The sequence below is a fragment of the Cynocephalus volans genome, chromosome 7 (assembly GCF_027409185.1).
Source record: "Cynocephalus volans isolate mCynVol1 chromosome 7, mCynVol1.pri, whole genome shotgun sequence".
NCBI lineage: Eukaryota > Metazoa > Chordata > Mammalia > Dermoptera > Cynocephalidae > Cynocephalus > Cynocephalus volans.
The window spans coordinates 4,161,075-4,233,163 of record NC_084466.1 but is presented as its reverse complement, the minus strand read 5'-3'; the positions used below and the strand labels follow the sequence as shown (position 1 = coordinate 4,233,163).

The window sequence follows — 72,089 nt, the reverse complement described above, 5'->3', positions numbered from 1 at the left end:
ATGTTGCTGGCACGTCTTTAGGGAGCTGCACGCGATCTTTAATCGTGTTAATTGCTCAAGCACTGATTGAAGCTGTTTCAGCTCAGTCTCTAGACAAAAACTTGTGGGCTTTGTTTCCTCACATACCTAACCTTGAAGAGTCCACTGTGTTGGCCAGATGCTGATCCCCGGCACAGCAAGCATTCGATACACTCTGCTCACGTCAGGATCTCAGACCTCTACCCAGGAAATGAGCAAGGTCTTACCCCAGGCAAGCGCAGAACACTTTCCCCAGAAGCAGAAGATGGCCTATGCTACAAATTCCAAAGGTAGCCTGCAGCAGAACGAAGGCAAGCTGCAAGAAAGGAGCAAGGAAATCGAAAGGCTCTCCCTCTCATAAACAGGGCCTTCAGGCTGGTCCCAAACAAGAACGGAGGGTGCATTGCAAATTAACAACAGCCTGTTAGTCAAAGGCAATGTTTTTAAGAGCAGAGAGAGGAATACCACTGTGGGGGGCGGATAAAAGGGCTTTTGAGCACCTCGGAAACTGATCACACACAAAAGCACCTCTGTGCCTTTAAACATAAACTCCTAGAAGTTTCCTAAGGTTTCATAACCTGAATGCCTCTGTTAGTGATGTGGTTTGGAAATTAACCTTGCTTTTCTTCCCACTGCTGTTTTACATATTAATTAAAGTGTTTTCCTCAAATCAAGAATGCCTGCAGGCTGGCTGGCTCAGTCCTGCAGAAGCACCTCGTTTCCCTGCTGCTTCCCGCCCCAGCCACGGGTGTGCATGCTTCCAGGACTGAAACCTCCCTGAGTCTGCTGTAGACCCCTTTCCTCCCTTAACTGCATCGTTATATAGAGCACACACTTTAATGTGGCCTTAAAAAAGTAATCGCTTCCCCCCCTCAAGACCGACTGTGCAGAACTAATTTAGGGGAGTTGTCTTGTAGAAAAAAATGGTTGAGAAGGCATCCAAGTATTTTGCTCCAACTCTAGCTACCTCATTCATGAGCCTATTTCTTTTCTTTTCTTTTCTTTTCTTTTCTTCTCTCTCTCTCTCGTCTCTCTCTCTCTCTCTCTCTCTCTCATCTCCATCTCTCTCTCTCTCTCTCTTCCCAGCTGTGATTGGAAAAAGGTGCAAACAACTCACATTTTATCAGTAAGTCTTCCTGTTTAAAATCATGTGTTTTGGGGGATCATGAGGGCTTAGAGTTTGAAGACCACAAAGAATCTGACCACTGAGTGCAGAACTGTTCAGTAGAGTTCAGACTTCGACAGCCTCTTCCAATTTTAAACTTTGCATATCAGTTTTTAAAAATAGAAGACTCACAGTGATGCTGAAGATATGAAAAATATACCAAGGTTAATTTTCCAGTTAGGTACATATGGTTAGTGTGTCTGTGACCCAAGATAATAAAATTAAGTCATAGTTACTTTGTTAGGTGTTGGACACTTTAGCCCAAGACACACTTTTCAGTTTTGACTTATAGTTTGGACTGTATCTGTGAGCTTCTTGGATTATGTCAAGTAAACATATTTCTCCGTAATTATACAAAACTCTTTGTCCCTTGTAAAATCAACTGTAAAGTGACTTAATCTATAAAATACAAAATGTAGGAACAACTGGTGATTGAAATGAAGGAAAATTAAGTTTATATGCCAAACAGATTATTCTAAAATTTATATAACAGAATTTTTACATGTGGAAGTTGATACTAGTATAAGTAAATTCAGTTGATTTATTAAAAGTAAAATGAAGCTAGTCTATATTTTCTTACATAGCATTTAATTATAAAATCTCAAAGGGGTTAATAAAGGCCAGGATTCACTGTCATGAGAGCTTGGGGTCCTGTGCAAAGGTGACCTCCATATCACTTACCATTGGTATCATCAGAAAGTCCATCCTTGGCTATTGGCTTATTCCTTGGGAATGTGTCTGCAGTTTATCCCTCCTGCATATTGTCTTTGTGTCCTTTATAGTTGCAGAAAACCGGAATGAAACTAGCTTAATTATTAAGGAAATGCAGTGGCTCCTGTGGCTGCAAATCCAGAGGCTGGAGGAGCTAAGAGGCCTCTTTTGTCCTCAGAGGCTCAGCTTCTTTCCACCTGTCTGCTCATTCAACGCAGCACCTTCATCCCCAGGCTGGAACCTCTTGGAGTCCTAGGCTGACTGCCAGGAGCCATCAGGCTGCCTGAGAGCTTACTCACATCCCCAGAGTAAGTGTCTTCCAGAGGCCTTCTCGGTAGGCCTGGAAGACCCTTCGCCTGGGCCCCGGCAAGCCCCTCCTGGAGCTGCAGGTGTAGGCAGCCTCCTTGCGGAGGGCGGCCACAGGCCTGCATGGAGCCTGTGTTCTCTGACCCGTGTCTGTGAATTGAGCTGAGCACGTCCTCAACAGAGGAACCAGCTGTGTGAAGCCGCACATCTCCAACCCTGGAAAAACTCGGGAGAGGAGCAAGGATTGCTTGTCTATGAGGAACGTCACCCCAGCACTTCTGCACTGAGGAGGAAACAGGACTCAGTTCCACCTGGGGTCTCTACCGGCTCCAAGGTTCTGTAACGTTATACGTGTTTGAAAAGAAATGCCCCGCTTTTTCATGACTAAGGATTCACAAAGTATTTATGAAATGCCTCCTGTATGCCAAGCACTTTTCTAGGGTCTGCATAACCAGGAGTGAACAAAGCTGACGTCACCCTCCATGTCACTGCCTGGTAGGAAAGAGACAACGAACAGAATAAACAAGTGAAAGGCACAGGTCTTCAGAGAGTGACTAGCATCAAAAGAGACTGTGAGTTGTGGAGGTAGTGGTGGGAGTTTCAACTCTAAATAAGCAGCCAGGGAAGACTTTACTGAGAAAGGTAAATGTCCCTGCAGGTGACATATCCCCTATGGAGGCGAGGACTTGGGTTCGAGCAGCCTGCTTGGGGAGGAAGGAGGTGACAGAGGGAAGAAGTTGCAGGAGGGGTGTGTTCCTGCGTGACTGGCACAGGGACACAGGACCTTGGAGCCGTAGAGAGCCCCTGAGTAAGTGGCCAGCGGCCTGACACCCCGGCCAATGACAGGAGGCCTTGGGTCAAATATCCCATGCCAGAGCATGAGGTCCTCGGTGCCTGTGGAGCTGTCTCCCAGCATGGCAGGGCCTTGGTGGCCAGGCAGCAGGCTGGGGCCAGGGGTCAGCAGGGGAGGCTCAGGCCGGTGGTGACCACGGCAGTCCCAGTAGAGGTGAGATCTGAGGAGCTAGGAGCCACGCCATAAAGGTTTTCAGGACACAGCTAGGCTTTCACTCTGCGTGAAGCTGTGACACAGTTGACCCGCTTTCTCAGCAGATCATGGTGGCTTCTCAATGAAGAAGAAACTGGAAAGGGCAGGGATGACGCAGGGAGCCCAGGTGGGAAGGATGCCACCGCAGAACCCCAGGCAGGGGAGCAGCCTGGGCAGCGTGGCGGTGGAGGCTTCACAGCTGAGGGAGGCGCCTGCATCGAGAAGGTTCCTGCTCTTTAGTCCAAGCAGCTGGAAAAATGGAACTGCCAGGAAGGGAGGGTGGGAGGCGCAGAACGGGCAGGCTGTGTTTTGTGTTGCTGGCGTGGTGGAAAGAGGGGAGGGGCTCGGTCATGGATAATGTTTAATCTTTCAATGCTTTTTAGACATCCACGGGGATCATTCAAGCGAGCGTGTGGATGGACAGATCTGGGACGTCGAACAGAGTCATCAGCGTTTAGACGGTGTTTGCCTCTTTGCAGCCGTGGGATAGATTGGGATGACCATGCTGATGTATGATCACACATTTGCCTGAAGCCCCAGGTTTGGCAGCTAAAGTTGGGAGGTGTGGTCAGTAAAGGAACAAGCAAAAGAGACTGAGAGGGGAGGCAGACAGGAAAGAGAAGAGCTAGTGGTGTGCTGGTCTCAAGGTCAAGTGCACAGGTGCTTTCACTGGAGGAGAAGGTCAACTGGGAGACGCTACCGCGAGCTCAAATCTACTTGATTGAAACGTTTGCGGGGGGCGGGGGAGGGAAAAATGTGAACTAAAATACATTTCTTTCATTTGCCTGCTAGTGTGATTGCCATTATCACACCAAGACAAAGTTTTGAGCCTTATATAGTACAAAAATATGAAATATCCCACTTATTAGAGTGAGGGAACCTTTTTGTATTTGCGATTGATGGAGTTCTGTGGGTTTGGGACCAGCGTCGTTTGCTGTTCAGACATCCTGGCCTGGGGAAGGGAAAGTTGGGCTGTGTTGTTCCTGACTCAAACTGTTATTTTATTTCTTGTGAAGTCTCCACATGTCAAATAAATAAATAAATAAATGTGCATATTATGGGTTTTAACATAATTTCTAATGAATGAGGGAATTCAGGTAGAGGGTTTCTCATAATGCCAATATCAATTGGTTAGATCTTCTGACGAAACATCTAGGGTTCCACTTATGAATAGGGTTATTAAATCAAAAAGGCCAAAAAAAAAAAAAGGGTATATACTTCTGATGTGTTTGCCTGAGTCACACATAATCATATCTTTTGGGAACAGACCTGCCAAAATATACAGGACAGAGTACAGCAAACTGCCCACAGGAGTCATTTATCAAAACTCGTAGTTCTCTCCAGACCTGATTTTTCAGACCAACCCACAATTCTAGAAACAAATGGTTTTAGAGACCCAAACATTCACATTCTTCAAGAGATCCAGAGGCACTGGCACGAAAGCTTTCATCAGTGAGAAGCTAACACTCCACTAAATTTAAGCCCCCTGAAGCCATTTGCTCCTTAGCAACCACATGGAAAACTTTGAATGTCTACTTGGGGGAATATTTTCACATTTTTAAGAGGATTACCTCTGAGTTATAAAACTACAGTGACCACCTTACTTTTATAATCAAAACTTATTATTTTGAGCTGATTTTCTAAATTTTGGTTTGTGAGAGTCAAGGTTCACTCCCGCCCTCAAAGAACACACACGTCAGCAGAGGATAAAACAGGCACCTCAATTCAGGGACAAGTACTACAAGCAAAAAGTGCTCTGATCAGTCACATGTTTGAGGAACGTCTTCATGGAGGAAACAGCAGTGGAGAAAGGCCTCCCAGGACGTGCGTGTTTACCAGGCAGAGTCAGCAGAAAAGAATCGGCCCGTGCCTGCCTCTGCTCCGATGTGGCACAGGGACGAGTGATGAGCTGCAGGGAGGCCGATGCCATCAAAGTGTGGAGTTTGGACTTTATTCAGTGCTGTGGATCAAACATTCCCCAAACTCACTGCAGCTTAAACTGTGTCCCCCAAAGTTCCAGGTATTGGAAACTTGGCCCCCACTGTGACAGTGTTGAGAGGGTGGGAAGTCCTGTTGTGATGACTGGAAGGGGGAAGTGATTGGACTGGAGCACCATGCCCTATTCATGGGTGTGGTTTAGAGGGCTTGAAAAGAAGAGCACATGAGAGTCTCTCTCTCTCTGCTCTGCCATTTTCTGCCGTGTGAGACCCCTGCTAAAGCCACCACCAAAGAAGACCCTCACCAAATGTGTTCCCTGGACTTTTGACTTCCCAGCCTCTGAAATCGTAAGCAATAAATTTAGTTAATAAAATACCCAGTTAATAAAAGTACCCAGTTCCAAGTATTTTGTTGTAAGCAACAAAAATGGACTAATACATTTGGTAAGAATGGAGAACTATCAAGGTTTTTGAGTAGAAAAGTGAGATAATCCAAGTTGAGCATTAGAATGATTGATCTGGCAAATGGGAAATAAACCAGAGACAGGAGGTGCAGTCCAGCAGAGATAGTGGCCCAGGCAAGAGTAGCCAGTTCAAAGTAGTGTGTCGTCAGAGAGATGGCACATTCGTTCATTTCTGTTGCTTATAACAGGACACCCGAAACTGGGTAATTTATAGAGAAATGGAATTTATTTCTTACATTTTGAGAGACGGGGAAGTCCAATGTCCAGCAAACACATCTAGTGAGGGCCGTCTGGTGGGTGGGGACTCTCTACAGGTTACTGCGGCAACCAGGGTGTCACATGGCAAGAATGCACTGAGCACGAGAGCTAACCTGCTCACTTGGTCTCCTTTTAAAGCCCTTAGAATCACGCCCATGATACCCCGTCACTCCATGAATGGATCAATCCATTCATGAGGGCACAGTCCTCACAATCTAATCACCTCTCAAAGGCCCCACCTTTCAAAGACCATAATTGGATTTCCCACCCCCTTACCTTGTTCCAATGGGGCTCAAGTTCCCAACACATGAACTTCTGGGGACACATTTGACCCATAGAAGATGGCAAGGGAGAGATGGGTACAAGTGATATTCAAATACAGGAAGGGATTGGATGTGGGGAGGGCTGGGGCATCAGAAGTAAGTGGCCCACTCTAAATCTTAGCCTCAGTGCCTCAGAGAAGGGTGTCAGGAAGTGGAGCTGGGTTTTGGGGACAGCACTAATTCAATTTTGGACGTGTTGAGTCTAAGATGTCATTAGGAAAACCAAATTAAACTATCCTCAGGCAGATTGAAAATGCAAGATTGGGGCTTCTGAGATTTGAGAGGCGGCGGCAGAGATGGAAGCTGAGACGACTGAGAAAGGCCAGATGGGAAGGAACAAGGGGCAAGAGGGTCGTCAGTGTAAATGTGGGGTCAATGGCATTTAGGGTCCAGAGGAAGAAAAAAGGGTGGTCGGTGCCGTAGCTGAAGAAAGAGCAAAGAACAGCCACTTGGACACCAAGGAAGGAGAGGGCGGCATGGCCATGGGCACAGGCTGGACTCAGACAGGCTCGGGCTATCTGATTCTGCTCTCCTGTGGTCTTGTCACCTGGGAAATCCATCTACGCTCTCTCGTCAGCACTTGCTTGTACTTCTGATGAGTGTTGTCGTGAGGGTGAGATAAGACGCGAGGTGTTTGGTGCAAGGTCGGGTCCACAGGCAGCAGGAGGAAATGGTGCCAGGACCTTCATCAGGTGGGGCGGGTCCACGGGGGCAGCTGCTGCAGGGAGAGTCGTTGTCTGTGATCTGGAAGGTTGTCCACAGACACAGCTTTTCACTGGCCGGTGGTGGCAGAAGCCAGACTGAGGAGGGAGGGTGGGAGGGGCGAGGCAGGACGGAGTTGGGTGTTTTCTCTCTTCCCTCCTCTGTCTGGAGAAGTCCTCTTGCATCTGTGTGGTAGTGGACATTCCTCTGTCCCCAAAGCTTTCCCTGCCTCTTCACAACAAAATTAGCAGCTCTTCCTCTGGCATCTCCCTGGGTCCCAACAGTCCGATCCCATCACTTACTTTCTTATGTGCTGCTTTCCAGCCACCCACGCTAGTTAGATGGAATGACTCAGGGCAGTAATGGTGTCCTTGTCATGCAACAGGCTCAGGTGAAACGCTTGCTGAAGAGCTGACTCACTCCAGGGATGGGGCAGACTGAGAAGAAGTGAGGCGTGAGGAGCAGGGCAGCATGCAGAAGGGGGCTAGGAAGGGACAGAAGGACAGCCACGGAGCCGGCAGGCCAGGAAACAGCCCATGTGTTGAGTGGCCTGGGTGTCATTAAAACAGATGGGGGAAATGACGCATCAATTGGATCTAAACCGAGATTAGGAATTACAGACTTGACCTGTGGCATCACCTGCGATCCAAGGTCAGGAGAAACCTTGACCACAGGATCACCCAGGCAGGAACTTTCCTTTTGCAGGCCTTTCCTGGCTGACCTTTGACACTGTTCACGCCTATGCATCCACTTCAGGATAATGTGGGTAGAGAGGCATGTGAAGCCATGGAAGGGGGATGGGCTGGGGGACAGAGAAAAGGGAGGGACTGGAAGGGACCACTGCCGGGGACAAGTTCTGAAGGTGTACCTCTTGCCGCCAGACCTCAGCAGCAGACACCAGCAGACCTTCACTGCGCACCCAAGTCTGTGAGTCAGTGGGTGACTTATCCTGCTGGGCTCTCCTACATGTTTGGGACAACTGGACTGACTGGTGTCTGCTCCAAGTGGTTTCTCCTCATCAGCAGATCTGTCTGGGCTTGTTCCATTTCAGAAGCTGCAAAGCTCTTCAGGACTGGGCTCAGGACTGGCACGTGTCACCCCTCCACATTCTGTTGACCACAGCAAGTCACAAAGCTGGCCAGACCAAGGGGCAGAGAGAAATAGACTCCACTTCTGGCTAAGAAGAGCCATAAAGTTGCATCACGGTGGGCTGGGTCTGGGGCAGGGTGAGAGGAGCCATTTTTGCAATCAATGTACCACACGAAGCTTGCGGAAGGGGAAGGAGAAAAAGGAGTGGGTGTTATCAGGCAGGGGACCTTCAGAGTTCAAAATCTCAGAGACTGGTCACTTTCAGCTCCTGATAAGTTCTAGCATGTGCCTCGAGGAGTTGCTGGTTGACATGTATAATCTCTCATGCAGAATGGAATTTAGTGAATTGGGTGAAAGATCTTCATGGTTTCTACAGTGGATTGAATTATGTACCCCCAAAACTCATTGAAGCTTGAATTATGTCCTCCAAGTTTTATGTATTAGAAATTTAGCCCCCACTGTGACTGTTAAGAGGGTGGAAAATCTTATTATGGTAATTGAAATGCAGGGCCTTGAAGAGGTGATTAGATTGTAGGACTATGCCTTAGTGAAATGGATTAATAATGGTGGTCAGGGCTGTGGTTCTGAGGGATTTAAAAGAAGAGGAGAGTCTGTCTCTCTCTCTTTCTGCATTCTCTGCTCCACCATTTTTGCAATGTGACACCCCTGGGTCACTGTCACCACTTCCAAGACCTTCACCAGCTTTGTTCCCTGGACTTCTAGCCTCAGAAACTGTAAGCAATCGATTTTGTTTTCTTTATAAATCACCCAGTTTCAAGTATTTTATTATAAGTAACAGAAATGAGCTAATATAGTTTCTTTTATAATCTACTTGAATGCTTGTCACTTATTAAAAAACTAATAAATGTATTGAAGGATCTGTGCCTGATATGAGGTAGCATGGATATCAGCTGAATGAATCTAATGCAGCCCAGCAGGAGATGACTCATGTGTAGGAAAGTGAGGCCCAGAGAGGTAAAGCATTTGCTCAGCGCCACACCGGAGCGGCATCCTCGTCCACCCTACCTCCTTGTCACTCTTTGTTAATTTGTTTTCTGTAAATGATAAAAGAAAATGATTGAAGACTCAGTAGCATTAAGTTGTACAATAATTTTTATTTAATCCATCTCCTTCCAAAAGCATTGTGGCTGCTGTGACAAATCATACAGTATAAAATAGATTATCCTATAACATAAGGAATTAGATTCTGTGCCATCTTCTTAACACCACGGTTCGGGAAACCAAACCTGGGAATATTGTTCAAGTATTTTGTCATAATCGTAACTTATTTTAGCCCTAACTTTTTCCATGACAGCTAATTCCATGTTTACTCCAGATCCTTTCTTTAGGTTCCTATGTTGAAGAATGACTTTAGTAAAAGAGAACTCTTAGGTTTTTATTTTCAGTCTGCTTGTTGATGTTTCCCTTTGTCCAGGAACAAATGGGAATCTCACCCTGAAGCTACTTGATGTAGTTGTCTGACAAAAGCCCCAGACCACAGAGGAGCAGTGTAGCAGAAGGCGCCAAGACTCAAAGACAACGTTCCGGAATGAGCACGTGCCACTGGAGGCACAGTGGACAACCGTGGTCGAGGGCACACCTGCAGCAGCAAGCAGAAGGGACCAATGGTGACAGCTGAGTGTGCTGGAATTGAATTTACAGTCTCTCACAATTATAAAGGAAAAAAAAAGAAAAGAAAAGAAAATACACAGGCAAGGATTCCTATTTTTATGCACTGATTATATAAATTCATATATCGGCTGCATTCAAAACTTTCATGTCTGTGTGGACTTCAGATGTGTATTTTTAATGTAAATGAATGGGTAAATATGAATTATCTAATAACAATTAGATAAGTATTTTCTCCTTGCCCATTTTCAGTTGCTCCCATAGCTCCAGAACATTTAAAGGTAAACTAATGTATTGATAGACAGATGTGTATCAGTATGGATGGGTGCAGCACATGGCCAGCCACTGGTGGACAATGGGAAGGAGGTAGGTTCTGCTCTAAGTGTGCTGGAAGCCACTGGGGCGCGATCCCATCTGCTCACGTCGCATATGTTTGCTCTGGCATGTGGAGAATGGAATGGGATGAGGGAAGACCACTTAGGAGGCTGCTGTGCAGCCCAAGCAAGGCATGATGTTTCCTTGAACTGTGTGTGGTGGGGGGAGGGTTAGCAGTGGTTGGATTCAGGCCAGGGCATACTTTGAGGTGAAGACAACTGGATTTGCTCGAGGATTCAATGGGAGAAGACCCAGTGGAGGAGCTGCAGAGAGGTCCGGGGGTGGAATGTGCTCAACAAAGAGGTCTTTTTTGGGTCATGCTGATTTTGTGATGTGTGTTAGACATGCAAGCTAAGAGTCACTGGCATGGAGGTGGTATTTGGGGCCGTATGACTCTGTGAGACCATTGTCCCAGACTTTGTGCTTTGGAGGGAGGGAGCAGTGAGCAGAATGGAGAGCACTTTGGCAGCAGGGGCTGGACATGGGACTGAGGAGGAGGAGCGGGTCTCGGCAGGAGCAAGGTTGCTCCGCGTGCTGCGGTGCCCGTGTGCCTCCTGCGGGCTGCCCGGCAGGAGGCTGCTCATGCAGTTGAGGCTCCTGGAAGGCAGAGCTGAGGGTGTCGATGTGGGAGTTAAAGTAATGAGCGTGGACGATGGCATCCAAGGAAAGAACATCAAGCGGGACCAATAAAAACACTATTTATAGGACAGGGAGATGCTGTGTCACACAAAGTGTAACCAGGAGGAGACAGACGCCTCCCATCTGGCAGTCCCTCTTTACTGTCCTTTCTCACCAAGCACAGAAATTCTGTCTGCCAAGCAGTACAAAAACAAGTAAAGGGAGTTTGATGTAGGATCACTTTCTAAGGCACTTCCAGGCCAATTTGCAGGCAGGGGAAGGAACATCACAGAGGGGCCACAGCAGAGCAGGACGAGTCAGCAGGAAGAAGTAAAACTGTGATTTCTACAGGACTTCTGGTTACTTCTGTCCAAGCTCCAGAGGCAAACCTTACACAGACCTCTGTGACACATGGTGGCCTGGGGGATGCTGGGGAAGAGGCGGTCATTCACTGTGGGGTTCCTGCTCTCATTTCAGGGTGAATTTGCGGAGATCTCTTCAGTCAGGGGGGTCCGGATTGCACCCTCCCTCGGAGGCCAACAGTGGAGGCCGAGCTGCTCCGATACTGGATCTGATCCCCGACTACCATGTCTGTGAGTGTCTTCCTATCCTGCCTCTGGGTCTCCAGCCTGTTACTGTGCCAGCTGGGCAAGGCAGAGTCTGAGCAAGAGTGAGCAGCTGATTTCGAGGAGTCAGCTCCTCTCCCCAGTATGCATTTTCCGTACAGCCTATGTTTTGCATTACCAGCCCTGGCAACCCCAAGTGTGGTCCCCGGGCCCCAGCATCAGCATCATGCAACAGCTCGTTCATGCAGACTCTCAGGCCCCATCCCGCACCTCCTGAATGGGAATCTGCACTTTAACAAGATCTCCGGGGGTATTTGGTTGCATCTTAACTTTTTTTTTTTTTTTTTTTTTTTTTTTTTTTTTTTTTTTTAATTTTATTTTGTCGATATACATTGTAGCTGATTAATGCTCCCCATCACCAAAACCTCCCTCCCTCCCCCCCTCCCCCCCAACAATGTCCTTTCTGTTTGTTTGTTGTATCAACTTCAAATAATTGTGGTTGTTATATCTTCTTCCTCCCCGCCCCCCGGTTTGTGTGTGTATGTGTGTATGTGTGTGTGTGAATTTATATATTAATTTTTAGCTCCCTCCAATAAGTGAGAACATGTGGTATTTCTCTTTCTGTGCCTGACTTGTTTCACTTAATATAATTCTCTCAAGGTCCATCCATGTTGTTGCAAATGGCAGTATTTCATTCGTTTTTATAGCTGAGTAGTATTCCATTGTGTAGATGTACCACATTTTCCGTATCCACTCATCTGATGATGGGCATTTGGGCTGGTTCCAACTCTTGGCTATTGTAAAGAGTGCTGCGATGAACATTGGGGAACAGGTATACCTTCGACTTGATGATTTCCATTCCTCTGGGTATATTCCCAACAGTGGGATGGCTGGGTCGTATGGTAGATCTATTTGCAATTGTTTAAGGAACCTCCATACCATTTTCCATAGAGGCTGCACCATTTTGCAGTCCCACCAACAATGTATGAGAGTTCCTTTTTCTCCGCATCCTCGCCAGCATTTATCGTTCATAGACTTTTGGATTTTAGCCATCCTAACTGGGGTTAGATGGTATCTCAATGTGGTTTTGATTTGCATTTCCCGGATGCTGAGTGATGTTGAGCATTTTTTCATATGTCTGTTGGCCATTTGGATATCTTCCTTAGAGAAATGCCTACTTAGCTCTTTTGCCCATTTTTTAATTGGGTTGCTTGTTTTCTTCTTGTAAAGTTGTTTGAGTTCCTTATATATTCTGGATATTAATCCTTTGTCAGATGTATATTTTGCAAATATTTTCTCCCACTCTGTTGGTTGTCTTTTAACTCTTTTAATTGTTTCTTTTGCTGTGCAGAAGCTTTTTAGTTTGATATAATCCCATTTGTTTATTTTTCCTTTGGTTGCCCGTGCTTTTGGGGTCGTATTCATGAAGTCTGTGCCCAGTCCTATTTCCTGAAGTGTTTCCCCTATGTTTTCTTTAAGAAGTTTTATTGTCTCAGGGTGTATATTTAAATCCTTAATCCATTTTGAGTTGATTTTAGTATACGGTGAGAGGTATGGATCTAGTTTCATTCTCCTGCATATCGATATCCAGTTATCCCAGCACCACTTGCTGAAGAGGCAGTCCCTTCCCCAGTGAATAGGTTTGGTGCCTTTGTCCAAGATCAGATGGCAGTAAGTGTGTGGGTTGATTTCTGGATTCTCTATTCTATTCCATTGGTCAGTGTGTCTGTTTTTATGCCAGTACCATACTGTTTTGGTTATTATAGCTTTGTAGTATAGCTTAAAGTCAGGTAGTGTTATGCCTCCAGCTTTATTTTTTTTGCTGAGCATTGCTTTGGCTATTCGTGGTCTTTTATTGTTCCATATAAATGTCTGAATAGTTTTTTCCATTTCTGAGAAAAATGTCTTTGGAATTTTGATGGGGATTGCATTGAATTTGTATATCACTTTGGGTAGTATGGACATTTTCACTATGTTGATTCTTCCAATCCAAGAGCATGGAATATCTTTCCATCTTCTTGTATCCTCTCTAATTTCTCTCAGCAGTGGTTTGTAGTTCTCATTATAGAGATTTTTCACCTCCTTGGTTAACTCAATTCCTAAGTATTTTATTTTTTTGGTGGCTATTGTAAATGGGCAGGCTTTCTTGATTTCTCCTTCTGCATGTTCACTATTGGAGAAAATAAATGCTACTGATTTTTGTGTGTTGATTTTGTATCCTGCTACTGTGCTGAAATCATTTATCAATTCCAACAGTTTTTTTGTAGAGGTTTTAGGCTGTTCGATATATAGGATCATGTCATCTGCAAACAGGGACAGTTTGACTTCATCTTTTCCAATCTGGATGCCCTTTATTTCCTTCTCTTCTCTGATTGCTCTGGCTAGTACTTCCAACACTATGTTGAATAGGAGTGGTGAGAGTGGGCATCCTTGTCTAGTGCCTGTTCTTAAAGGAAAAGCTTTCAGCTTTTCCCCATTCAGGATGATATTGGCAGTGGGTTTGTCATATATGGCTTTAATTATGTTGAGATACTTTCCCTCTATACCTAACTTATTGAGGGTCTTTGTCATGAATGAGTGCTGAACTTTATCAAATGCTTTTTCAGCATCTATAGAGATGATCATATGGTCCTTGTGTTTGAGTTTATTAATATGGTGTATCACATTTATTGATTTGCGTATGTTGAACCAACCTTGCATCCCTGGGATGAATCCCACTTGATCGTGATGAATAATTTTTCGTATGTGTTGCTGTATTCTGTTTGCTAGTATTTTAGTGAGGATTTTTGCATCTATGTTCATCAAGGATATCGGCCTGTAGTTTTCTTTTTTGGTTATATCTTTACCTGGTTTTGGTATCAGGATGATGTTTGCTTCATAGAATGAGTTTGGGAGATTTGCGTCCGTTTCAATCTTTTGGAATAGTTTGTAAAGAATCGGTGTCAATTCCTCTTTGAATGTTTGGTAAAATTCTGCTGTGAATCCATCTGGTCCTGGGCTTTTCTTTGTTGGGAGCCTTCTGATAACAGCTTCAATCTCCTTTATTGTTATTGGTCTGTTCAGATTTTCTACGTCTTCACGGTTCAGTTTTGGGAGCTTGTGTGTGTCCAGAAATTTATCCATTTCCTCCAGATTTTCAAATTTGTTGGCGTACAGTTGTTTATAGTAGTCTCGAATGATTCCTTGTATTTCAGATGAATCAGTTGTAATATCGCCTTTTTCATTTCTAATTTTTGTTATTTGAGTCTTCTCTCTTCTTTTTTTTGTTAGCCATGCTAATGGTTTGTCAATTTTATTTATCTTTTCAAAAAACCAACTTTTTGATTCGTTGATCTTTTGAATTGTTTTTTGGTTTTCAATTTCATTCAGTTCTGCTCTGATCTTAATGATTTCTTTCCGTCTGCTAACTTTAGGATTGGATTGTTCTTGTTTTTCTAGTTCTTTAAGGTGAAGTGTTAGGTTGTTCACTTGCCATCTTTCCATTCTTCTGAAGTGAGCATTTAATGCAATAAATTTTCCCCTCAATACTGCTTTTGCAGTATCCCACAGGTTTTGGTATGATGTATCATTGTTTTCATTAGTTTCAATAAACTTTTTGATTTCCTGCTTGATTTCTTCTTGGACCCATATGTCATTAAGTAGAATGCTGTTTAATTTCCATGTGTTTGTATAGTTTCCAGAGTTTTGTTTGTTATTAATTTCTAGTTTTAATCCATTGTGGTCTGAGAAGATACATGGGATAATTCCAATTTTTTTGAATTTACTGAGACTTGATTTGTGACCTAATATGTGATCTATCCTGGAGAATGATCCATGTGCTGATGAGAAGAATGAATATTCTGAGGTTGTTGGGTGGAATGTTCTGTAGATATCTGCCAATTCCAATTGGTCTAGAGTCTTGTTTAGATCTTGTGTTTCTCTACTGATTCTTTGCCTAGATGATCTGTCTAATATTGACAGTGGAGTGTTCAGGTCCCCTGCTATTATGGTATTAGTGTCTATTTCCTTCTTTAGGTCTAATAGAGTTTGTTTTATAAATCTGGCTGCTCCAACATTGGGTGCGTACATATTTATGATTGTTATGTCTTCTTGATGGATCAGTCCTTTTATCATTAAGTAGTGTCCCTCATTGTCTCTTTTTATGGTTTTTAGTTTAAAGTCTATTTTGTCAGATATAAGAATAGCCACTCCAGCTCGTTTTTCTTTTCTGTTTGCATGGTAAATCTTTTTCCATCCTTTCACTCTTAGTCTGTGTGAATCTTTATGGGTGAGGTGGGTCTCTTGTAGGCAGCATATAGTTGGGTCCTGTTTTTTGATCCAGTCAGCCAGTCTGTGTCTTTTAATTGGGGAATTTAAGCCTTTAACATTAAGAGTTGTTATTGAAAGGTGTTGATTTATTCCTAGCATTTTATTGGTTGTTTGGTTGTCTTAGGTGTCTTTTGTTCCTTGCTTTCTGATTTACTGTTTGGTTTCTTTGTTTGTTGGTTCCTTAGGTTGTAGATAGTGTTTTTGTTAGCTTGTTTTCTCTTCATGAATGCCATTTTTATTGTACTAGCGGGTTTAGATTTTTCTTAGGTTTTTATGGCAGTGGTAGTTATTTTTCAGGAACCAAACCCAGTACTCCCTTGAGGATTTCTTGTAAGGGTGGTCTTGTGGTAGTGAACTCCCGCAGTTTTTGTTTGTCTGAGAAATATACTATTTGCCCCTCATTTCGGAAGGATAGCCTTGCAGGATAGAGTATTTTTGGCTGGCAATCTTTGTCTTTTAGTATTTTGAAAATATCATCCCATTCCTTTCTAGCTTTTAGGGTTTGTGATGAAAAGTCTGATGTTAACCTGATTGGGGCTCCCTTATAGGTGATTTGACGCTTCTCTCTTGCAGCTTTTAAGATTCTCTCTTTGTCTCTGAGTTTTGCCAATTTGACTATGACATGTCTTGGAGAAGGCCTTTTTGGGTTGAATACATTTGGAGATCGTTGAGCTTCCTGGATCTGAAGATCTGTGATTTTTCCTATACCTGGGAAGTTTTCTGCCACTATTTTGTTGAATATGTTTTCAATGGAATCTCCATTTTCTTCCCCTTCTGGAATACCCATGACTCGGATATTTGAGCGCTTGAGGTTGTCTGATATCTCTCTCAGATTTTCTTCCATGTCCTTGATTCTTTTTTCTTTCTTTTTGTCTGCTTGTGTTATTTCAAACAGCCCATCTTCAAGTTCAGAGGTTCTCTCTTCAACTTCGACAAGCCTGCTGGTTAAACTCTCCGTTGTGTTTTTTATTTCGCTGAATAACTTCTTCAGTTCAGCAAGTTCTGCTACATTTTTTTTCAGGACATTGATTTCCTTGTATATTTCCTCTTTCAGATCCTGTATACTTTTCCTCATTTCATCATGATGTCTAGCTGAGTTTTCTTGTATCTCATTCAGTTTCCTTAGAATTATCACTCGAAATTCCTTGTCAGTTATTTCAAGGGCTTCTTGTTCTATAGGATCTAGAGTATGAGATTTATTAACTTTTGGTGGTGTACTTTCTTGATTTTTTGTATTTCTGGTGTCTTTTTTTTGGTGTTTATTCATTGTGGCAGGGGGTTTCACAGTCCACCGGTTTAAGACTAATGACTAACTAGGATGTTGCTGTGGTTGCCAATTTGGTATGACTCCCGCTGTGACTGCTCAGTTGGCCTCTAGTGTCTTGTGTGTGTGGTTGCCTCGGGTCTTGGGCTTCTCCGGGGATCCACCTTTCTGGTCAGCTTGTACTCTGCTGGGCTGGTGGATCACGTACCACAGGGTGTGTGATCTCTGTTGAGCTTTCACTTTCTGTACAGGACTTCTCCCCTTTCCGTGTGCTCTGGCCCAGGCTGTTAGATCGTGCAGTGGCGATCCCACCGGGTGTGTGGTTTCTGTCGAGACTCCGCCTCCCTGGCCGCACGTCTCCCCCCTCTGTGAACACTGTGCTGGGCTGGGGCGTGTCTTCTGCACCCCTCGTCTATCAGCTGGGCCTTCAAGACCCTGCTCAGCACCGCCTCGCCCAGGAAGTCTACCAGGTTTCTGCTAGGCACAGACGACCGGTCTCTCTGGGTGCCTTTGTAGCACTATGTAGATCTTTCTCGGGTCTTGTTCACCTTTGTATCCCCCCGGTATAAACCGAGTCTAGTGCCCGCCTGCAGCCTGCTCTCCGGCAGGTTCAAGCGGACCTGGGAACTCTCCTACCGCACTATTCCCAACCAGAAATTCGTTAGGCTTTTTTCCAAACTGGTGGTCGCAGAGATGGTATCTGCCTCCCAGTAACAGGAAGTTTACCGGGGCCGGAGTCCAGGGTGTGGTGGAGTGACAGTCGGCCCGCCCGTACTTCCTAGCCCTCCCAAAACTGGTCGGGACGCCCCACACCCCCAGTCCTGCCAGAGAACCGCGGAGGGAGTGGGAGAGGAGGTCGGCCGCAGGGTCCGGAAAGCCCCGCGCCAGGCCAAGCAAATGGGCTCAGTGATGGCCGAGCAGGGCGGAGCTGCCCGCACCTGGGAAAATGGAGGCAGCACCGGGGTAGTGAGTGGCCTGGTGGTGCAGGCGGAAGCCGCGTGGGCATTCACCCCCCGAACAGAGCTGTGCCAGGGATCACTCACAGTGCTGTGCCAGGTCGGGCGCTCGCTCTGTCTCTGGTTTGTTGCCTTCCGTGTTCTCGGCGCTGCCGCCTCGGGCTGTTCAGTCGCGGCGCCGCTCGGGCGCTCCCAGGAATCTTCTTTAATGCCGGCCTGAAACCTCGAATCCTGAATAGGGCAGCTGGCCGCCTTCAGTGCGGCCCCAGCCTCCGGGATCCTGGCTGCATCCACAGCAGCCCTGGCGCCGTGTTCCCTGTTTCAAGACTCGCTTTTGCAGCTAAGAATCAGTTCTTTTCCTGCTCCACACTTCAAAGCTGTTGCCTGTAAATGAGGCAGCCTCTCCTGCCGGGGGCAAAGTGGCGTTGAGCCCCCACGACCGGCCAGCAGCAGCAGTCCTCCCTTAAGAGATGGCCAGAGGAAGGTCCACAAGTTTCCCGGCTGCCTGAGGCCCAGTGGCCACCTTTTCCACCTCAGCTACTCCGCGCCAGCCGCCGCAGCCGCCGCCATCTTGAAACTCGCATCTTAACTTTTGAAAAGCATAGTTGTCCTCCTGTCATCAAATGACACTTCACCTAAAGTTTTCAAAGGAACCAAGGAAACTAAACAGCAAACAAACATCCTTATCTTTCAAGAAAGGACCCACCCAAGTTATTTTAGGTGTGTGCCAAAGCACCCAAGCAGAACAACACAGACTGTTGATGTCCATCTTAGGGACCCTGGGGCTTTGTCCCTGCCTGGGACTGTGCTGCAGTCACTCTTCAGAGAGGACAGTTACACACTTTAAATATTTCATGGACACCACCGAAATCTAAGAGCTCTTGTTCCTACACCAGTTCATGATGCACAGCGTGAGCTCAGCGATGTCAGCTGTGTGCCCACATCACACGGGGCTTGAACCGAGGTTGTCCAAGTTCATTTCCGTGGGCCTTTGAGAGTTCCGTGCACTCTCCATGCTCCAGAGACTGAAGGAGCAGGCTCTGTCCTTTCTTGCTGCCTGCTACACCTTACTCATGTATATGGCTTCCTGCAGCTATTTCCATGTACCAGTCATAAGTGGGTATTCCATACATAAAAATTAGAAGATTTTACTTTTTACAAAACAACACAGAAACTATTTCAATATATATTTTAAATTTACTTACCCAAGCACATTGGTGTAGTTCAACAATTAAAAGTCTCACCTGTTGGCCTGGCCTTGAATGCTAGGAAGCATGATTAAAAGGATTTTTTTTTTCCTTTCTCCAAGATAATCATTTAAGGAGCACCTTAATTAAACACGGGAAGTGGAGAATGGCAGAGGACTGTGAACTCCCTCTGTAGGGATAGTGAAATGGATAAATGGTCAGGATCTCTTGGATGTTCAGAATCTCACCAAGCATGACCTAAACTGATGTAAACATTAACTGTGCACGTGCACCCAGGTGTTCCTTGGTTATTGTCTAATGTAATTACGCATGTGCACCCAGGTGTTTCTGGGTTGTCTGACTCACACCCAGATGTTCCTGGGTTATCAGACTTAAGTGTAAAGGATGAACAGCTCTGATCCACCATGCCCCCCCACCCTGTCCCCTATGTATGTGCACTACCCACCCTCAGGTGTAGACATTTACTCCAGGGGCTGAATGCATTATCAGCCACACCTGGATGCCTCCAGGTAATTAGGAGAAAACTTTTAGGGGAAGGAAAACAACATACTTTTGAATAATAGGAACGTGTGTACAGGGGGAAGGCGAGGTGCAGAGGGAGGGGCTCCTCTCCTCCTGAAACTAGCAGCCGTGCTTCCTATCAGAAAAATGTGACTGAAAGGGGCTGAAATGCTAAAAAGCTCCTCGTGACTGCTTCCTGCTGTATTCAGTTAGCCTTCCAGAGGATGCCAGATGGAAGCTGAATGAGCAGAAAGATTCCAGAATTCCAGAGAACACTGAATGACAAACCAAGGGGGCAGCCACCTTGCAACCATGGTGTGATATCAAGGGGCCACATGAGTCAACTGTATGCAGAGTGATTTTAATTTCACATTTTCATGGCCGGAGTTATACATGTCACCCTTCATATGGAGTCTTGGAAAGAAACTAAGTTTAATAACCCATAACAACAGAAAAGAGAAAGCCCGGCTCTCTGGAATGCCCAGGTGTGGGCCTTGATGTGAAGAGGCCTTGCTGGGGCACCAGCTGCTCTCCAGGATTTGAGAAGCCCACGGGCTGGCTCCTGCTGCTGGGCTGGATGTTGTCATTTCAGGCTGAGTAGATAAAAGCAGGAGGTGAAGACTGTGGGCCAAGAGCTTCATGTTTTCAGAAAATGGACTGGATAAGAGGAAGGAGCGTGAGTTTGCTTTGAGAGCAGCAAACACGATGCTGGCTGCCTGCCAGGCAGGAGGAGGCTGATGTCTGCAAGCAGGTGCTCCTCAAAAGCTCAGCCTCATCAGGGCAGGGAGGAGGCAGCCGGGACAGGACAGCTGGGCCCCCATCGACAGTGGGTGTCTGCTGTACCCTGCCCAGGAGGCTCTGGGCAGCTTCTGCAGCAGTGTCCAGGTCACAGACCTCTATGAGTCTGTCCTCATGCCCCCATGGTGAGAGAGCAAGGCAGGCAGGAAGAGCCCAGGCTAAGTTGGATGTTCTGGGATCAACTGTCCCCTTGCTCAGCACTCTAATTGCAAGGCACTTGAGGGGACACAAGGCCAGGCGTGTCCTCAGCAGCTCTGGCTTGCAGGGTGCTCCTGGCCAGTGGCTGGGAGCTTACTCACAGGAAGCTCTGTTCCCACTGAAGTGAAGGGTCCAGAATTTTCTGTAGGAAGGGCACTGGGCTCTGCTCTAAGCTGGAGGCTTCTCACCCTTTGCTACTTGGAGAATGACAGGCGCAGGAAGACATCTGTAAGGACAAATGAGATGTCAAAGACAGACTCCAGGTGTTCATCTTCCAATCCCTTCAGATTAACTGGTCTGTGTGCTTTCTAGGGGAAACCTGCTCACACGCACCCAGCACCACACAGTTATGAACCAAATATCTGATCTTACAGAGTCACTTAAACCTTGTCTTTGGTTCTTTTAACAGGACATGACAATCTCCTCTCCTCAGCATGTCAATAAATGCTTAACACCATGTGAGAACAGAAACCCTGTCGTTGGTTGCTTTTTACTCTCTTTTGAACAGCTTGAACGTTTTTAGCAATGTGACTGATGATGATAATCAAGACTCTAATAATACTGAAAGCAGTATTTATGTCAGTAGATAAAATATACAGCCTGGCTACTTTTTATTACATGTACTTGTTAGATTAAATATCTTAAACCTGGGGTGATGGGATCTTGTTAGCATGGGACCAACTCATTTCAGCCATGGATTTCATCAGAAACTTCTAAGGGATCATACAGGGGCAACACAGCACATGTGCCATCCTGAAGTACAGCTCTGGCTGGCAGGGTGCTCTGGTACTTGGCTTCAGAGAACAGCACATCAGCACCGTGCCCACATGCCATGACAGGGCTCGGTGACGCCCGGGACTGCCACTCCTGCAAACTGTCCTTGCACATGTCAGCATGAAGAGAGTCAACTGCCCATCAGCTGTGGTTTCTGCAGCAGCTCTGCATCGCTAAGGACGCCAAGGGCTTCTCTGGAGCAGCAGAGCCGAGACCATGCCCCGGCAGAGCCTGATCGATGCCTTCACTGCTGCCAGGTTCTTCAGCTGCAGCCCTTCCTGTGCATGTGGGCATCACACATACCTCCTGCTGGGGGACACCCTGTCCCCCTAACATCCAGCCTCCTGCACCCTGCTCTCCGCTGTGGAATCCACCCCATCCCAAGAGAACACACCTTCAAAGCCAAAGGTTTCTGTCTGTTTGCTTGATACTGTCCTTTTCTGTATTGGAAGGTAGAGCAGAGCTTTTAATGGCACACCTGTGGTAGATTATTTCAATAATCGGTCTCATGTGAACATGACAGTCCTACACAGAGAACTGTAAAAAGCAAAATGGAAGAGCAGGCCCTGGTTGTTGGCTTCCTTCCTGTTTTTCTGATTTGTCACTCGTGTTTCTGCCCCAGGGCCTTTACGCTCACTGGCTCGGAGGCCTTCAGGACGCTCTTCAGCTGAATATCCACAGGGGGTCCCCTCTGAGCTCTGATCAAGTGTCGGCCTCTCAGAGGCCTTCTCTGCCTGCTCCTCTGTGGAATGGTGCTGCCTCAGCCATCCCGCTCTGCCTGCTCTGCACTTGCTCCCTGTCTGGCTTCATCTCCTGTGCTATATTTAATTAATTGTTTATCACTAGAAGGAAGTCCCATGGGTGCAGGTGCTCAGGTGTCTTCACCTGAGTACCCAGAGGAGCACAGACAAAGAGAAGACATGCAAAAGCCATCTGTGGAAGAAATGAATCACGGAGAAAGGAAGTGTTCTCAGCAGAATCTTCCAGATATGCAGACATGCATCATGGTGGCCTTCTTGGCTACTGAGGGCAGCTGTCTTCACAGCTGGGCAGGACGGCTCTGTTCTCCTCATGTCTTCTGAGTGCAAAAGGCTGAGTGAGTTTTTTGCAAGGCCCAGCAATTCCTGTGGTGAATTTGTGTTCAACAGATTGCCCATTATGCCCAGGCAGTTGAGTGAGGGACCAGAGTTTAGAATGTCCTACCAGAACTGAGGTTCACATATAATTCCAGAGTGTCAAATTTGTACACTTCTCACTGAGAAAGCCTTGTCATGGCATCATCTCCTAGCCTGTCCTGACTGATAGAGGTAATGACGTCTGTCTGGAAGAGTGAGCACAAGTTTTTACGCGAAGAAGGAGTTTCAACACTCTAGGGCATAAGATCATGCAATTTTTAACAGACACAGCCTCATGTATATTTCCCATCCAGTGCTGTATCAGCCAGCATATGCGCATGGTAGTTACATCATTGCTCTGCTATGCTCAACGCTTTAAGCACTCATCCACAAGCATGGACATGAACTATATCCTCCATTCAGTTCCGAGTCACAATATTTTTAAATCCTTGAAAGAATATGAAGCAATAAAAGATATATACATTTAAAATCAAATACATAATCAAGTTAACAGAAAAGAAGCAGCTGTTTTTGAGTCATTTCCAGAAATGTGATGTGTCAGAGGTTGCTTTTGCCTACCCAGTTTCCATTCTCCCATCCTCCTGAAACTTAAAGCCTGATTGTTCTTTAGGTCTCCCAGTTCAAGGTTGGCCTCCCAGCTTCTCCTGTAGCTTTCACATGTGTCTAAAGTCCAGCCTGTGAAACTTAAGCAGAGGCTCACTTATAAAGCAGCTGATTCAGCCATGAGGAGCACTCTTTTTCACTCTTTCCCTATTTATCTTTCTGGTCAGGATAGCAAAGGTGATGGCTGGAGCTGCAGGAGCCACATTGCAACATGAGGCAACCTTGAAGACAGAAAGATGTGCGCTGAGTGTGGTAACACTGAATGACAGTGGGAACATGGGTCCTGGGAATCTTGATTGAAACACCATCCCAGCTTTGGAATTCTCACATCCAGTCTACTTTTACCTGAAAGAATACTCCATTATATGTTTAAGTTACTGTTGTTTTGGATTTTCTGTTATATGTTATTAAATGTAATTCACATACATGTAAGTTATCAGGGGACCCTTGGGATTCAATATTGGTCATTTATTATAATTCAAAGATTGTACTTTAATTCCCTGAGTAATGTTATACCTTCACACAGCCAATAAACAAAGTAAACATTGAAGAAACGATGCAAGTATATAGTACAATTATTCAACAGCTAACACTCTTAGACTAGGAATGTGACAGTAGTATACAAGACAAATGCATTCATTCAAAATGCTCAGCAAGTATTCCTTGAGTACCTACTATGTGCCATGATTTGTGTTAGCTCTACCAAAACACAGTGGGAAAAAGCTGGGGCTGGAATAAGTGCTTTGGATTCTGTCACGTTATTTGTTAGTTTATTAGATGTGACAGTGAGCAAGTTATTCAACCTTTCTAAGCTTCAGTTTGCTTAACAGTGCTTAGCCCACAGAGATCTGTGAATGTGACATGCATTAGTGCAGTTGCTTAGCAGTAATGGTAACAGTTTTTGTAGCTGCTATGTTTACAATGTAATCCTTTCCATCAGGGAGCTCCTTCCTGGGAGAAACAGGAATCAACAGATTGTGTGGTGACACTCAGAGGGTGAGGCAACAGAAGGTGATCAGAGTGTTCTGGAATCCAGAGAAGTGAGTTGCTAGCTCTGCTTAGGTGGGTGAAAACAGGCTGTGCGGCAGTCATTAGAGCCACTCACCACACTTCCAGTTCTCCTCCTTCTTACACGTGGTGGGCTTACTCCCATCTCCTCTATAGGTGTCACCATGGGAGCAGCTTCTGCAGATAAAAAAATAGCAGAAGTGAAATGTCTCACTTCTGAGTGTAAATTTTAAGAGGCTGTAGGTGACCTGTCATGTCTCCCAATATCTGCTGCATCAAAGAAGCAAATGATGGCACCTCCATCACCCTGGGTCTCTGGGGACAATTGAGAGCCATACCCCACTCCCCCCTCCACCAAGTTGCACTGACCTATTATTTTGAGTGAGAAATAAACTTCACTTGTATTAAGCGTCTGAGATCTGGGGGTTGCTTGTCATGGCATCATTTCCTAGCCTGTCCTGACTGACACAGGTAATGACATCTATCTGGAAGAGTAAGAACAAGTTTCTACCCAAAGAAGGAGTTTCAACACTGTGGAGCAGAAGAAATTTTCTATGCAAAGCACAGAGTCATAAAGGAGTTAAAGTTTGGAGACAAGTTCAGTGCAGCTGTCACCAGTACTGCTCCATGGGTAGAAAAGTAGAAGATGAAGTGGGCAGGGGACAGGGTGTCTATATAGTACACCTTTGGACAAGGCAAATTCCTCTGAAGTGATTTGAAGTTGGAAGCCATCCATCAAAATCTCTTGATTCAATAAATTGAGAGCTCAAAATTGAATTAGTAAACAAAAATCAGGATAAGACAAAAGGGGGGAATGTTGTTTTAAAGGCAATGAATTAAGGAGAATAAGAACGTTGATACAGCTAAGGAACAGGATAGACGTGGCTGAAACTCGAATTACTGATTGTATTAGTTTCTGTGGCTTATAACAAAATACCTGGAACTGGGTACTATGTAAAGAAAACAAAACGTATTGCTTATAGTTTCTAAGGCTGGGAAGCCCAAAGTCCAGGGAACACATCTAGTGAGGGTCTTGGTGGTAGGACTGTGACCCAGGGGTCTCACATGGCAAAAAATGGCAAAGAAGAGAGAGACTAATCTCTCATTCACTCTCCTTTTAAAGCTCTCCAAACCACATCCCTGATGACCATTTTTAATCCATGCATTAGGGCATGGTCACACAATCTGATCACCTCTGCAAGGCTCCGCCTTTCAACTACATAATAGGGTTTTTCACCCTCTTAACATTGTCACAGTGAGGGTCAAGTTTTGGGGGGATACTCAATCCAAGGCATTCCACTCCTGGTACCCCCCAATCTCACATCCTTTTCACATACAAATACACTGATATAGAGGAAACTTCAAGTAATAATGCATACACACAGATAAGAAAAGATAAGTACATTATGGCACTTGGGGAGAAACTGAAAGATAAAGATATAAAGATGTATCAAGATCAAGCCCATTGAAACAGGTAAATCATTGCCCCTAAAGGAGAGAACTTAATAAATTAACAATAAAAATATTCAAAGATACAATACAAGAACATTTTCTTGACATAAAGGTCTGCATCTGCAAATGCAAAGAGTTCACAGTTGGCTGACAGTATTTGAAACGAAATGCTCAACATTGAGACATATCCCGGTTAAGCTTCAAGAATAAAGAAAGAATTTATTGGGCATCCAAACAGAAAGGAAAAAGCATTATAACAGTAAGAAATCGGGTTAGATCATATTTCTATACAGCAACACTCAGTGCTAGAAGACAATGGAGAAATGTCACAAAGTTCTTGAAAAAGAGCCTGTGACCTAAGGACAGTTCACCCAGAGAACTTGTTGCTTGTCTATAAAGACAACAGGTGAATATTCTCAAATATGAGAGAACTCAGGGAACAGAGCATACAGAAAGACTTCTTAAAGAAAGTTCTGAGTTTTCTGTTTGCTTATTTTTAGTAGCAAAATCCAGGCAATTAATAGCTGGATCAAAAGTAAGTACATCCAGAGGGCCAGTGGCAGGAAATGAACCCAGGTACGTGCAAGACGAATGTTCTAAATCACGTGAATTCTATTCCAGAAGAAGTGTAACTTTTTTTACCTTGACAGTGCAAAAGTAATAATGAACTAACAAATGTAATGAGGAGGAAAGAAGAGGAGGGAGACGAGAGGAAGTGGGAAGGCGGGGCAGAGGGGAAGGAAGCCGCGCGAAGTTTCCTTGCGTGTTTCTGCAATGCCTCCAGCTCCAGATGGTTTGCACTAACTTTTCTTGTGGGATCTTTCAGCAAATAGTATATCTTGGTATACAAACATTATTTTCTTCAAGTCCCGAAGTTCTCTTCATTTCATTACACGTTCTCATCTGTCCATGAGCTGGGCACACACCGTGTGCTGCAGGAAGGTTTAGGTGCAGACACGAGACAGGTGAAACGAGAGGACCAGGGCAGGAAGACTACCCGAGGACCAGGCAGAGCCAGGTCAGAAAGTGCCCTGTGTCTACTGTGTTAAGGAATTTTGACTTTTCCTGTAAGATAACAGGTGGGCAGGGTGTGTGCGAGGATTTTCACCAAGATGGAGACAGGATCATATATGCATTTTATAAAGATCACTTTGTCACTTTGTCTGCACTGTATTTGAAAACCCCTTTAAGTGACATGATTTAGGGAGGCCCTCTCAGAACTATTTTATAAAGCTAAACTCTGGTCAGGATGACCTCATATACTGATCTTTCCTTCAAAGTTTTAGATATTTCCTTTAGATGCTTAAACACTACTTTGGTAAATACTTTAACTACAAAGTAAAGTGCATATAAGAAACACCATGATAAATCTTTATCCTGATGAAATCCAAGGTTAAATAGTTCTCTCATCCTCAGAGAGGCCAGGACAAGACAGAAGGCCAGGACAGCCCAGGTGCTGTTGATGTGACCTGTGCTGCTCCTGGTGAGAAGGGCTGGCTGAGTTTATTAGACCCACCTGCTCCTCTCCCGTTACTTGAAAGAATGAATGACAGCTATCAAGTCCTATTTTTCCAAGCCTCCAAGGAATGAAATCTAGAATTCTCTCAAAGTCAATATTGAATTATCCTCATTATTACCAAATCATTCCTTATGAAAATTGTATATATTTTTCTCACTGTCCTTTACACCTTTTTTCTGGTTGTGTCTTCTTTTGAGAAGGTTGGCTGACCAGTCTTCTTATCAAAGCCTCTAATGTAATCAGTGCTAATAAATCATACGTAGCTTTCTCTTTTCTATCCCAAATGGTCCTTGCTCTTCAATGCACCTTCAAAGGTCCAATTTTCCAATCCTTTGTACTTGATCTTTTATAAACAGTTTCCAGTGTTGCGCAGAATTCAATAACAGAAACCATGTGAAGGTTCTAGTGGTGGAATTATGTTCCAGACTTGAAAAGAGCAATTCTATGAATGTAGGCCAGTAACACCACTATGTGTTTTGGATAATGCTGGATTCATAATTTTATTCTACTTGTACTCTGTCATAAATCCCCCTCTTTAAAGTCACCGTAGACCTGGGAGTATGCACACCGTGCCGGGAGGTAATACGTCAGAGGTGTCATCACATTTGAAAAGTGTTTTGCTCGCACTGTCATTTTGTGCTGCGGAAGCAGACACGGTTAGCAGCTACCAAGGTAACATGCCCCCTCCTTACTCTTTGTTACCAACACCCAACTTGTGTTCAACGACCTCTTCATAGGATGCTGACCTCCCCAGCCCCGGGGGGTGAATCTCTTTGAGTGTCAATCACACAGGGCATCCCCTCCTGGTGGTGACCGCGAGAATGAGCATATGACACAGCTCCAGTAGGTGGAAAGTGAAGCAGTCAGCAGGGCTGGGGGTTCTGGATCTTTGTGTCTCTCAGAAAAGGTATCCAAGGAAGAGACGCTGTCTACTTGCGTATTAGTATGGGAGGGCATGCTGTTTGGAGCTGCCACAACTATCCTGGAACAAGAGGGGCTGAGTCTCAGAAATAAAAGCAAAGACCCCGAAGACAGCTGAGTGGAAACATGAAAAGCCCAGGGGTCCCTGATGACGGAATTCAGCCACTTAATTAACCAGCCTTGAGCTTCTTGTTAGGTGAGATAATAAATCCCTTTACTATTTAGTGTTTTCAAAGTGTGGACACAGACCAGCATCAGCAGCATTGCCTGGAAATTGTTAGGAACAGAAATTATCCGATCCTCCCACAGACCAGCTGAAAAAAGGCTAAGAGTGGAGCCCAGCGATCTGTCTTAACAAGCCCTCCAGGTAACTTAGATATGACCTAAAGCTAGAGAACTACCGGTTTGAAGCTTGCGATGGCCTGAAAGTTTGTGTCCCCCTCAAATTCACATGCTGAAGTCTTCATCCCCAAAGTGGTGGTATTAGGAGGTAGGGACTTTTTGAGGTGACAAAGGCAGGATGGGATTAGTTACCTTATAAAGAGACTGCAGAGAGCTGGCTCACCCCTTCCACCATTGGAGGATGTATTAGTCCATTTGTGTTGCTTTTAACAAAATACTTGGAACTGGGTAATTTATAAAGAAAATGAAATTTATTGCTTACAGTTTCTGAGGCTGGGAAGTCCAAAGTCTGTCTAGTGGTGGTGACAGTGACCTAGGGGTCTCACATTGCAAGATGGTAGAAACAGAGAGAGCAGAGAGAAAGACAGACAGACTGTCCTCTTCTTTTACAGCCCTCAGAACCACACCCCTGACCACCATTATTAATCCACTCACTATGGCACGGTCCTACAATCTAATCACCTCTTCAAGGCTGCACCTTTCAACTGCCATAATAGGATGTCCCACCTTTCAACTGCCATAATAGGATGTTCCCAACAGTCATAGTGGAGGCCAAGTTTCTAATACATAAAACTTGGGGGGACAAAATTCAACCATCACTATTCAAGGAGTTTTTGGGGGACATAATTCAATCCACTACAGAGGACATACCAAGAAGGGGCCCAGAAAGTGGCCTTCAACAGACAATGGATCATTGGCACCTTGTCCTTGGATTTCCCAGCCTCTAGAACTGTGAGAAATACATTTCTGTTGTGTTCAAGCCACACAGTCTATGGTATTTGTCACAGCAGCCCAAACCTATTAGGAGCCATTGAATTGGGATTTCTATTAGTTGCAACTAAATACATCCTAATTAATATAACTACTTTCTTATATTTTCTGTACCTTTTCTTGAAAAGTCTATCAATCCATGTGATGTTCTTCTTTTATGTCGATGTCACCCGAGAATTAATGTCATGGATAGGAAGGTCTGGAGAGGCAGGAGGGTAATGTACATTCCCTGATGTGAGGTTTAGGGCCCCAGGTAGGCTAGTCAAGAGTTGGGGCATGTTTCTTGAGGTACAAGTAATTTTGGTAAAAAATCAGGGCTTTTGAAGTTCCTAGGTAAAAGGAGAGGATTCTGAAATAGAGAAAAAAGAAACCCAGGGGGTACAGACTCAGCTTGGGTCAGAGGAACCCAGTGTCTAAAATAAGAGAATGTCCACATGCAGTGGAAAGGCCACGAATCGTCTGAGAGCTCAGGTCAATTCAAGGAAAGTGGGACCAGCATGAAATTAAGGAGGCGTGAATGATAAGCAGACGGGAAACCACCAAACTGCTATTTAGGGTTATGTGGAACCGTGGAGGGAAAACAGGCTGAAGAGACAAGAGGAGAAACCCAGCTGGAGGAGTCGAAATGTAAAAGGAGCTCCTAACGGGATGTTCAGTGTTTTCAAGCTGCCAACTGCACTGGGCTGCGTGGGTATGTCACACGTAGACCACGGCCTGAGCAAGGCACGTGGACGTCATATTCCACTCATTCCTGTAATTCGAAGATGTGTGGAGAAGCTGTGCCCCTGGGGCAAGGACAGGGGAGAGAGATTGCATGCTTTTGAAGGAATTATTGCCCCTCTCTGTCCTTTAATTGGTGACATCCAGAAGTTGCCATAACAAATACATGATGCCAGCTTTACTCAAATCTAGTACACCGGGTCAACTCAGTCGCATGCACACATCCGCCTGATCTGTTAAGCCATATTCAGCGTAGGTTGGAGGAAGGACTAGCTACGATCCTGCAGGGCAGCTCGAAGACTGGACTCGAATATTCTGACAGTACCAGGAGCCAACGTGCATCTCCCACACACCGATGGCTGAGGCCGCCATGGGTCAGAGTCAAACTCCCCCAGGATCAGTGCAGCGGGCCGTCCTTCATATCATCCTGTCACGTGACACTTGGTGTTCTTCCAAATATTTCTAAATTGGCTTTGAGCAGATCTTTCCAGCGTCTGTGGACCTCTGACCCAACTTCACCTCCACACTTTATCTACATCTGCTCTTTTGGGTAAGCACATCTGCCCGTTCCTGCCATGTCCAGCTCCACTGGGATGACAGGCAGCATCTGTCCTTCCATAGTTAAACGATTTGCAGGGGTCGGGTATCCAGCCCCGCAGATCCCGCCTCCTGCTCTGTGTGACAAACAGGCTCCCTCAGGGCTGTCCAGCCAGGCACAGACAGGGGAGTGGGGCCACTTCTACACCATCCCAAGTTCCCAGCACCACAGGCAGACTTAAAAACTGTCGCTTAAAAATCACCCTCCAAATTGCTCTGATTTTATATTTGTTTGAAATAGATGACACATGTTATTACATGACTGTACTTTTAGGGCAAAGTGGATGTACGGAAAAATGATTTCTAGCAAGGAGGTAAAATTGTCCTTCATAAAAATCAAGAGGCACCAATTTTATATTTTCTGCCTCCTAAATCGCACCTCGTGGGTCTGGTGGTTTTACCTGGCCTTCTTGATGTATATATTGGTGTATCTTCTCACGGGCACTGGTGGGAAGGGAGGCCAGAGGTGCTGGCGCAGGTGCCAGCCTGCGCTGCTGGTGACTCCTGGTCCTGCCACTCATGACCTGTGGGCCCTTGGGCAAGCCATTTAACCTGTGTGCCTCAGTCTCCTCACCTGTACGATGAGAATGGCAATTCCTTCTGCCTGAAGTCGTTACGAGCTGTGGAGAAGTTAATATTTGTAAAACACTTAGAATAACATCCAGCGTAGGAAAGGACTCATGTTTTGAAGAATATAAAATGTTCCTTTTTGTTCTCTTAACACACTTACTTTTCATAAGTTTTGTGATTTGAGAGATACCTTCTGGTTTCCTTTTAAAATTCAAAAGGTGTCAACATATGTTTAGGAGCCTAATATTTACTCATTTACTTCAAAGCTCCAGGAGCAGATTAGCTTAGAATCCATGCAGAAAACATTTCCTCAATGCAGTATTCATTTCATAAATAATGTATTTTATTTTATTGCATATGGCTATTAAGGAGGGCATCCATGATCAATACAGACTAAATACAATGCACTATTCTAGTCCAGTTTACTCTTGTCTCCCGCAGCGTCACGTCGACCCCTATATACAGCGTGTAAGTGGAAGACACAGCAAGATAAGTTAAGTCTCTTGTCATATCACAATAGCAAGAAATATATTTAACATCTTGATATCCAGAAACAATACGTACCCAAAAAGAAAACACTGTTTAATAACTGTTAAAGTTTATATAGCAAAAAATATTTTAAATTTAAGGTAAGTCAGGCAAAATGTACAAAGACCCAATATACATCGTGAAGTTTTAGCAAACATAACATTTATACATTTTGGTTCCATTCTGTAAACTAAATTAAAAATGTAAATATTGCATATGCCTTTTTTTCTTTTGAAATGTACAGGATAGAGGAAAATTTAGTACTTTATCCATTTTTTGCTTGCTCTAAATTGCAGTGTGAACATGAACCACTTGGGTAGTGTCATGGCTACTCTAAGCATAGAAGGCTAGTAAATATATGTCAATACACTGTGTTCGGCAGGGTCCATGTTCAGTCCTATTGTACGTATCTGGGGGAGTTATAGAGCAAATACCACCCACCCACGCCTATTCCCAAAACTAAATAAAATCTTTAGGACACTGTATACATCTTAATAAAGTATATCATACACTGAAATTGACCTTCAAACTAACATTGGATGGCCTATGCACTGCTGTGATGTGTAATTTCAGAAAAGTAAAACCTTAAAAATGTTCAGGGGATCACTTTACATTCAACTTCGTCTTGCAATACAATCTTCTGTTCTAAAAGTTCAGCATGGACGCAGGAAGACTTCTGCATTGCCATTAAATATATTTTTAACACATTGAAGTTTTTGGTCTTCCTCTAAAAAAGCCTCATTTTATTAATGCATTATTCTATAGTGATATATATCTATATATTTATATATTTTTTTTCTGCAAAGAACAAAACAAAACAAAAAACCAACAACTCACATCCCCGATGAATTAGTGTAACCTCTACATGACTATCAGAGAAGACAGGCACTGGGTGCACCGCGGGAGGAAGGGTCAGCCCTCCAAGCACGTGCCAGGGAGCAGCAGGATGACAACATTCTGCTGGTCAAGTTCAGCAGTTTTAGGGTGACATCTGTGATAATCGCCACAACACTGATATTTTCAGAACACTGAAAACATAAAACAAGGGCAGTCTTGTCAGGAATTGTTTCGACAAGTGACATGTACCGAGAGATTGGTTTCTCCTTCTTTTCCATTAATAGCACAGAGGTCAGAATGCCTCTCTTTTGTTAGTTTCTTTCTTTTCTGTTTTGTCTTTTTTTGTTCAGGGCAGCCTCCTTGGCCAACACAATAGCATTATATTAAAGATACTTTTTAAATGCAATCAGGCAGACCTGGACCACCCTTGAACTGCTAGCATGCCTACGTGAATTTTTGGTTAAAGAAACGCAAGCCCAAGATTAAGGGCAGCAGAGACATTGAGCTTGTAGATACGATAAAAGGCTCTTGCAATTTGAAGTTCCTACATAAACATCTACATAAGAGATTAAACAAGTCTGTTAAAGGTAAAAAGAGATATTCATTCCCTTCCCAAATCCCTTCCCTCCCATCCCCTACTTAATACAGTTGATGATTTTCAAAAGTAGGTTGCTTCGGTTACATATCATAGTTATTATTTATTAATCTGTCTTCAAAGTCCAATCCCAGATTTCACATCTGTGAGAAACGTCAGTCCCACAATGGGCTCTGTGTGCGGTCAACATTGCAGGTACGTGGATGGGAATCCCACAGTGCCTGCTTGGAACCAGCTCAGTGAGGCCGATGACCAAGCTTCCGACACTCAGGGCAGAGCCGCGTGGGACGTCCTGCCGTACCCCACCACGCAAATCCGGCTTTACCTTGAACTGAGGTAGGACTGTGGTAGTTTTGAGCATATGCCAGTAAATACCAGATTTTACCACTTTAATAGGTATTGGTAGAATCTCCTAGCATGCTGAGGGATAAATTTGCTTTGCCAAAATGGAAATAAGGAGAAATTAAGACACTGGCCACCATTTAAGAGGGCCAATGAAAACACCCAATTTTCTTGAGAACGACTTCAACTGATTTTGTTAAAAAAACAAAACACAACACAACACAAATAGCACAATGATGACTGCCCCGCATGGAACAAGGGGAGGCAGGTGTTCCTGCCTCACTGGATCCTTGTCCTGATGCAGTCACAGATGTTTCACGATGTTGTCACTGCTCAGATCCCAAAAAAAACTGCAAGCAGCTTCAGGCTGAAAAAAATGCCGAGCATCTCCTTTTTATGATAGTTTCTGATGAGAGACATCCTGGTGATAAAGCCACACAGGTCTTCACTCTGAAAGAGAAAGGAGGGATGTCAGGAGGGACGCTCATAAGAGCAAGCTCTGCCATTCTAGAAAAGGCCCCTCTCAGCCCACATTTATGATCTGCGTCATTTTCATGAAATGATGCACTTTGAGAAGCAAATATTTGCTCATTTCGTTTTCCAGAAACATGTTCGACGGGTAAATTCTGATTCCCTTTTCCTGGAAGCAGAGCTAGGAAGCTCATAGCGAGTTGTCTGTACAGTAAGGCTTGAGAATTTCAATTCAAGACAAAATATTCACGCGTCACACGTGCTTTTGTGAATCGATTGGTCAAACAAGATGTGAAGTATGGAGACATGGTTTCAGCCTTCACGTTGAGTATGTGTGAGACCTGGGAGCCCACCTCTAACTCCCCAGGACTTGGTCCTCCCTGTGTACTGTGGGTTAGTAAAAACACTGCCTTCCTCATAGAGCTGCCCAAAAGATCGAAATCCATGACACACGTTAAAGTGCCCTGTAAACCATGTTTATTCTACAAATGTGCATTACGTGAAGAAAGAGGTATTAACAAGCCCACACTTCTGCCTTCAGAACGCTCTTCCAGTTGGATAATCTAGCCTCTTCCTAAAAGCACCCAAGATGTAGAAACCCCTGCCGTGACACACTGGTCGTTACACACACCTCACACCAGGAGAGGCTTCTCTTTATCTACCCAACTTTGACATGTTCCAGTTTAAGTGACTTGTTCTTAGGCTGAGCTCACAGGGAACTGGGAGTGAGATTGCTTCCTGCCTTCCAGGTTGAAGGATCAAACTTCTTTAACCTGTTGACACGTTCCTTCTTCAAGGGACGTGCCAACACAACGTGGAAGATTTTCACATTTCATAGCATGGTACTTTTTTATTTTTTTTTCAAGCTTCCTGGCTTTTTAACCAAAATGACATATTGTGAATTTTCGTCACTCACCAAGACATAGCTCTGCGGTGACAAACTCAAGAGCAGTTGTTCTTTTTTTTTTAAAGATGATCAGTAAAGGGATCTTAACCTCTGAGACGGTGTCAGCACCACGCTCTCCCAAGTGAGCTAACGGGCCAGCCCTATATAGGGATCCCAGCCCATGGCCTGGGTGTTATCAGCACCACACTCTCCCAAGTGAGCCACGGGCCGGCCCTAAGAGCTGTTGGTCTTAAATAGGCAAAATTTCCTTTCCAGTTGCATTTACACAAATTGCATTTGTGGACATTCCTCTAAAATTATTTAGAATTTTGATGCTAGGCTCTTACCACACTCCCTGGTTTACGTGTTTGTGAGTCTATCCAACTGGAGTTCAGAGGACTGATCTCAGCAGGAGAGAAACTTCCAGGGTGTCCTGAAACTGAGCAAGAGTAAAAACCATGCCCTGACACGAACTTGAGGCTTTACATCCAATAGCAAGAAAAACAAAAGCCTGTACAGAGTGCTTGTCAAGGTACAAGGGAAATACTGTTTTTCTTCCTACGTCATTTAAAAAGTTTCCTACAATGGGACATTTTGAGGCTGTGCTACTCTATCCTATTATTTTAAAGAAGCTTCAAGTCCTTTAAAAATTTAACAGGTAAGCAATGTTCTGCAAGAAACAAGGGAAAACAAGGCCCCAAATTTCCTAAGATCCATATTCCAGCTATTTCATTCATTACTGCTGTGATTTTTAATCCCAAGAGACTGCAGTAAGAACCTAAATGTTTGCATCCCTTAAAAGGCAGGCATTTGCTAAAATCCATCTGGACTTATGTTTCACCCTAAAACTAGTTTGCTTTCTATCACTCATGCCCTGATTGTGAGAAGAATCCATGGCCACCCCAGAGCAAGTACTTAAGACCCTGTGAATCCACTTACAGAATGATTTCTAATCAAAGTTTATTTTACTTTTATGCTCACAATTAGCTAAATGTGGCTAAATTGTCTCATGTGAACTCTATGCACATTATCTTGAAAACAGCTAAGCCAGTAAGTTCTGCAGTTTCTCTAAGTTAAGCACATAGTCACACAAGTGGAGTGTTAACTGTTGCTGAAAAAATTACTTTCCATTTGCACTTGTGAATTCATGGGGCCACTGACATTTTCTCTGTTTTTAAGGATGCTGTTTTGCTGTGAAACCCAACTCTTACTATTGATCTTTGTGAGCTCTAATTAAATTGAACATGTAATTATTTTATTTTGAAGTACGATACAGTTATCAAAACCTTAATCTCTAAGCATTGCCATTATGTGAGAGAGAGGAAGGAAAACAGCAAGGAAGAATCCACCCATGCATTTATTCATGCAATGACCTTTCGACAATTATCTCTTTCTTTTTTAATTCTACTCTGAATTGGGTGCAGGGCCTTATTGGTGACTTGGAGGAAGGAGGCTGACCAAAAAAATAAATAAATCAAGAGTTATTATGGGAAGATGGGTCTGTTCACGGCACATGTGAGGGGTGCCAGAAGGCTTAGGCCAGGGAGACCAGAAACAGGCTGGCCACCAGCTGAGAGGTGAGCGCATGGGCCTGAGACGTGCGTGCATCAGACACATCTACCTTTATACATGTGCGGTAGAGCCGACGCAAGGAGGTGGACCTCGCCTCCTATTAGGTTGAAAGCAACTGCTTTCTAGGATGCCTCCTGTCATGGTAAGGAGCTGAGACCACTGGGTCTCCATGTGGACTATGGGACTTTGGTTCTCTGCAGCTTGTGGGTGCAGATCAGCGGGCTTAGCACTGACTTGCTCAGAGACCCGCTTCTGTGCGGCTGCAGCTTACTGGGGACACAGTCTGAGATGCCTGGAAGCACTCGCACACCCGTGCACAGAAGTGGCCATCAGAAACATTCCTTCTATACAGGTGCAAAAGAAAGGGGGCAAGGAAAAGGCTGGGGATACACCTTTGATTGGATCCAGATGACCAGGACCTGCTGAGCCACACTAGAAAGGTTTGGATAAAGCAGAGACCTAAGAAACAAAAATACTAAGAACGCATGTAGGGAAAATGGGATTCGCTCTAGAAACCTATCTATAATTTTTTTTTTTTTCATTTGTTAAAAGAAGGCCTGAGACAGAAGCTGTCTGCCCCAACTGATATCTAAAACAGCCTTTTCCAATGTGAGCAGCTGATAAAATCTTTGTCTCACGTGCTAGCAAAAGCTCTGAACCAGCATCAGCAAGGGAGAACGGCTGTGGACAGCCACCTGAGCTACAATCTCCCCAGCAGGCTCCCTGCAGTCCAGGCAGAGCCTTCAGACACCAAATACAAGCATCGCTACCCCTGGCAGACACCTTCCACCTGACAGCCACTGACCATCAATGTCATTCCTCTGCCCCAGGAAGAAGGAAGACAGGTAGGAGCTGGAGAATCCTCTTGCAGATTTGAACCTAGGAATGTGAGCACAATTTTGCCTTTTATTGATTTACTTTTAAAGCAGATTATCACTCCACCTGAAAATTAGTCTGGTTCATCCATATTAGGAAAAAAGAAAAAACTTTCTAACATTACTAATCTGATATCCTTGACCTTTAAATATTTATGGTTCCTAAGGATAAGATTCCAGCAGCAAAAACGTATTTATTTCATCAATCTATGTTGATTCTACTAAAAGCAAAGAACAAATTATTAATTTTATGGCTATTCCCTTCTAAATATTCATTAAGAAGGGAGACACTCTTCAAACTCATCGGGTGCAATGATGAAACAAAAAAGAAACACAATATGGATCACGCTGTTGCTAATGAGCACGGCCACAGAACAACATACGCCCACTCTGCTCCTAGAGGTAACGCTCATTAAAAAAATGTGAATATATTGATGCTCGTTGGATTTGTCTTGTTAAGTGCACACTGCATTGCTCTGTCCATTACATACCACTGTGTAAAGAAACCCATACACAGAAGCATCCACCTAGTTACTTGAGTAAACATACAAACAAAAACCAAAAACACCACTTTTAGCAAAGAAATAAGTTGTTCCCCATGACGTCATGTGATCCTCCTATTCCCCATGTCCTTTCTGCTGTCGCTTGTGACAAACGACAATCATATGTGGAAAACAGTCCCAGGGGCCAGTCATCAGAACTCCCTGTGGACGAGCTATAATCCCACCCTGTTCTCTTCCCTTACCAGAGCAATCGGAGTGCAAATGAGCACGCGTGGGTTACTGCCTTCAGTCTGCTCCACTACACCCACCCCCAACAAGAGCAAGAAAAAGAAAAACTGAAAGAAAAAGAAAACAGATTGCTGAAAAATTCTGTGATTAAAACAAGTAGGAAAGGGCTGGTCAGATAGCTCAATTGGCTACAGCGCAGTGTCACAACACCAAGGTCAAGAGTCAAGGTCCCCTTACCAGCCAGATGCCACAAACAAACAAAACAAGCAGGGGAGCTTCCTCAGGATATGTGGAACAAATGTCACACCACCAGTGAGGGGGTACCGTGATTACAACTACTTCAGAAAACTGAAGGGAGCATCAAGCCTAGAATGCTTAAGAAATAAGATAAATTTGCTCCAGCAAATAAAATCAGGCAGCATTTTAGATGTCCATTCTGACTTGTCACTACTTTCACCGTTGTGTGTTCTCATGAGAATTTGGGTTTGGACATGTTTGACGTCAAAGCCTTATTTCAGTGTTGAGAGCCCAGCACGTACACCTGGGTTGTGGCACGTAGGGCCCCACACAGCTGAAGGGCCGTGGCACAGCTGAAGGAAACACAAGCCTCTGGTGAGCGACACTAACAGCAAATTCACTGAAAAGGTGAAAATGCTTCAAAGGTTTTAGGCACACCTCAAAGAGGAGTGTTACAAGTATCTATTTGCATGACAAAATGAAACAGTATACTTCTTAAAATTAAATTTCAAATTTCTAGTACCAGATATAATTTAGAAAGAAATCAACCCACTGGTGACTTCAAACACATCTTTCAGGCACATCTTAATGCCCAGGTTAGATCTTTTATGTTAAACATAGAATTACAAGGGAAAATAATCTTTTCAGTTACAGGAGAAATTCCTAGAAAAGTAAACCTGATAATTCAGTATCTCCTTACTTTACTAAAAGAAAAACACTCTAAGGATATGAAAAAAAAAGTAAGGTTGGGTGTGATAACAAACAAGCCAGAGATTCTAAGAAAAACGGTCACTTGAACTTTTCTTTTAAATTGGAAAAAAAAAAAAAAATCACCTAAGAGGAAAATATGGAAGAATAAGTTTCCCACAGCAAATGGGGGCAATAATTACTTTCAACACTGCTTGTGAAAGATTCAGACATTTCTTCTATGAGCTCATCACGTCCACTGACAATTAAAATCATTTCATTTTGCATGCTTGTTATTAAAAGAATTTCCTAACGTCAAGCCGTAACTTGATGGTAATGACACAATATGAGACGGGATGAGACAATCTAGTTTTCGCATAAGGCTGGGGTTAACAAAAGTATCTCTCTCCGTCTTGAGCTCACGTTTAATCTTCACTTAACACCTCGTCTTCACCACCCAGAGACTAGGAGCAGTCAGGCCTCCCGTGCTGTCAACTACCACACTTCAAATCTCCACATACTCCAGGTTTAGTACACAGGAGCCTGGACTAATTGTACAGTACGTGTAGCCTCAGCAGTGTTTATAGCACGATTCTTAAACAGTTGTTTCTTTTCTGAGTTTGTTGTTAAAACCCCCAACGTGTGCATGATGGGAGCTCTCCTTCCAGGGCAAGAATCCCCACCCCTGTGGCAGCAGCAGAGAAACAGCACCTTCCAGGCAAGGATGCCCCCGGAGTCGGGTGGACCCTTTCTCTTAAAAGGTGAAATGTCAGGACTTTTCTAGTTAAAAACCAGAGGCGGAAACGACTGCTGAGGGCTCTCAGCGGGTGGTGGGGAAGCAGAGCCCACAGCTTCTCCTAGAAAACTTTTCTCTCCTCCCCTTTGGCCATGAACAGCCATGGGGAGGTCTGAAACTTTCACTCAGGGCCCCAGAGTTTCAACCTTTACGTTGGACCACTGGCTCTTTAAAAAATATACATGTATTTATTGTGTATGTTTGAGGTTTACAACACGATGCTGTGGAATACATGTAGATAGTAAAATGGTTGCCATGGTGAAGCAGATTAACACTCCTATCATCTCACATAGTTACTTTTGGTTGGTAACACGAACAGCTAAAATCTACTCAACACAAACTCCAAATAGAACGCCATTTTATTAACCGTAGTCCTCATGTTGTACACTAGATCTTTGGACTTGCTCGTCCCGCATATCTGCTACTTTGTCTCCTTGACCTATGACTCGGTTTCCTCTCCCCACCTCCATGCCATGGTAACCACTGCTTTATTCTCTCTACACATGGGACTTGTTTTTCTTTTTCTTTTTTTTCTTCAGATTTTACATATAACTGAGATTGTGCAATTTTTTTCTTCCAGTAGCTCTTTATAGAACTCCCCTTAAAGAATATTACATACACACTAATATTTAATGCTATTTAATAAATAATACTGGACAAAGCACGTATGCTTCATGCATCTGTCTCCCTTGCTGGACGGTGTGTGTGGCCCTGCCTCTCTTACCTTTATGATTAAACTGAAATAACAGCCCCATGTGGTTTAAGCCATTTCTCACAGGCAGAAAAGCTAAATAAATTTTTCTAAGGAAAATAAAACTGTAGGACAGTTTGAGACCAGAAGAAAAGAAAACCTTTTTTCACCTCACATGAGACTGACATTCTAAGGTGGAGGTCACCAAATGAGGTCAAATCTGGCCTGTTGCCTGTTTCCATAAATAAAGTTTTATTGGAATACGGCTGTGTTCATGCATTTACATGTGGCAGCTTTTGCACTATCAGCAGTGTTGAAAAGCCGGGACAGAGACCGTATGGAAATGAAGCCCAAAATATTTATTATCTGGCCATTTACAGAACAAGTTTTCCAATCCTCCTACGGAGCACGCAAACATGGCAACCTTTTATTAAGGAAGACAATGAAAAGAAAGACAGGCGAATTTGTCAAAATAACACCATATATTTCCATCTGTACGTTACATCTGGAGACTAGTTGATACCCCTCTGAAAATTATCTGCAAGCTTACATACTTTGGAAATGTAATATTATATACTAAAAACCATGCTATCCTGTTTCAGACCCTACTGAAAATGAGGAAGCAAGTCATAAACTCATTTATGAAGCCACCACACTTTTGGAATTAATTTCCCTTACCTATGGCTCTTCCACTTGGTTTTTCATGCATAACATAAAAGTACTGAATAAATCTGATTATTGCTAAATACATCCTACACTAGAACTCTTGACTTCAGCAGAGGTAAAGAAAAGTTATACACATTAGACGTGCAATTCATAAATGGCCCAAATCTCTTTCTTGGGGCATTTGAGAACATGGATAGAAGCATGTGCTTCTGCCCTCATGAGAATATTTGGGCTGAGTGATATGGCTTACATTAAAACTGCAAATATCCCACAATGTAATCTTTTCTCAGATTTAACACATTTTTGGACATATGACTTTATACTAATGTAAAAATTATGTATTATATGTACACTAAAAAATTATTTATATTGTTTATATCTGAAGTTAGAGAACCTAATTATCAAATTTTTTCTATCAAATTAAGGGAATGTGGAATATAAAACATGTCCACCTCCAAAGAGCATGTTGTTATATATCATTTCAACGGAACCTTTCTTTCCTTCAAGTATTTAAATAACTCTGTAGGTAAAGTCTCTCTCAGTCTTTAACATCTATATAATGTGGGGTTTGAACTTCATCTCTTCAGGAAAAGAATACATCTAACTTAAAACCCCTTATGCAAATGAGCATCTAGACTTTACCCGTAAGACCAGCTAAGTCAACTCAAGGTTGAGGGGTCAAACCCTACTCAGCAACTGAAGTGCAGGCTCTCTTGGCCCCAGGCACAGTGGGAGTTTTCATACACACACCCCCCATCAGCGCTCTCAAAAACATGCTGCTGTTCCCTGGGAGCTTACAAATGACTCAGTGCAACCACCCCTACGCCTTGAAACCACATGCCATTCCCATGGCTCAGCATGCTGTAGGTGTGGAAGGCCAGTGGCACCAGGGCAGGATCCCAGGGCTGGTGTCCAGTAACCACCACTCGCCAGCTCTGGAATCTGCTCAGCTATGGCTGTGAGTCTGCTCCCTCTTAGGAAAATGGAAACATTCTCTCTTCTGCCCTAAATTCCCCAGTGGGGTCACAGTGAAACTATCAATGAGATGTTATGTACAAATGCTATAAATAGTGACTACGAACACAATATATATGTACATATATATTCACTCATGCTGCCAGCATGACGTGCATTTTGTGGTTGGATTCCCTTTGCTTTTTTGTATACCTTCAAATAATGTATACATGTAGCCACATGTCGTGTTTTGAACTACAAAGGCTTCCGCAGGCCAAGCACCTATGAGCTCCTCCCACCTGCTTTTCTGGCTGAGGTGTGGGGCCACAGCACCGGCATCTCTTAGCACATCTGCCACCCCAGCTTCCTTCTTGTTCAAATCATGTCCATGAATGGACCACGAATAACTGCAACTTGGGCAGCAAATACACAACTGATGAATGCACAAAAACAATGGAAAATAGCTCCTAGAATCAGATGAATAAACTTGCTTTAATTGGATGGAGCGGAACAGAAGTAGAATTGTTTTTCTGGGGGTAACTCTAGGCCACTTAAAGCTAACAGTTCTCAAAGGCTGCAAACAGCGCCTTTGCCTAGCTGCTTTCTGCATGCTCTGCGGACAGGACAAAACACTGGGCAAGGGCTACCTGTGGCCACCAAGCCACCACTGCCCCAGCAGAGAACACAGATGCCTCCCCAGGCCACCATGCCCAGCCCATACCACACAGCATCAGCAGCTAGACTCCGACTTGAGCCATGGGGGCGCAACTTCACATGACCACTGGGCATTCAAAGTGCATAGGCATATCAAGCTATCACAGGTAATCTTTCAGCCAAAATGCTAAAATGTTTATAATGTGATCCAAAGCCGTAAGTCTAAGCAGAGCAAACTTTCTGAAGAATAACTTCTGTAGCCTCAGCAGAACCTAAAATGGCAAAGATCGTGCAGACATTTTCAAATGCTCTTGGGCTGGGCTCACACACCAGGGGATCCAGACCCCAGGATGACTGAGTCACCTGGTCTTGGGATTTTTCAAGGCTCTTCAGAAGATCTGGACGAGCAGGCAGGCTGGAAACCGTGAACCCAAACCCCTCCTGGAGGGTCCAGCAGGGTGCAGTGACTTGCCCAAGGCCACCAGCTGTTAGACTTGGAGCAAGGATGAGCCTCCTGACCACCCTGAGAACATAGGTGGCATCCCAAACACAGCTTTCACCCTGCCCTTTTTCCCAGCGAGAAGGAAGCAGCATGAGAGAACAAAATACCCAACAACATAATGATACAGTTTCCCAAACTGCTGAAGGTTCGGAAAGGGGAAGAATCATTAATTAATTACTAAGAAAACACTTCCTACTTTAAAAGAAATTTGGACTGTGAGTGATCACTTATAGGGTCACTTTTCCACCTTCTGTTAAGACAGAACGTCTTTGAAACATAAAGAATAGTAAGTTTCCTGTAAATTTGCTACTATCATTTTAGCTTCTAAATTAGCTGAATAATGAAATCAGTGTGCTTTAGAAGGCTGCATTTAGCAGCCCTGCCAGTAAAGCAGAATGGACTGGGAGCCCTGCCTCAGGAAGCAGGACTGTTTTTTAAATGAAGACGTTATGTCCCTACAAGATACAGGACCAGGCAGCTGCAGGCCAACCAGGAACACCTGCTCTCTGAAGACTCAGAAAACCGTCCCCAACACCAGGAGTCAGGCCACATGGCTAGGCTGACACACTGCCTAATACCTCCAGGCCTCAGAATTTTCATTAAAAGAAATAAAGACAGAAAAACCTACCCTACCAGGAGGTTATGAGGACTGAACACCCTTTTTAAACGTTTTATAAAGTATAAGGTGCCCTCCAAATATAAGTTTTTATAATAAAGCAGGTCATTCCATGACCCAACACTTGTGCTTTTATTTTGTTCTTTACCTCGTAAAAATTTCCCACTACTTTCCCCAACCCCCATGACATCTCCGTGTCTTCATTCTGCTAGAAAACCTTCAGGTCTTTTCAAATTTTATAGAATGTTTTTGAGAAAGAAATTTAAGAGTTTTTGTAGATACCACCCAGGGCTACCACAAACATTATGACAGAGTAGGTGGCTGTAGTGTAAAAGTTTCAAAATGCTCCACATACTGTTTCAAAGAGACTATATATATATATATATGTATGTATGTATGTATTTTTTTACATTGTTAAATGTGAACTGAAGTCTTTAGGATAGCTGACAAGGCCCAACCCGTCCTGGCCCCTTATTACCTCTTTTATCACCTGCTACTCTCTCCCTTGATCCTGCTGTGCCAGCCACACTGGTCTCCTTCTTCTGAAACATACCTGGCAGCCTCCTGCCCCAGAGCCTTTGCACTGCTCCTCGCCCCCTTGCCTGCATGGCTCCTCCCCTGAGTACATGCAAGACTTGCTTCCACACCACCTTCACAGTGCTTGGCTCAAATGTCACCATCTCCCTCTCCGCCTGCCTTGCTTTAGATTCTAGAGTACTTATTCCCACCTACAACACTTCATGTTCTAACACACTTCAAAATCGAGTTTGCTTCCTAGGTTTCAGAGGTGGGACAGTCTACTGGAGACTCTCTACCTCTCATTTTCCTTTTTAGCTTGAAAACCAAATCTATTTCTTTCTCGCCTGTACTTTAATATTGTCCAAATGGATGAGCTATTTTTTAAAGTATTCCACATGGAACAACTGTCATCTTTGTCATAAAAAAAAGTTAAAATTAAACGATTTGGCTAGATTTAAAAACTAAAGGATGATCTAACCTTCTCTGCCACTGTCCTTCCTGCTCACTAACTTTCTATGCTTCCCAAGCAGCCCGTCAGTGAAGTTCCTGTTGTTTTTTTTGTTTTTGTTTTTCTGGGAAGAACAGTGAAAGGCGGTAAAAGGTGAGAACGACAGGAAACTCACCTGGAGCCGACTCCCACATCAGCCTGATGGGTTGGTAACACAGAGCTGCCCAGCCAAGTGGGGTTTCCCTCCTCCAACTGCATTGGCCACCACAGCGGAAGGCAGGGGGTCCAGCAGCAGGGGGTTCTCGGCGCAGGGAGCGGCGCTGTGCGCGCTGGGGGCTGCTGGCGGCAAGGAAGCCTCCTTTGCACATGAAGGGAAGGGGGCTTTCCTAGACAGGTCGTGCATGTCTGCAAAAAGGATGGGATAAACGCTTTTAAGAAAGGCTTCGGATCTACCCACACATAGCATTGTGGCTCCAGGTGCATCTTTAGAAAACACAACCCTATTTGGACAATGACTAGAACAATGACAATTTTTAAAGCAATTTTGAAGCATAAAATGAAAAAAAAAAAAAAAAAACTATGACTACATGAAATAGTTGTAGATAATTTATGAAAAGATATTAATTAAAACCTAACTAAAACCGGACTGCTCACGTTTCTCTGGAAGGGCAGAGTTGGATGCAGGCAGCAGTGCTAAACACCTTTTACACGGGAGGACTGAGCATCCGCATGTGGGACTCCAGGGCAGAGGGGAAGGAATGGAAGGAAGGGATGAGTCCAAAGGAAGAACTACTTTCCCACTAACTAAGGAGGGAGTATCTTTGTCAAGCAATAGTTGAGCGTAAGCAGAGACTTCAGAAGGAGTAGAGAAAGGAGAGCAAACACCTAACAGGGACGTTTGTGAACTATTACACTTTGCAACGAAGGCTGGGCACAGAGAGAAACACCAGGACAGCTGGGAGGCAAGGCCACCCAGAGCTCAGAGTAAGCTGCCATCTAGAATTGGGTTTTTAGGGTAGCAGCAAAAGCAAACCTGTGAACTTGCAGAGAAAAAACTTGCTCGAACACCACCTCACCTGATGCACCGCAGGTGTATGGGTGGGGAGGAGTGAAACATTGGAGTGTTTCCATCAGAAGTTTCCAGCAGGGACTCCCTTTCTCTGTCAAGTGTGCCTGAAGGTGGACACCTACTAAAGGGTCAGGGTGGCTGCCCACGTGACTCCAAAGGCTCCTAAGGACAGAGACTTGCTTCATGCTTCTTCTGCATCTCCCAAAACATCTATTCCTGTGCTGGCACATCAAACTCTCAGTAACGGATTGGCTGACGACGTCAACTGGGTTCCGCCTTGAGGAGATGGCTGGAGACCCAGTGCGTCGTGAGCACTCCAGCTGACCGGATGAACTCGAGAGCCGGCCACGAACGCTCATCAGCCCGGGTTATTCTAGCAACGTAACTAAGCGCTCATGCCGGGAACACTTGGATATCTTATTACAGTGATTATTGCACTTGGAACTAAGACCACAAATAAACCAGCAGTACTGATAAACTAAATTGCAAAGAATAGTATTAAGGAAAACTGAATGAAGATGAGAGGTTCTACCACATCTTCTAAATTTTAATATGACACTAAATACCAAAATGTTATTATATTTGGAAGCTATATAACCTTTAAAAGAAAGTTACCACTTAAAAACCATGTCAAAATACATAAAATTTCAAGAATGTTTGCAAATTCATTAATGTTTACATTTATAAAGGTTTTGTAGCAGCCTTTTCATATTTAGTATTTCCACATGGTTCATTACTAAAGTCTTATTTATTCATTCATATTTTTGCTTTCTCAACCAGCTAAATTACAGTTAGTTTTTTGAAACTGAGTGCATCTAAAACAAATGTACACTCCCGGATTTATAATACTCTAAAGGAGAAAAAAGGATTTTGTAGTTTTGCAACTTACACATTTTGCTAAAGTGTACCTAAATATATTTTCAATTGACCTGTATATTTATTAGACATCTAGTTAACCACCTTATGAAAGTTCTTTGTAGAAGTTTCACCAAACCCGTTTGACAAATAATAACTGGAAGAGTGTATGCATAGCTTATGGATTTGTTTTCCATCTCAGTTGCATATGTAAGTGTTATTTTAGGTCACTTTTATGCGGAGAGACAATAAAATATGGATACCTACTATCATAAGAGAATAAAACAGAAGCAAATAACTTTAGTAATTTATTATTTTTTAAAAATTCATCCAAGGTATGGTGTAAGAAACTGACCACTAGATAGATTCTCCTTTTCCAGGAGTTTCTGCAGGGAAGTGCAGGAACTCTGCAAAGTCCTCAGGACACAAGGTTCCTCGCCGCTCCATTTCTGACCTCTTCAAACACAAGCAAGCTGCTCAGCACACTCTAGTTCACGCCTTGTTTAATCCTGCTTATTGTCCAGAGTTTCTCAAGTATTATTTGCATGCTTTTTAAATTTAGTAAAGACATCCTGGCCTATTTCCAGAACTTCTCTCCCTGCTTCACCATTCCCCATATTTATCCTTCCATTGGGACATACGGAGTCCTGAGCAAAGAATGGAGAGCAGAGACCCTCCCCACATGGAGCGGGCCAGGCAGGGCAGTGGTTGGGGTGGCCCAGCTCAGATGAGGGGATCGGGGTGGCCTCACCACAGACCTGGGAATTCACAGATTCAGATGGCACTGACTTCAGTCCCTATTTTGGGTGGCTTCACAGCCCTGGGTGGTACAGGTGGAAGGTCCTCTGCAGAAGGCAGAAGGTCACAGAAGGATCAACATCTCGCTCAGGAGAGACCTCTGCATCTGCACACAGCACATCAGAATCTTCACTCCCGTGAGATTTTCTGACGAACTGGATAAGTGCTGGACAAGCCCATCACTGCAAATCAGGGTATTCTGAGCCTGATGTTCTTTTTAACCTCAAGAAGCTGCATCCCTCCATTAGCCTCCGATAGCGAAACATTTCCCGGTCCTGTCTGTCCTGCGAGGCAGGCTCCGATCACCAGTCCTTGTCGGTGGTGACGCCTGGACGATCACCGTGCACGCCCCTCAGGGTGGCTGCTCGGATGCTGGAGCTGCCATCTGCTCGGAAGGAAGTACTCCCTTCTCGGATGTCGAGGAGACTGACAGCCAATGTAAACAAAACGCGGAGTCGCCCACGAGAGCACAAGGCCATGTGTGTGCCTATTACATTTTGAAAACTATGAGCATCTAATGAATTTAAATGTGTTTGCTTAAATATTCCTCTATGCCTTTGAAAGTGAGGTTATAGTCACGTCATTAGAAAGGTGTCAGGTTCTGTCAAATTAAACTCATATAAAAATCCAGTTAAATGATTTTTTTTCTCAGAATAAAAAAAAAAAAAAAAAAAAAAAAAGGACCTTAAAAGACGGAAAAGGCACTGGTGAAATACTCAATTGCCCAGAAGATAGCCACCTAGCAACAACAGATTAGTGACTTACTGGTCCTCAGGCAAATTCTAAATTGGTTAGTTTCCAAATAAACTCATCATTAAGTAGGTTAATGACTCATTTCTTAGGAAACTCTTAATGGACTTATGCATAATGGGGAGTATATGATATTTTGCTTCTAGAACAAATTCATTGTAAAGACACTTGGAACAAGAGACTGAAAACACCAACTGCCTCATTAATCACTGGGTTAGCGACCCAGGTGGAACCTTCCTACAAGGAGCAAGGCCTTGTATTTTGCCAGACAATGTAGGCCTTTAGAGGTGAATTATCCCATGATATAATTTTTTCATTTTTTTAACAGCTAAGTACGTAATCTTGAATATCTGCCCAATCTTCACTGTTCTGCGTCTGCAGCAGACACCACCGCCGTGACTGTGAATGGCCCTGCTTCCCTGATTTCAACACGCTTCTTTACTTAGGTGCCTCTGATTCTCTATCACTGCTTCCAGGGTACCTTTCAGTCTAGTATGAAGCAAGTCACTGAAAAGTTCCAAATAAAAATCTAATCTACGAATACTAAATTGTTCTAGAGGGAACAGGCTGTGGGCTGGGAGAAAGTTATTCATCAGTTTACAAAAGACACAACGGAAACACGTCATCATTTGTATCACATTGTCCTGTTCTTTTTTGATAATATTTACAAACAATTCTACCACTAATTAAATCAGTGACCTTGACTAAGACGACCCGCCTCCCTTGGCCTTTGTTTTCACGACCTTAACGTCACATTATATCAATGGTTCCCAACTCTTTACCCTAAAAATCCCCTTGTATTTTAATATAATTTAATTTTATTTTCTGATTGTCACCACACTGAGTTGAAAGAGTTCTAATATATTTGATGGTGGTGTGGGGAGGTATCTTATCAAGCCCAATATACAGTTCGCTTTACTAAAACATGTTTTAAAACACCTGGCAGATCTCTTCCTGGCTAGAGGTCCAGGAAGCCAGGCTGGAACGCCCAGAACAGATGACCACCAGACCTTGACTGGCAACTCTAAAAGTCACTGACAACATGACAGCTTTGAAAGTAATATCAAATCCTATGCTTTTCAAACTGAATGGTATAAAAACTGGTTAAATTAAAAAAAAAAAAATAGCGGGATTTCCTACAATGTCATCTGCTTTCTTAACTTTCCCCATTTTACTCTAAACTGATAATGTGTGCAAGAAAAAAGAGGAAAATTAGGTAACTATCACCCAAGTGAGATAAAAAACAACATATTAACTCGAAAGCTGCCTAAGGCAGGGTCTACAGAGAAATCCTAACACAACTATTTTCCATGAGCTTCCCAAGCAGACAAGATGACGTAAAGAAAACAGAACTGGGCTAGGGATGGGCGGACCCCACGCTCCTCCTCCCTTTGGCTCAGTGAACTTGGGCAGGTCACTGGCCTCTCTCTGCTGCAGGTTCTTTATTCCAAACAATGGGGATCGAGGTGGCTCTGCCTATGTCATAGGATTTTTTGGAGTATTACAGGATATTATATGCATGAAAATGTCTTCGCACTATAAAAAGAAGAAAAACATCTTTTGAATTTCACACAACTCTTTTGACCCAAGGGCACAGGGGCATGCAATTACCTTTCAGTACTGATCAGAACAACGGTCACATTCTCATTATATCCAACTTCAATTGCACTCTTTCTTTTCTTTTCTTTTTTTTTTTTTTTTTTGTGACCGGTAAGGGAATCATAACCCTTGGCATGGTGTCGCCCGCACCGCGCTCAGCCAGTGAGCGCACCGGCCATGCCTATATAGGATCCGAACCCGCGGCCTTGGCACTCCCAGCGCCGCACTCTCCCGAGTGAGCCACGGGTTCGGCCTGCACTCTTTCAAAATCATTAATTGTCCACTAAGTTTCAGGATTGTTGGTGACACTCATAAGAGTACTTCAAAAAGTTTATGGCAAGACTCATATTACCTTTCAATTCTATTTTTCCATGAACTTTTGGAAGTATCCTTACATCAGATGGACGGTTTTAAGCCCATAGTGGAAGTATTATGCCATATCATAAATATTAAAGATTATGCATTAATACTATGGAAAAGCATGAGTCATTCTTAATGTAAACATATGGATCTTAAGATAAATACCAAAATCACAGAATAAACTATATCATAATACCTATTTTTATGCATCGAAAAAAAATCCAAATTTAATAGTACACCATAATAGTTCACTCAGATATTTTTACCAATTCCATATGAATAGATTAAAGTAACAGTAAGATTATAATTATGCTTAAGATTATAAGCTTTTAACATGATTAGAAAAAAAAATTCACATTTTAGTTTTAATTAAAAAAAAAAAATCCACATCAAGCCTCCTGGAGCATGATTGGGAATTATGGAACTACACAAACACACACACACACACACACACACACACACACACACACACACAAATATAAGCCATAAAATTTATTTCTGGAAAACCTGATTCTCTTTAAAATAAATATTAAGAGACCCAGTACTTATTTACATAGTACAATGCATGTGATCATTTAAAGGATACTGTGGATCAAAATATCTGACTAAATATTCCAAATTTCAGTAAAAGCACAACAAGTGAGGAATATTTTAAAAATCTTGTTTGTGTGCATAAATACATACGGCATAAGAAAACTGGAAAGGTTTAAAGACTCATTACTTAAGTTTTACAGTGTCTTTGGACATGTAAAAGTGACTATGCAAATTTAGAGTTTTTCCAGTTTTTAGAAAAGAAATCAGAAGTACTAAATTGACTATTTTATCATTTGTAAACATGCAACCGGTACGTTTTAACTCAATTATATTTCAACATTCTAATGTAATAGAGTCAATTAAGCAATACGACTACCAAGCACAGAAGTACCTTGCATTATCTGCGCCACAGAGCAAAATGGTGGTATACAATGTATATATTCCAACTCTCCATTCAAACTCTCCACCATGCATTTTATTTTAGTGCACAGTTCACGTCTCTGTAGCTATCTTGAAAGAAATTGAATAATCAGTAGCAATCAATAACCTCAGCATTTCCTCCGCCTTGAATGAACTTTTACCAGTTCTCTTCAGAAAGAAAATCTACCACTGAACTGTCTAAAATAATCTACTTTACAGGATTTAAAGCAACCACTATAATCTTGAAGAACACACTCAAACCAAATAAAATTAACATAGAATATCTCCATCTAAATTTGCATAGTATATTTTTTACAAAACCCACAACCTGATAAATAACACAATGTTTATAACTGATAATTTTAGATGTTCAGAAAATGTTATTCTCATCTTTTTTATTAAAATGCCAATATTAAAACGCCTTGCCCATGTTATACAGAATACACATTCTGCTCCTGTGATTACCAGAGAAATTCTACAGAGAATGCACCACTATGACAGTTGCCAACGTGAAAACCTGGCTTAGCGGTGGGGCGCACACAGTTCTGCATTTCTGAGTGTTTTGCCCACTTCACTTGGCAATGCAGATAAAAGAGTAAAGTTACATTTTCCCTTAAGTTTCTAAGGTGAAACGGGAACATTTGATTCTGCACTACCACCTCCCCCCCACCCCCAAAAAACCCCTTTCCACTTGCCAAATCTGATACCAAAAGTTAACCAGCTCTTAGAACTATGCTTCTAAAGAAAATGCATTAGTGGGAATTTTAACAGAACACCCATTATACCCAAGCTGTTACTAAAACGTTTGCAAGTTCTTCTCTTCAGAAAAAAGAGCTTAATGTTAATTCTAATACTTAAAAAGAAAATAAAACATTATATTAAAATTCCTGTTCTGGGGGTGAAAGAATAAAAGGATCAAACATTTTCCTACCCTGTTTGACAACCAAACAGCACAGTACTACAAAATCAAAACTCCAGGAGTGACCACCCTAGTTAAATCAACCCTAAAGAATGAAGCCCCAAACTGAACAGTGGGTAATTAAACCACTGAAAATTTAAGGGTTCTGTTTTTCATCTTGTCAACGTCTTTTAATGCATAAACAAATCATAAAAGGTAATCAAAAGTGTGGTCTTAATACAGTTTCAGGATTAGGATGCTGCTTTCCTTAATCATTATTTTACTATGTAATTTAAAGCATCACTTTGTTACGATTGATAATTTATCCATGAACAAATCTCAAGTCAAATAAAGAGGGGAGAAACAGTGCCTCTCAGAGACGGGAGTGCAGCTATCAATCAACAGGAAAGGCAAATGTTCTTCAAAAGGTGTTGGCTCCGTTTTCAGACTCCTCTGAGTTTTCCTTTATTTAGGAGTACCCATTTACAAACGCGTCTTTCCTGGATACACTCACAGTTTCTATGTTGTAAGTGTCACAGAATTATCGGATTTATTAGCACCTTCCTTTAGAAGAGCTTAAAACACTCCTGATGTTTATGATCCCATTTACCTCCCAGTGGCCTGTGGCACGGAAAGGAGAGGATTATAATCACCCCCATTTCACAGTCAGAGAAAGTGAGAAGGAGGAATTAAGTGGCTTGCCTTAGTCACAGAACTCAGGAAGATCAACAACTAGAAACCTGGTTTCCTGATTCCTGGTTTAGTGTTCCACATACTACGCTTCCTTCTATGAAGTACTATTTTTGTAAAGGTTTCTCTTTCAATAAAGGAAATAGAACTAGTCATGTGACTTTCATTCACGAAAGCCTGCGTGTGTTTTCATTAGCACCTCAGTTGTCTGTTCTTGAGAATAGGGTAGGAGCAGTGAACCATATTACCTTACAACGACAAGAACTAGCCCACTAAAGCAGAACAGCATGCACATCTGCAGAAATAAAGCTTGTGTGCAACTGTCCTGCGATCTCACTGGATTTCTAAAACTATGCAAATTCTCTGCTTTAAAACTTCAAAAGGCAAAACTTTCAAACACAAATCATGATTTTATTGTTTCTTTGGAAACATTTCTCTTATCTCATAATTCTTTTACCATAGGATATGAGTTGATAATCCTTTTATCAACCAAAATTTAACTACGGATGCTTTCAGTGGTAATTGTAATCTAATCTGTTTTATACATACACATAAACCAATTTTAGAATAAAAACCCCACTAAAGAGGAACACTAAAATGGCAGATTTTATGGTATACACCAGTCTATAGTCCTAACACAAAAATATATAAAGTTAATTGTAAAAAAGCAGTTCTAAAGCATAATACATTCAGTAACATATTTCCCGTTTCCAAACAACAACAAAACCCTAACACGCACACACAAAACACATGACAAGTAACCTTTTATTGCCCCCAAATAAGATGCACAGTTTAGAGTTTGTTCTGGGGGGTATATATACCTAGGGTGTACTTTTTAATTGGTTCTTGCGTTTAAACCCCACCCTCATTCCCAGTTCTGCTGTAAACAACTACCAAACATTGCTGGAACTTTACCTCTCTGTTACCACTTATGCAAATACTAAACACTTTCCAAGTAACCCAAAATTATTCTGCTTCAGCGTCACTAATGAGGTTTTCCCATGCGGAACACGAGGAGCTCCGTGCAGAAACACGGGTGACTTTGCAGAGCCAGGGCAGTGCAGGCAGTGGCCCAGGAAGTGCTTTTCCAAGTTCATCTTCAAAGACATGCTTTGCGAGTCTGACTTCTATTAATCACTCTCTTAAAGGACACTTATCTACCGTGAACTTTTTATTTATGAGCATTACAAATAAACTTCTACTTGCATGTGGGAGTTAAATAAAAATGGATGTTCTTTCCAAGTTTCTAAATGTTCCCTTTCTGGCTCAACAGACCACAACTTCCGTGCAACATTAACTAAAATGTCACTCATCCTCCCTACTCTGCTGTTCTCTGTGTTCAAGTTAGTTTACTGGCAATCCAATTCAGCACATTTCTTTTTTAAAAATGTGGTTTTGGCACAATGGACCAATTTTAGTTACCTATTTTGCTTTAAAATAGACCCTTTCCTTCTTAGAAGGGTGTTTACCATAATACCCACACAGACTGGAAAAACAGCAACCAAAATGATCTCTCATCTTTGTTCAGCAACCATGGAACACAGAAACTGCTGTGTGGATTTCAGAATCATGAATCCTGTAGGCTAAAAGGAATTTTACACAGGTTCTGCCAAAAGGAATTTCAAGAGAAATCTTAAAGCAAGGAAAATCAGGTCTCTAAATTTATCTCTTGCAAGTTCAAAATTTTCACTAGTCTGAAAAAGGCATTGTCTCGTATATGAATCCCAGTTCTGAATGTATCTACTTTATCAACTTTTATCAGAAAGGACTTGAGTCCCTTCAGACCCACAGACGCAAACCCCTGCTACCTCAAGAACCTCCTCTGGGGGCCCCACCTCAACACAGTCCAGGTTTGCACTGACTACTGCATCAAAAGCAGGTAAAGGTGTTATGTTCTCAGGCTGTTTTTCTGATCAGAATCAGATTTGGGCAAAATGTATTTCCTTTCCTGTTATTACGGTGTATGCTTACTTGGGCATACCACATAACTGTGAGCGTGTGTATTTTCCCCATTCAGTTACACTTATGCTACTGTGTTTACATGTTCTCTGCCTTAGATGGCAGCTAATCTTTCAACTCCCTGACACACTAGCAATTTTTCAGATGGACTTGTAGTTCATCTTTAACACAACTCCAAGCAAAGTGACCTGTAGCTGAGAGTCACCGTTTATAGAACGAACACACTCTGACAACTTCCAAGTGATTATACAGATGGTGAGGCACCATACTCCTGAAGATTCTCTGTGACTTTTCATCTTCTAGTCTACAGTTTTAACAAAAAGGAAATAGCTTTTCTTCTATTATACCAGAATAACAGGGTATTCACCCTACAGCTATAATTTTAACTCTGATGGACCAACAGTTTCAAGTATTCTATATACTGGTTTTAGACAGCATTAAACTGGTCTGTTTACTTTAATAACAAAAGGTGTAGGAATCCCCAAACAACCTTGATCATCACCTGAGACCCTTGCAGACTGTTTATCTTAAGCAAGCATCTAGCATAGTATGCAAATAACACAATTTGCTACTATATGTTCTGTGGTTCCCACAAAGCCTCTCTACTACTAGGAACGGCTACAAAATTAAAAACTCTCTTGAACATTCAACGCCCCCTCCCCCACCCCCACCCCCACCATTTAAAGTTTGCAGCAGCCAGAATGCGGGCCAGTCCCCTCTCTCCTCGCGGGTATTTGCTGACAGCGTGAGGAATAGTGCTGGGCACCCTCACATCCAATTGTCCCTGAAAAGACCTGCGTTTCCGCCCTTGACTTGTTTTCTCTACAGCACTGATTCTAAATCCTGGAGACACATTAAAATCACCTGGGCAACTGAAAAACGCTGGTCTCTGCCCATCTGATGTTTTACTGTAATGTGCCTGGGCTGAGGCCCAATAGGTGATTTTACAAACCTCTCCAGGTGAGACTCACCTGGGACAGGGTCCTCAGAATATGGTCCCCCAACCACCAGCATCAGCATAACATGGGGACTTCTTAGAAATGCGCCTTGTGGGCTACTCCCAGCCTCCTGCACTAGAAACAGCCCAGGCAGCCATGCCTTGCCAACCCTCCAGGGGGCTTGCAGGCATGCTCACCTGGAGAACTACTGTTGGCCGGCTGTCTAAGCAGCACTACTACCTTTTTGTCCCTGTAAGAGGAAAATGATGGCACTGATGGAAAAGCTCCTACAGTTTTTGTGTAAAACTGAAATGGTTAATGGTTCTGTTGGAAGACAGCAAAATGGACGCTCATTACTCAAAACACTTTCCCATCTCTTTTGATAAACCTTGAGTCTCAGCAAGAATAGCTGGGGTCCAGTTCCAGGAATACAGAAGGCCCTTCCTAGCAGGACTTCCCCAACTCTCCAGACCCAGAGGCCTGAGTTTCTCCGCCTGCCTCTTTGGTGTGGCGGGGCCAAGAGAACTTCCACAGTGTTAACACAGGGAGACAGGCTGTGGGACACAAGAAACGGGATGGGCCTAAAACAAAACCAAAGTCTCCCTCCTGTGTGGAAAGTGTCATATTCGACTCAAAGACTATCTGACTGTTCTTGGCAAGCTGTGGGGAAAGAGAAAGACATGGCAGCCCAAAGTAAACAGAACAGGAGGTGGAGCCAGTATTTTGGCATTTAGGTCACGGTACCAAAGAAGGGAAGAGGACTGCAACCCAGGGAGCCCACTCACCCGCTGCCTCATCCTTCCTTCCCACCAGCCTCCAAGCCACAGGGCCTCACCTTTCACGATGGTGGCCTCCTTCAGGTGATGGGACAAGAAATCAATGCTGGCGTAGGTGTTGGCAGAGGTCAGGGTGCCAGGGCCCACCCCGCCACACGCCCCGTTGGAGCTGCTGCTCCCCACAGCACTGATGACACCCCCGAGGCTAAGGGTCCGGCCCCAGGAGCTCTTATCTCCCGGTTGTGGATGCTGCTGCGGCTGCGGCGACGGCCCAGGCTCATCCCTCACGTCGATGGCAATGTAGTTGAGACCATTCTGGAAGCCGGCAGAGGTCTCTCTGCGCATCAGAGAACCACTGCCTCCAGGACAGCTCACCAAGCCCCCAGGCTGACCCGGGGGCCATGGCCGAGCCTGCGTTGGGAGTGAGGGCACCGGGAGCGATGGCTGCAATTGGCGGGGGGATGTGGGGGGCTCGTCACCTCCACCAAGTCCCCCACAGAGGACACCCCCACTGCTGCCCTCGCTGCTTTTCCTGAGAGAGACGTTTTCCACAGAAGCCGAGTTGTGTCGCTTAGGGTTGTGGGCGAAGGATGGGGACACGGGGGTGACAGTGGTGGTAGAAGAGAAGGTCTCCGAGCTGTGGCGGCGGCGGCCTCCCTGTGGGTCTGCACGGATGACCTTGGCCCCCCTGTGTGGGTCTGGGGGCTGGCCGGCCTGAAGGAAGGCCTCAACCCCCGACACCTGATCCATGAGGCTCAGCCTCTTCACGCCTGACGTCGGGCTGCTCACTCGGGCGCCTTCCAGCTTTGGGGGTGCCGCAATGGGTTGTGGCGGGGTGGCAGCCACGCCAAAGGCCATCTCGGTGTAGTCACCATTGTCCCCAGGCTCAGAGGACGACGAGGAGGCAACGCTGGGGCCCTGGGAGGTGGCAGAGGCTGACGCTGGAGTCAGGCGGTACAGCTCCCCTGGGGGCGGCGGGGCTGGGGGCTGCGGCTGCAAAGAGGACGAGGGCGAGGCGGAAGGACGCGGGGGCAGTGGCGGGCACGGGGAGGCGACCTCAGGGGAGAGGAGGGCATCCAAGGAGCCCACGGGGTCCCCACTCTGGGTGCCCGGCTTGGGTGACTTGGGGGAGCTGAAGTCGAGGTTCATATAGTCGGACAGTGGGGAGCGCTGCCGGCTGTCACTGCTCGTGCCTGGGGTGCCCGAGCCCAGGGATGAGGCTGGGCTACCGGCCGACAGCAGCGAGGACGACGAGGCGGCCGATGCGAGCAGCGGAGGGGCATGCGGTGACAGGCGGGCCCCTGCCTCGCTGAAGTCGATGTTGATGTACTCGCCAGGGCTCTTGGGCTCTGCGGGCAGAGGGTACTCGTGCATGCTGGGCAGGGTCTGCAGCCCCTCGAGGGACAGGCGCGTGGGCCGCACCGCCCGACAGCGCTGGGTCAGGAAGCCTTCTGGGCGGCCGCCACCACCACTGCCACTTGGCCTCACCGGTGAAGGCACCACTGGGTGATGAGGCTGGGTGTGGCTACCCCCGGCGGCCCCAAAGGCGCTGGCCGACTGGGTGGTCCCCGGGGGGGCCTGCGGCTCCAGCCTCTCCTCTTCCAGGATCCGCCCCACGGGGGAGCTCATGAGCACGTACTGGTCATTGTCCCCACTGCAGGAGTAGGGGGCCTTGTAAGAGCGGGGCAAAGAGCTGTAGCAGTAGCCAGGGACGCCTTTGAGCATATCCCCCGCACCGTGCAAGGCTGCTGAGAAGAAGTCAGGTGGGGTACCGGTGGTGCCCGCGTCACTGGGGGACATGTTGAGGTAGTCCCCGTTGGGAAGCAGCTTGCTGTCGGCATTCTCCATGGACAGCTTGGAGCCACACCACATGCGCATGTAGCCACTGTCCTCGGGGGAGCTCTCCGCCGGAGAGCTGGTCTTGTAGCCGCCCCCGTTCACTGGAAAGGTCCTGCCGGCTGCAGAGATGGGCGCGGGCACTGGCGCTCCTGTCGGGGGCAAGGCTGCGGCGGCAGCTCTGGGCTGCAGGATCTGCTTCGGGGCAGACACGCTGGTGGGGCTCATGGGCATGTAGTCGTCGCTCTTGCAGCTGCCGCTGCCACCACCCATGAGGGCCACACCAGGGGTCATGGGCATGTAGCCGTCATCAGTCCCCAGGTTACTGCTGGAGCTCCTGTGGGATCCAATCTCGATGTCCCCGTAGTCCTCTGGATAGGGGTGGTAGGTCACTTTGGGAGACGATGCGGGGCAGGTGGGGCAGAGGCGGCCTGAGCTGCCAGAGAAGGTGGCCCGCATCAGGGTATATTCATCCAGGGAGGCGGAGGAGGGCTGGGGGACTGGCCGCTGCCGGGCAGGTGTGGTCAGAGAGTAAGTCCTCTTCCTCAGCCCTCGGTCCAAGTCCTGGGCGCCGTCCCCTGAGACCCTGCGGTAGGGGCGGCCACAGTGGCTCAGGGGCCTGTCCATGGTCATGTACCCGTAGAGCTCGCCTCCGCTGCCGTCCCTGGCCGGGGGCGTCTCCGCGATGGACTCGGGCGTGTTGCTCCTGTGGCTGCAGAAGGCTCTCAGGTCGCCAGGGCTGGAGCCATACTCATCCAGGGACATGAAGCCAGGGTCGCTGGGGGAGCCCGAGGCGGAGGCGCTGCCGCTGGAGGGTCGTTGGCCTGGGGGGTGGTGCAGGGGGTGCGGCAGGTGAGGGTGCGGGCCTGGAGGGGGTGGGTAAGAGCCCGAGCCGTGCCCGCTGCTGGACGACAGGCTGCCGGGGCTGGTGGCGGCCGGGGGCGACTGCGCCACGGGCATGGACATGGAACGACTGTGTTGCAGGGCGCCCCCTGCTGGCGCCAGCGGCACTTTGCTCGCGCGGCCACCGCAGCCGCCGCTCAGGGTGTGCGAGCGGCTCAGGGGCGCGCGCACCGGCCCGGGGCTCAGGGGACTCCCGGCTACCGACACCGGCCTGCCGCCCGCCGCCCCTGCCCCGGCCGCCGCGCCACCGTCGCCCTCGCTGGCCGTGCGCACCCGGCACGAGCTGCACTTGGTGGCCGGAGGAGTGGCGGCCAGGCTGTCCGTGCGCGAGCGGCGCACCAGGCCCGTCTGGCTGGGAGGCAGGTTGACCAGGTGGTGGTGGCGGCGCGCGCCGGGGACACTGATGGGGTGCGTGGCCGACGACCCCGACGACTGGCTCTTACTGCGCGGCCGGAACTCGAAGAGCTCCTTGAGCGCCTTCATGGCCTCCAGGATGGTCTCGTGGATGTTCTGCGCCACCACCGAGTCGTCGGCCTGCATCCACAGCTCGCCGGGGCCCGTGACGGCCGAGCGGCCCACCTCGATGAAGAAGAAGCTGTCCGAGTGGCCGCAGCGGCGGATGTTCATGAGCTGCAGGGTCACCGACGGCTGCTCGCAGTTGAGCTTCACGAAGCCGATGGTGCGCGCCGACAGGCACAGGCGGTACACGCCGGTCAGGTTCTTGGTCTGGCCCAAGCCTTTGGGCTTCAGGTTCACCTGCCACACCTCACGGTAGGCGGCCGTGGCGGGCGCCACCAGCCCGTAGTTGTCATCGGCGCCGGCCGAGCCGCCCAGGGCGCCCGGCAGGGAGGCGCTGCAGGACGCGGCGCTGGCGGGGACGGCGGGGGGCGCGTCGCCGGGGCCCGCGCGGCCCTCGCTGACCAGGTCGGTGAGCGCGCGGTACCAGCCCTCCTGCTCCTGTTCGTTCTCGGCCGCCACGGCGAAGTACTCGTCCTTGGTGTAGAGGGCGATGAGGTACTTGTGCTTGGCGTCCGCGCGCTTGTTGATGTTGAGGCAGCAGTCGAGCGCGATCACCCGCTTCGGGGCGCCCGCCTTGCTCCGCCACTTCTTCTCGCTCTCGTAGTACTCGAGCCGCGGCGGCTGCGGCGCCGACCCCCCGCCCGCCGTCGCCTCGTCGCCGCCCGCGCCGGGCCCGCGCAGCACGAAGAAGCGCTTGTGGCCGTGCTTCTGTTTGCGCAGGTAGCCGCACTTGCGCACGCTGTGGTTGTTGTTGTTGTTGTTGTTGTTGAGGTTGGGGCCGTCGCCGCTCGCCGGCCCGGGGGGCCCCTGCAGCGGCGGGCTCGCCATCGCGGGCGCCTCAGGCCGCGCCGCCCGGGCCCGGCGTGGAGAGGGGCGCGGGCGGGGGGCGGAGGGGGCGCGGGCGGGGGCGGCTCCCTCCCACCCGCTCGCCCGGCTGCCCGCCCGATCACGCGTCCCTGGGGCCCGGGAGGTGGGGCAGGTCCCGGGAGGCCCGCGGGGGCCGGCACAGTTCGGTGGCGCAGCGCCCTGCGCGTTCCGGGGCTCCCGAGGATGCCCGGCGCCGGGCGGTGGCCGCCCCCCCCACACCCGGCTGCTGGCGGTCGCTGCCTCCCCGGGTTCTCCGGCGACGCCTGGGGACTCGCTGGCTGAGCCGAGAGTCGGGGTCCCCGAGTCGCAGGGCCGAGCCTACGGCGCGCGCGGCCGCACGGGTGCCGCCGCCGCCGAGCAGCGCTCCGGGGAGCCGGGGCTCGCCCGGGCACTCGGGGTCCGCGCCGCCGCCGGGACTGTTGCTGCTGCTGCTGCTGCCGCCAACCGCGACCCGGGCTCGTCGCGGTCCCCGCCGCACAGTGAGTAACACATCGCGCACCGAGTGACTGAACTAAGAAGAGCAAAACAACATGTGACTCGGCGTTACGCAGGCACACACGGCGCGGCCGCCCCGCCCCGCCGCTCCGGATTGGCGCCGCGGCCCTCGACTGACGGCAGGCGCGGCCAATAGGTGCGGGGCTCGCGGGGGGCGGGCCGCGCGCCCCCGTCCCGCCCCCCTTTCTCCCCGGGCCGCGTTTCCCGCCGTCCCCTCCCCCTCCCGCGAGGCCCCGGCCCAGGCGGCGTGGGGACCCGGTCGGGCCTCATTAATCAGAGGCTCGTTGTGGATGCCGGCGCAGGGGATGCCACCCAGGGCGGGAAAAGGGGCGCGGAGGAGGGGCGGGGGCGGGCCGCGGAGCGGAGGGCCCTTCCTCCCGCCTTCGACTCAATTACTCGGGCTCCGGGCTTCCGCCGGGGAGGGCGCGCGGGGAGGGGACGCGGCGGGGGCGGGGCCCGGCGGAGGTCGGGGCTGGGGCCGGGGCGCAGGAGGGGCCGCCGCGCCCCTCGCGGGCCCCACGCTGCCCCGGTCGCCCCCGCCCCCCTCGCGGTGGCTCGCCGGGGCCGTGGACTTGGCTGTTCTCTCGTCACCCCCCTTCTTCCCCGCGTGTCCCCGAGCGGATCCCGCGTCCGAGCTCGGGGTGGGCGCGCTCCCGCTCCCGCGGCGGCTTTGCGCCCTGGTGGTGGCCGGGGGCCCGGCCCGCGGGCTCGTTTCCGGGCATGACATTAGTCACCGGTGAGCTCGGGATCGGTCGCAGCCTCGTGCCCTTTCCTGGAAGGAGAGCCGCGGTGCAGGAGGGGGCGCGGGCGTGGCACCCGGGGTCCCACCCGCTCGGGGCGCCCTGCCCCCGCAGCCCGCGGTCGCAGGCTCTTTCCGGGGCGTCATCAGCGCCATTCACTTGTCAGGTCCTCGAGATGTGGAAATCGCGTCTGGGATGTAATAGGAGAAAGGGAAGGAGGACCAGCAGGCGTAGAAAAATGCCGTTTCCATAGCGCCGCGAACAGGGCGGGCCTCGGCGACAAAACAGCCCCCGAGCCGGGTCTCCGCGGCGGGGACCCTCCTGCCCACGACCGCCCTGTCCCCGCGCACAGCGGAGGTGGGCGTCTCCACACCTGCAGGCGCCGCGTCGGGCAGCGACGGCCAAAGCGAGGATGCCCTTGGGGAACTGCTTCGAATTTTTATATCTGCGTGGCTTTTGTGACTCTCAGAGTCGACGACAAATAAGCTCTCCTACAATCGCATGCACCGAATCACAAAGTGAGGGTTTTGGTGAGGGCGGGGAGTCCTTGAGTGCAGAGCGGCGCAGTCTCGGATCCTACAGCAACTGAAACAAAACAAACCCTGGGCTATTAAACAGAAAAGAAAAAGTGTGTCTTCATGAAATGATTTGCAACAATAGCTTATCTCCCTGTAGTCTGGGCTATTCTTCATTAAGTCCTCGAAGCTTGCCTTTGAATATCCTCTGCAATTTATTAAAAGTCTTTATTTTCAGTGTAATAAAATCTTAAGTCTAAGGAAAATAATCTTAAGGATTGTAATTTTTGAAAGGGCGAACTATATGTTAACATTTCTGTAAAATGTGACTTGAAGACTGTGATGGTTAATTTCGTGTGTAAGAGAGTCCAGACTAGTACAGAGATCTAGCGGTTTTGTTTTTAGCACGTATACAGTTATGATGACTCATGAGTAGCATAAATTTAGGAATAATCAGTGTGGCGAATATCATGAAATTTGCCTCGAAAAGGTATTTAAAGTTGATCTTCCATTTTTAAACCATACCTTTAAAAAATAATACCTCAAGGATGCCATTTTAGGGGTGTGCACCTGCGTGTGTGTGCATATGTGTGAATGTATGATTGTGTGGGTGTGTGTTGGGGACACTACCTTTATGGACATCGTGCTTTGATTTTTCTATGTTTTTTAGATCTTGTTGCTTTTTTTTTTTTTAATGTTAAATGTTGCCTAGCAATATGTCTACTCAGAGAGGAAACATGAAGAGATTCTTATCTTGGAGCTTTAAGAAAATGTGGCCGAATTTTACTGGCTCTGTGATCACTTACATCCCACTTTATGAGGGATGTAACTGGGCCTGCCTATATATTCTATAACCCTAAACAGCACCATACGATGGTTTTTTCTGAGAAAGTATATTTTGCAGTTGTATCATTTCTTTCCAATTTTGACCTTTTATGCAATATTAGATTTTCATATACATATTGAATATTTACCTGCTGCTCTCATCAGATGTTAGCAACTGTCATCTTTTTGGTTTGTTTGTTCTTAAGTCTATTCTACTATTAACTGCCAGTATTTTAAAGTTAATGTGTCGGAAGCTCTCAGTTGGCAGTTAACACTTCCCCTAGGTACTGCCATGGTTACAAACTGGGGCAAAGGAGGGAAGGGGGAAAAAGATCACCTTTATCGGTTGCATTCTCATATCATGAAGATTACAAATCTACGGCAAATTGCAAACTAATTGTAATTCTGAAGTTAGAACCTCTAAATACAAATGTGGGAGGTACAACTTCAAATCTCATTAGGAGTCAGCGCATGAAACCAACAGTAAGAAACTCAGTAATTAGAAGGATCCCAGTCTTCTTCCTCAACCGAGGAATGCGTTTTCTTTCCCCCCTTCAATTGCCAAATAAGCTATTTATTTATTTAAAGCTTGTTACATACCTTGTGATTTTCCAACTGTTCTCCCATACTTTTCAGCAAAAGTCAGCTAATAACATCTGCCAACATGCTCTGCACACAGGACCGGGTGCTGCTTGCATGGCCTGTTGCCAACATACAGCCTGGATGAAATTTTTTCTCATGGTCCAAGATCTTTCGTTGGAAGCTTTCTTCCCTTTCACGAATAACAAGATGGCCATATCTTTTAGCAAGGAGGTTTTTGGGTTTTTCTTTCTTTTTTCTTTTTTCTTTTTTTTTAAACACAAAGTCTGACACAATGGTAATTGTTTATTAAAAGGAAAGATTCTTTCTGGAATAATTCAAATACTTTTAATAAAGGAATCAATTTTATAAAAGTGTAGAAATTAAAAATGTTACATATCCATAATAAAAATACCACTACTTCTAATAATAATGAGCATAATTAATTATTCTCTTCTTTGTTTATATGAGAGGCATATAGAGGAGGGGGGAAATAGAAAATATTTCAGTGCTTGTAAAGGGTTTCTCTCTCTCTCTCTCTCTCTCTCTCTCTCTCTCTCTCTCTCTCTCTCTCTCTCTTCTCTTTAATTCTTAACCCTGTAGATGCTTGACAGTATTTTATGTCTAGGTAAAGTTAAACAAAAAAACTGACTAAGAAGGTTGTTATGTGGAATGAAGGGCTTTAATTTAAAATACATCTTAGGAGGCGTAGATTTTAACTTCACAGGTTTATGTCAGAAGATATATCTAATCTTTAGAAGGGGTGGCAACATTTCATCACATTTTGGTTTCTTAAATAATGTACTTCAGTAGCTCATTTAATAAATTTTCATTTCTCTGATGAATGAACTGTGTACAGACTTTCCTCATCTAGGATTCATAAGGGGACTCCTTGGACTTTACCAGCTAGTTTTTCTGCACAAATCTATTTGCTAATATGTTTCAACTGAAATTGCACAAGAATTTTGTAACATGCTAACCCTGTGTATGTGCAACAAAATGATTTACATGAGAGAATGTAACTGCTGTTTGGATCATTTACTGTTTATGTTTGGCATTGCAAATGTTTAATCAGGATTTGTTAATAGATTGTATCAGTTTTTTAGAAATTGTAAAGGCTTTCCACTTTAGAATTTCTTCTGCTCATTAAAAATATTGATTACATGGTCTCTTTTCTAAATGTTCATTTGGGGAGGAAAGAATTTTCTAAAATAATTGATTATTTAGTGTGTACCTATGGTAGTGTTATGTCTTTAAATGTGTATGAATCTGAAAAGTATATGTTTAAATGTGTATGAATTTGAAAGGTATACGAATTGAATTAATACTGTGTATAAAAATATATATGTGGTAGGTACAAATACAGCTAATCCAATATTCAGAATGTTTTCATTTTATATATAATTAAGTTTTAAAAACACAAACATATAAACACAAACATTAAATTGTGACAGCAGTTATCAACTTCAAAAACAACAAAAACAACAACAAAAGTCTTTTTTTTACAAAAGACTTCCCATGACTGAAATGAAAATTACACATTAATGTCCATATAGCATTACCAAGTATTAAAAAAAAAAAAAATGCAAGAGCTTCTTCTTAGACCATCGTTTTTCCTTGGAACGCGTGGCCCCTGTAATACAATACGCTCATATTCTGCATGACTCAATCAATGCCCTGTGTATTGCTTGTTGTTGATGTTCTAGCTGCAGGTAAAAAAAAAAAAAATTGTTTTGTTTTGTTTTTTCCTGCCAGAGAAGAACAAAACAATTTGCCTTCTCAATGTGAGCTGATGACATTAAAAACGTCTCTAAAATGACACAGCTTTATTTTCTGGGAGAGGGAGGGGGGATGCCCAGTGAGGATGGCTGGGAGTGTCCTTGTACAGAGTACAAATGTTAACGAAGGGGAAAAGATCAGGCTGTGTCCATTGATTCTACTGTTGATTCTGAGAGCAAGCTCCAGCCCTGTTTTTGTAAACTGCTCAAGAGGTAAATAGTAGGACAGGAGCCAACCTGCTTGCTGTCATATACTCCACTGTTTTGTGGAACTCTATTATAGTCAAAAGCCTTTGACTTTTCTGCAGTTGTTCATAGGCTGTTTCTAGGTTTGCTCTTAGTCTCTTTTCTAGCGTTGTTTTGAAATTCAACCTAAAGATAACAGAGGGAATGTGACCTGCTCTTGTGAATGCTGCCACCAACTGGCAATGTTTCTTCCCAAGGCAGCTAGAGTGGTGGCTGCTTTTATAAAGAGTTGCTTACGACATAACATAAATTTGCTTTGCACAAATCGTGACCAAAGGTGATAGAAAAAAATTTGAAATCAAACAAAGATATTGATAAGGAGTGACTAAGCAATATCAGATGACAGGTGAGTAATGAGTATGTTAGTAAGTAAAGAACTTTTTTTTAATTGTTGAATAAGTACCAAGCTAATACACTTGCGTTTTCTAATACATTTTATATCCCACTTTACATTTTTACTTACACAAGAACTGTTGAACAGAAATTGTATACCAATATCCATTTAAGATTTTAGAAAACTAGCCAACAAAATAAAAAACAAACAAGAATCTAAACTCAGGATTATTTTGGAATGTTTACTAGATCAAACAGGAGATGTGATCAAGATTTGCTTGTCTTGCAAGTAAAGTTTTTATTGTATTTACCCCCTACACTAACCTCAATTCTCAAATTCTTTTTAGATTAAGCAAAGTCATCTTGAAAGATATTGAAAAGCAAAATTTGAAAAAGTGTGGATGTGAAAGAAAACATTCTCAAAACTATAAATAAGAAAAACTAAATTTTAAAAATTAAATAACAAATGGAAGTCAACAAGTATAAATATGACTTTTTGACTGAGTAAAATAATATGAACTCATGGCTTATTTGTCAGTTCTAAATGTACAAATGACATCTTTTTTCTTAATTGCTTTGGTCTCAATCCTTACACAATGCAAATGATAGAGATATTCACGTTAGTGAATGTGTTTAGAGCCGCTATTCAAATAGAGTGAAGGGATCGGAAGACTTGATTTATCTGCTACTAAACTTCTTTGAGGTGCCTTTATCTATGGCTGGGGGGAAAAAAAGCTGATATATAAAATAGCAATGACAATAATAAATAGTGAGAGTAGTTTCTCCATGTACTCATACACATTATGGATATTTGATTCTTACCAGAGTGTGGAATAAGTAAAAATATGTATCATTCCCCCATAATGCAGACATTGTAAATATATGATTATAACACAATTGGGAATTGAATTGAGGCCTTTCGATTCTCCCTCTGGGTAATCTTTACCAATCTGTCCTATGAGTCCACATGTATATACAATGTTTAAGAAGAATGATTAGCTATTTACATATGTATTATATGTAAATATAATTGAGTGTTCATTGTTTAGAACACTTACAACACAAATGATATTAAATAAAGTAACTTGAGGGAATATGAATTAGTGAGGTTCACAAGAAAACAAATAAAGCAACAACTTGTGAAATTTAAGCAGATGCCATTTCTTGCCATTTCCCACTGACTGTTAAATGCAGATTTCAGTTCAGATAAACACATTCTAAGAATTACTGCTGGAAGTGCAAGCATCAGCCAGCATTTTAATGTTTGCTAGCTTTTCATTGAAGTTTCAGATGTCAGCCTAACATTGTCTTGCAAAAAAAATGAGAATTATATATTGGAAATATGTTTAAATTATATTTTATACAGTAAGAATGTCTTTTTCGGTAGAAAAAGTGAGAATTAAAAACCCACATTTCTCACTGCTACTAAAACACACAGAAAATGAAATATATTTATATTTTAACTCTTGATTTTTTTTTCCTGTTTTTATTTTGGTAAACTTGTACCTAATTTTAAAACTTCTTCACACTGAAAGTACAAAGCAATTTTGAAATGCACCTACCTTCCTCACAGTATAAATTTAAAAGGAAATTAATATATAGATCACCAGCTAACTCTGCTGTTTTAAGTAGCATTATTTTTCTGTTATAGAGTAATAGAAAAATGTGGTCACTCTCTATTATGAAGGTGAATTCATGACTTCCTCAATTCAAAATATAAAAAAACAGCAAACACTAAGTTACTAAACATGTGTTAACAAATATTTTTGTTAATCCTCAAACTTACTTTAGAAATTATCCAGAACATAGGTCTTTACCCCTTTAACATTCTATCTAAACAATATGGCATTCTTTTCCTTAAATGTTTGAGGAACTTCTTTTTTTTCCTGTACTTTTTGCTACAACATTATCACACATAATTTGAAAACAAAAATTGTCATATGTTGCTATAACCATCATCTGGCATTTTTCTTAACTTTCTTAATGTTTAACCTTAATTCCTAATGTTGATATTTTAGCCTCTTCTTACTAATGGTATATGGTAGAAAAAGTAACTTTCATCTTTGAGACTAGGAAGTTTCACAAAGTATCAAATATCACATCGGATGACATACTCAGGAAAATTCCAGGAAGAGGTGACACAAAGATATAGAAAGAAAACAAGAACTGAGCTGCATCTTGGTTAAATAGATTTATCTTCGGATTAAAAATATGTTTGCATGTAGAAGAAAGAAAAGGGATGTATGAGAACGAGTAGAGGTCAACTGAGGCAAGTATAAAATTACTCTTGTTTTAAATGTCTTTTTATTTTAATTTATTGATGTTAAATGTTGAGCAGTTAACAAGTGAATTGATTTGAAAGTGATCCTGAGAGCTGTTTTCAGTCCTCCAGCATGGTGAGGCTCTGTGGCAAATCCACCTGTGCCATCCAGTATCTCCCACTGTGGTTCCACAGAAACACCCTCAATATCATGAAATTCTATTCCATGTTCAGCTACAGAGTAACAAGTCTATATTTTTAATGGTATTGCCTTCTCTGTCATTCATTTCCAAATGTTCCTTAAATGTAATTAAACTATTTGTTGTTTTTTTCTATTTGTTTTTATTGGTTCTTTTTTTCTCTAAGTTCCTATACAAGTTAACTTTTCTCATTTCTAAATGGTGTTTGAAATCTCCAACTAATTTCTTAGGAGGGGAAAACCCTTATTTAATCTACCCAGTTTCGTTTTCCGATGCTGCTTCTAGTCATGATTGGATTACAAATTCATATAATAACGCATAATGAAAACATGTTAGTGACAATAACCAAGTGCCCATTTGACAAGTAAGGCACATCCATTTAAAAACGAGTAAGGTGCTTAAACCCGGTGCTTGCTTTCCAAGTTATCTGCTGAACATTTCACAGGAAATGAAGATTGTAGATGCACTCTCTAAATTTCATTTCATAAAAATTAGTTTTAATTAGTCAAACATAAATAATTCTATTTAGTTTACTTTTAGTTTGGCTTTCTTTTAAAGGTAGTATTTTAGCTACTGGTTTTTCCTAGGTCTACAAGAAACTCTTTGTTTATAAAATAATACTAAATAGATGGTTCCTAGTTATGTCGTCTGGTGATAAGTTCATATTAACGCAATGAAATATTCGGTTCTGTCAATTTTATCAACATGTCCCAAGCATCTACTTTGTGCTAGACTCTATGTTTTATCCTGTGGGCATCAAAAATGCAGACCTACAGCAACTGCCCAGCTGTGCCTGTTGGGAGGGATAGTCTTCCATGGGTCTCTCCTGTCCCCACCCCTCTTGCTGGGTACATTATACATGCAAGACTCTGGCCTCACTTTCCCAAACTGTTTCTAGGGGGTGTGCTCACAGCAAACCACCCAAAACGATGGAGTCTCCCTCCAGGACAAAGAACTGGTACAAAAGAGATGGATTCTCTTGCTTATTTCCTGCTACAAAAGAGATGGATTCTCCTGGCCCAGGATGTCAGGTGAGATGCCTCCCCCTCTCCATAGCATTCTCTGGGCCTCTCCTCATGGCCCCATGGTGCCTGCAAGGCAAGGGAAATGAAGGTAAGTCATGCTACTTTCTATGCCATGAGTGTCTGACCCAAGAGCTTGTGCCTCTGCTTGTCTTTATATAATAACAGGCTAAATTATTCGCTTGTAAGAAAAGCAGAATAAAATCTTACACCCCGGCAGTGCCCTTAGGAAGCTGGAAGTCCAGTGGGAGGTGGAGAAACTCTATGCAAAAACCAAATCAAAAGTCCAGTTGTGTTAAGTGTGGAGTAAATCCAATTTACATAGAAACAAGTAGTGTATTGTAAAGCTGGCATTTTATTTTATCAGGGGATAATATAGATGATTCGATCAGTGGGGTTGCCCCAACCAGAAAATATATCTGAAGACACATTAAAGTTGGGTTCCTGTCTCCTTTCACTAAAGTGTCAGGTGAATTAAAGGTTCAAATTTTAAAACATGAAACTGTAAAATTTAGTAGAAAAGGAAAGAAACATAGATAAATCTGGCTTTCTAAAATTCACTACAGGGAAAACATTAAAAACAAAATTAAAGTACAAGAAGCAAGCTGGGAAGAAATCGCAACCAATACCATGAATGGAGTGCTAATTATATGTTTATTTAATACATTTAAGAACCCCTATAAGATAATGAGACCAAAAACATACTATAAAATTGGGTGAATGATCTGAACACAAAGTTCACAAAAATGAAAATAAATGCAAGAAAGTCTTAAACATAGGAACGTTTGCTTAACCTTTCTTGTCATAAGATAAATGCAAATTAAAACCACAGTGTGGTACAATAGTTCACCTATCAGATTGGCACAGATCAAGAAGTTTGATAACACAGTATTTTTGGCAGACTGTTGGGAAACTGGTTCCCACCCAAGGCTTGGTTCAGACTGAAACAGCATCTATGCAGGGCAATTTGACTGTGTCTATCAAAATGACAAATGTTCGTGTAGCTTGACCCACAAGTTAACTTCTAGGAATTACTCGTGCCTCTGTGAAATGATTCCTTTACAGGGGTGATCGTTGCATTATTGTTTGGAATAGAAATGTACACACATGTCCGTACAATCTGGTCGGGAATAGCAAAAATGTTGAAACAAGTTGAATGCCAACAATTTGGAACTGGTTAAAATACACACACACACACACACACACACACACACACACACACACACACACACAATACAACTGAAGCATGAATGAGGCAGTTCTATTTATATTGACCCAGAGTAATATTTGATATGCAGTGTAAGGTAGGAAACAAGTTACAGGACACGTGCATAGTATAGCATTACCATTTCTGGTTAAAAGAAAAAAAGACTAAACTCACAAATCAGGGTTCCTGGGGATTGGGAGGGGAGTCCCATTTCACCATATTACTTTTTGGACTTTCTGGATTTTGTAACACAAGTATGTACTAAATATTCAACAGTACAACAATAATTCATTTTAGTAGACCCTCAGTAGACCCTGGTGATGGTTTGAGTGTGGGAAAGAAGAAAGGACTCAAGAGGAACCCTCGGTGTTTCCCACAGCATGGGAGATGACAATGTCTTACCCGGAGTTCAGGGAGGGCAAACTAGATTCATCTGGACACACAAGGTTTGACGTAACTGTTAGAAATCCAGGAGAAGATGTCCCGCAGGCTGTCGGAGGGGTCTGGCCTGGAGATATCTGTAGGGGACTCACAGGCATCCTGCTGCACCTAAATCCATGGGATTTGCTAAAAGTCTTAGCGAGCGAGACAAGGTAGAGAAGAACACCCAGGGCTGGGCCTGAACCACTGTCACACTCAGAAGTCAGGGACAGGAAGAGGCGCGAGCAGGGGAAATGCACTGAAGCGGGAGGACAGCATGGCTGAGGAGGGTCCGTGTGGCCAGAGCGAGCCCCAGGCCGGCAGCGAGGCCCGTGGGGGACACGCCGGCGGATCCCGCAGCACCCAAGTCCTTGTCCATCTCCACGTCGGGGCTTCCCGGGGCGAGGAAGATGGGGAGGCTGGAGCGCAGCCTGGGGAAGTCAGGGTCCCCAAGGTGCCTCTGGATGAGTGGACACTTCCACTGTGACTTTAAAGTGCTGCTCCGGCAGGATCACTGAGGGGCGGCAGGAAGCAGCACCCTCAGGGAAGTCCAGGGGAAGGGTGAGCCTCAGCCCCAGGGAGCAAAGGCAGCTGGGTGCTCAGGACAGAGCCAGGGTTCAGACAAGACAGAGAACTGGCGAGCCCCGGAGTAGGTGTGCAATGGGATGGACGCTTGAAAGAACCTGCTGGAAGTGTTTGGGAGGGAAAGCAGGAAAGGGGAGCTTTCGGATTGAAAGGAAGGATCAATTAGGGTAACCCCGCGGGAGAAAGCGCCTGGCTGGGGCGGGAGGGGGGGCTTCTGCTATGGGCAAACATAGGAGGCATGGTAGGGTGGGTTTCAACAGTGCCTCTGAAGATGCGCATTCACCTGCGGCCTGGAAGTGAGGCCACATTTGTGAGGGGCACTGAAGACCCCTTTTTAATGTTGCTTGCATTGGCATCCACGGTGGGAGCAGCAATAGCTGTCATCGGTGAACAGAATGGCTCTGGCCAGGAGGTCCTTCCCATGAACACAGGGAGAGGCAGGGACCCAGGTGTGCCCCAGGCTGTTCTGAGTGGGGTCTCAGGTATGAAGCTCTGGGGGCCTCCATCATGTCTGGACAATGGGTCTCCGTCATTCCTCTCAATATCATGGTTTGGGTGCAAAGCTTAGAATTCCCATTACCAGGCTTTTCCCCA

At 44.8% G+C, this 72,089-nt stretch overlaps 1 protein-coding gene across 2 annotated transcripts; it reads right to left on the bottom strand.

The window, feature by feature from the left end:
• Positions 1-31,233: 31,233 nt before the first annotated feature.
• Positions 31,234-60,768, bottom strand: IRS2 (insulin receptor substrate 2). Of its 2 annotated transcripts, XM_063101682.1 has the most exons (3): positions 56,225-60,766; positions 44,695-44,924; positions 31,234-33,664 (listed from the first exon to the last, which is right to left on the bottom strand). In XM_063101682.1, exons 1-2 carry the CDS (start codon positions 60,249-60,251, stop codon positions 44,713-44,715), a joined length of 4,239 nt encoding a protein of 1,412 aa, XP_062957752.1. In that variant the 5' UTR covers positions 60,252-60,766; the 3' UTR covers positions 31,234-33,664; positions 44,695-44,712. The 2 variants fall into 2 exon arrangements, with proteins under 2 accessions (XP_062957752.1, XP_062957753.1); XM_063101683.1 differs by lacking the exon at positions 44,695-44,924 and having other exon boundaries at positions 56,225-60,768.
• Positions 60,769-72,089: the final 11,321 nt, after the last annotated feature.

Bases quoted from the DNA above. Each gene is read 5' to 3' on its own strand.
- IRS2 (XM_063101682.1), bottom strand. From the start codon at position 60,251: ATGGCGAGCCCGCCGCTGCAGGGGCCCCCCGGGCCGGCGAGCGGCGAC. The intron at 44,925-56,224 runs GTGAGGCCCTGT...TCCTTTTTGCAG, and splicing joins GGAGGCCACCATCGTGAAAG to ACATGCACGACCTGTCTAGG.